General features: G+C 39.9%; 1 protein-coding gene across 2 annotated transcripts; it reads left to right on the forward strand.

The window, feature by feature from the left end:
• Positions 1 to 2574: 2574 nt before the first annotated feature.
• foxo1.L (forkhead box O1 L homeolog) lies at positions 2575 to 46967 on the forward strand. 2 transcript variants are annotated; one of them, XM_018245094.2, is made up of 3 exons: positions 2575 to 3882; positions 41706 to 43007; positions 45730 to 46967. In XM_018245094.2, exons 1-2 carry the CDS (start codon positions 3286 to 3288, stop codon positions 43002 to 43004), a joined length of 1896 nt encoding a protein of 631 aa, XP_018100583.1. In that variant the 5' UTR covers positions 2575 to 3285; the 3' UTR covers positions 43005 to 43007; positions 45730 to 46967.
• The last annotated feature ends 25122 nt before the right edge of the window (positions 46968 to 72089 follow it).

The raw sequence follows: 72089 nt of genomic DNA on the forward strand, positions 1-72089 counted from the left end.
TGTCTTCTTTCCATTGCGTCTTTTAGCGAGACCTCTTTGTCCACAGGCAGGGTAGTACATCGAGCCACTCTAGTGATGGCTGAATCCACCTTGGGGGAGGCTTGCCAGAGTCCTCTTCCTCGAATGGATACATTTTTTTGATTCTTCTAGAGAAATTTCGTTTTTTATCTGGCGTCTTCCATTCCTCCAAAATGGTATCTTTAATAACTCCATGTACCGGGAAATTTTCCCCTTTCTTGACCGCTGATCTGAACATCTTGTCATGTTTGGTAGTATCCTCTGTATTGTCAAGTTCCAGAGAAAATCTAATTGCTATGATGAGGGGTTCCAAGTATTCAAGGTTGAAAGAACAGGTATCTTCAGACTGTTCTTCTTCTTCTTGGTTAGTTAGAGATAGTTCCCCTTCAGAAACACTGGAGTAGTGCGTGTTCCTGTGTGGTCTGCCACTAGCATCGGCCGTAGAGGAGGGGGTCTTGTGTCTTTCATCTAGATTGTGTAGTACTTTCTCAGTAACTACATTGACCATATCACTCATAGATTGTTTGATGGTGGTCTGCATCCAATCTTTAATGGTGTGCAGTTGTTCAGAGGAGGGACCAGCCACTTCCTGCAGACATTTCTCACAAAGCCTTTTGCCTTGAATTGCTGCTTCTCCGCATGTAATACAGTCTGTTCTGGGAGTCTTCCCTCTTAGAGATTCCTCTCTTAATGGGGGACTCCTGAAAAGTAAGGTATTATAATTACTCACCGCTGCTTGTTGTTTGCAACAATCAAAATGGAAAACTCTCTTAGTGCCTTACCCCCTGGAGCCTGAGCGTCTGCAGCTCATGATTGAAAGTCTGGAGGAAAACAAATGACATTGTCAAGTAATTACAAGAGATATTCCAGAAGAATAAGGCTCCCAGCATTTTTAACCTCCATATCACTTACCCCTGGGATCAATTGAGAGTACAGGTGCACACAGAAATCCTCAACCTCTGAGATATCTGGCCAGAGAAAAGGGAACACCAGCCTGTTCGTTTGAGATCAGTGAGGGACTAACCTGTGATGTGCGCGTCCTTTTAAAAGGACGGATACGCAAATCCGTAGTGTGATAACGGAGGTGCCATTAGGTGGATGGGTGATCGGCGTCTTATCGCGCATGCGCTACCTCCATTAAGGCAGCATTGCAGCTGATTGTGCCGTCGGCAACAAAGGCCTGAAGCCCGCCGGCTTCCCCTGGAACACACAAAAGGTAAAAACCTCGGTCCCAGGCGCTTCAGAGGGAGCAGAGCTGGGCCATGCTGGCCGGGCGCCCCAGGCAACCCAGCCAGCCGTGACGCCCCTTCCGCCGCACACATAGGAAGTGCGCCTGCATGCGCACTGACCGCACACATAGGAGGCGCGCACATGCGCACTAACCAGTTGAACTCTCCAGGTACGCTCTCCCCTCATGTACATGCACATGCGCACAAACGGGCGCATGTACTGGAGAAGAGCGGCACTCAATCAGCTGGACTAGGGGTAGGTAGTGAAAGGTACTTGCCTGGCGCCCCTCAAGCTTTGCGCCCTAGGCACTTGCCTACTCTGCCTACCCCTAGTTCCGGCCCTGAGAGGGAGAGAGTAGCAACTCTGGTATAGGGGGTATCTTCGACAGGAGAATTGAGATGGGCGCGGGGGGACCCAGATAGACTTTTATTGTACTTCCTGTGCCGCTTCCGGCGGGGGATTAACCCCCTTATTGGCTCACTGCCATGCGAAGGACAGGAAAAGAGCTGTCTGGCAAAACAGAAAGTCTGGGCTCCACCCATATTGAGGTGTGAGTTGGGTTGCCACCTGTTCTGTTAAAATTATATTTTTATCTTTCTGTCTAATTAGTAACATTAGCATCAACCAACATTTGTACAGGCCAGGCCAGTAAACTACCAGACAGGTGGCAACACTAAGGGGCAGATTTACCTGGGGTCGAATATCGAGGGTTAATTAAAAGTCGAAGGATTTAGCTATTCCTACGATAGAACGATCGAAGGAATAATCGTTCGTTCGAACGATTAAATCCTTTGAATCGAACGATTTTAATCCATCGATCGAAGGATTTTCCTTCAATCAGAAAACTGTTAGGAAGCCTATGGGGACCTTCCCCATAGGCTAACATTGGCCTCGGTAGGTTTTAGGTGGCGAACTAGGGGGTCGAAGTTTTTTTTTGAAAGGTCGAATACTCGAACGATTTTTACTTCGCATCATTCCATTCAAAGTCGAAGTAGCCTATTCGTTGGTCGAAGTAGCCATATTCGACCATTCGAAATTCAAACTATTTTTTCTTCTAATCCTTCACTCGAGCTAAGTAAATGGGCCCCTAGGTGCGTGAGGGGGGAGCACCTCAATCTACTATTGAATTACAGCTCTTATAACACGGCACCTCCCCATTTAACAGCATACTTGGCACATTCCAGGTGTAAAATACTATCAAATGATAGAGAATACGTTTGTGCACGTACATTATCCGTGACGTATTATAATGGATTTGCGTGACTGGCATCTACTCCATGCCCCGCCCTGCCTTTATAAGTGCATCAACAGAGGCGTGTAGTTAGCCATTTAACAGCACTGATATCGACCGGTCCTTAACCAGGTTCAAGCTGGCACCCATCCTCACGCTATAGATAGACTTTTCCAAGTAATTAAACTACAACTCCCAGCAGGTATCGGGACACCTGCTTACGCCACGCTTCAGTAACTGCTGGCAGGCAGAGCCGTATACACAACTTCTGCTGGTACATAGAGAATAGTACAAAGTACGCACAGTCTCGCTGTGGGCGGAACTAAAAACCCAAACTGAGCGTGAAAGGGGGAGGGAAAGGAGACGATTGGGCGAGCCCCGCCACCTTTCAGACCAATCGGTCCCCGCCCTCTTTCCCTGGGTAGGAGGGGCTGGCGCGTGACACTGTCGGCGGGTGCCAGTAAAGTGCTGCTGCTTGTTGCCGGGGGGCAGGACGGAGTAGCTTCAGATATTCAACAGGCTGTTGAAGAGTTCGCAGCGGTTTCTGCGTGGGTCTGAGCGCTGTGACGCAGGGAGTCCGGTTTTCTGGGGCAGCGTTAGAGCTTTTCGGATCTGGAGCCTCGCTGGACGGGCAGTCTTTCATTGACAGGGACAAACCCCCCCTGCCAGCGGATAAAGTGACTAAAACTTTGTATTTGTTGCTGTGCTGCCCCTGAGTGTACCACTCTCCCTATAGGGGGGTGCCCACCTGGCTGTAAGTCTTTCTCCGGTGGGTAGCCCCCTTACTGTCGCAGTGAGTTGAAACCATGGCTGAGGCTCCTCAGCCCCCGCCACCTCTGGTGGAGATAGACCCGGATTTTGAGCCCTTTTCTCGGCCCAGATCTTGCACTTGGCCCTTACCCCGGCCGGAGTTTAACCCCAGCAGTTCGGCCAATTCTTCCCCGGCGCCTTCTCTACAACCCGAGCCGGCAGCCGGCAATGTGGACTTTCTGAGCAACCTTAGTCTGCTGGAGGAGAGCGAGGACTTTGACCCGGCAGAGGCGCTTGGAGTATGCGGGGATTTCCCGTGCCAGGATATCCGACAGCTTCAGCCCCCTATCCCGCAACAGCAGCAGCAACACTCCCAGCAGCAGCAGGAGGCCCTTACTTTACTTGCCCCCTCCGTGCCGTCCGCTCTGTCCCCGGCCTCCTCCCCGTCCCCCCTGGGAGCCCAACAGCCCCGCAAGAGCAGCTCCTCCCGCCGCAACGCCTGGGGCAACCTGTCCTACGCCGACCTCATCAGCCAGGCCATCGAGAGCTCCCCGGAGAAGCGGCTCACCCTGTCCCAGATCTACGACTGGATGGTGAAGAGTGTGCCCTACTTCAAGGATAAGGGCGACAGCAACAGTTCCGCCGGCTGGAAGGTAAGCTGAGCAAGGCTGCTGGGAGTTGTAGCTCAACAACATCCTACAATTTCTCATGAACGAAAGAATAGATCTCTTTGTAGCTGAGCCAGAGGGGACCATGTACAGTTTTAAGGACCCAGCGTCACAACTAGCCTAAATAAACATTGTTAGAATTTATTCATCTATTCTTTAGGAGTTTTCTAATGATTTTAGGGGGAAACTGAGACTTGCAGTTCAACAACAGCATGGGGTTGCATCGCTCATTCATGTAATTCCCTTACTCCCCAATAGGGACCAACTGTCAAATTGCCACGACCCTGTCCTTCAATCATGACTGCGGATGTATGTGCCAAATATCTGCACCAAAAATCTGCAACATACTGAGCCTCATGGCCCTCTGGGTGCTGTAGGGCAGAAACAGTCGTGAAGATTCGGGGAGATTAGTCGACAAATAACCTCTTCTTTGGGGCCGCTAATCTCCCCGAACTGCCTTTCCGGCGGGATGGCACTTGGAGCACTTCCTTGTATGAAGTTGGCCAGAGTTGCATTTTGAGGCGCATATATGTGTGTATGTATACACACACACACACACACACACACACACACACACACACACACACACACACACACCCCCCCCCCCCCCCCCCAAGAAGGATTCGCACTCTCAGGTCTTACTTAAAAATGTAAAAAGTTTTATTGTTACGTAACAATGAAACTTTTACATTTCTACTTAAGACCTGAGAGTGTGGATCTATCTATCTATATATAATTTTTTAGGCTATGTGTATGTATGTATATATGTGTATGTATGTATATAGTTCAGTTTAGAAATGAATCATCCCAGGACCAGCACTTCCCTTTGTGAAAATTCTCCAAATTTTATTTAGATACACATATCAATGTCCAACATTTCGGTCCTTGTTAGGACCTTTATCAAGGATGTATATATATTGATAATGGATCAGCACGCTCATTGTAGTAGTGAATGAAGTGTTTTTTTTATTGGGAACACAGCATTGGATCCGAGGTTTCGGTCCCACCTGGGGACCTTTCTCAGGTGGGACTGAAATGTCGGTTACAATGCTGTTACCAATAAAAAAAAAAACACTTCATTCACTGCTACAATGAGTGTGCTGATCCATTATCGCTGCATATTATGAATATTGGTCTTGCACCTCTACTCTACCCAAGATCAAGTGCGGCCACCCTGAGCATCTTTATATTTGTGTAAGAAAGTGTTCATTGCTTCCAAAGTGTTACCTGCTAGCACCCTTTGCTTTCAAATTGTGCACCCCATGCCAAAGATGCAGCATCTATCTAAGTCCACCCCAACACTTTGAGCTTCGTTTACATACATTGTGCTTCATTGTCTGAAAGTCTCCCAGCCATACAGTGGTGGCATGCAAAGGAACGTGGGAAAATATAAACTAATTACAGTTTACTCTTCTCTCCAACACATTGCATAAACAGGGGGCATGGTTTTATTTTTTGCTGTGTCTCTGGCACACCTGTTCCACAAGTGATGGCATCGATTTACGTTGGTGCTGCAGGCAGTCTTCTTGTTGTTTGTGAACTGCCAATTGTAGGACCAACAGATGGAGAGAAGCAGAGAGCTTTAGGCTGGGCATCCATGGGGATGGATGGTACATGTAAATGCTTTTTTTTTTTTTGACTACAAGAACACAAAATGCATCGTTTGCAGTTATTTTTAATACTCTGGGCCATTTCTGTGGGTAGCTTTGGAAATTGGGGATGGTTGCTAGGCCTTTAACAAACCGCTCTGTTTTTATGGTGCTACAGCCCATTCTGTCCCCAGACAGCTTGATCGACATGTGGATTTACAAGCAGCTTCTGAAGGATATCTGTGTTGCACAATCCGCTCCCTAAAGGCTGTGGGTAGAGGGGGAGCTAGAGCTGTAACAGTTCTACATTAGTTTGCCAACTGCTTTAATGGGCTTCTAGAGAACGGAGTACCTACAGCAATGCATAATGAATTTGCATATGGTTCTGATACATATTAACTGGTTGTTCTATATTATCTTTAAAGCAGCAGTTTTTGATTCAAGTGAATGTATTCACACTGGTAGGGATGTTACATGGGGGAATTAAGAGCGCTTGCTGTCACAAGGGTGGATAGACTATTTTAACTGAACACCTGACTTGCAGAATACAATAAACACAATTCTACACTGTCATTATCCATCCCAATAATTATCAGGGGGCCGATTCAGAGATCACCAATTTTTAAAAGGTCTCCCGTGACTCCAGTGTCATATTACCAGATAAATCTTCAAGACAGCTCACTGGTTAACTAGCCCCTTGAAATTAGCGGGCGTCACTGGGGATGCCGAGCTGGATATCCTCCGGCTGATATGGAATACAACGTTAAGCTTTTGGCTGGTGCTTGTGGGAGTTGCAGTCGCATTTGGATGCTTTATAGCGAGAATGTCATTGTTTATGTGAGTGATCTGTGGCTTTCTGGGTTGTGTGGAATGCAGGGAGCTTTAGTTCATCAGCTGCAAGAGCCATAGGTTGAAGATTTCTGTGCTATTTAATCTCGTGCACATAATCGTCCAGATTTTGTTTGTGTGTGTGTAGACCCTCATGGTGGCCCTCACAATAGTGCATTGTTTTCAATGACAAGTCCTTTCCACAGTGTATTTCCTCCTAGCGTATCCTCAGGAAGGATAGACATTTCTGTTTGATGTCTTGTAATGACCTTTAAATAAGCCCCTGTATCAAGAAAAAGTATCTTTTATTCTTTTAAAATCATCTTAATCTCCCGCTGAACCCTCACCCTGGACAATTGAGTGCAGTAGAGAGTTGGCAGACTTGTTACAAAATAATGTTGTCATCCTTGGGATAAATGTTGCGAAATCTCGTGTAGGGTAGAATTGCTCGGAGCGTTTTTCTTTCAGAACCTCCCATTTTTAGGGATTTCCTTCAGCCTGGAAAAAAACATCTCCGAAAAGAATGTGGCATTACCACAAATAGATCATATGTGTCATTTCGCTGCGCTTCTGCCCTTAAATGAACTTCTTTAACGCTGTATGATCCGGCCCTTAGTTTTATTGTCTCAACTCCAAGACTCCCCTTACGTTTGGGTGCAGTTTTCTTCTTTCTGGATCTTGGTTAAAAAGCTCTCTACAGTATATGGATGATTTCTGATTATCTTTTTGTTTAGTGGCTGGAAGCCATAGTAAATTCGAATGGCTCATTACCTATCTGTGAAACTCAGCATTAGTCACGGTTTGCACTTCGGAACGGATCTGATACCTTCGTTCTTGGCTACAGTGGTAGAACCTTTCCGCCTTTTTTTTATTATTTAAACAGTCATTTGGTTTTAGGTGATGACTGTCAGGAGTTAGTCATATTAGCCTGCGGGCGGTTGCCAGTTAGCTGAAGCCAAAGAGTTTTCTTTATCAAATTCTTTTGTCGTGATTGTTTTATTTCTCATTCCATATACCTTAAACCGTCAAGCTCTCTCTCCTGAGCTAAGAATCTCTCTCCTGAGCTAAGAATATGCCCGTATACTGCGTTGTGTCTTTACATGTATGTGTTGCATGTGGTAACAAGGAAATTAAAGTGGATGTAAACCCCCCCCCCAATTTTCTTGCCTAATGAAATGTAACTCTGAGCAACTTTCCAGGTATATTTATTCAAAACTTTCAATGGTTTTAAAGGGGTTGTTCACCTTTAAATACACTTTTAGTATGATGAAGAAAGTGATATTCTGAAACTATTTGCAATTGGTTTTCATTTTTTATTATTTTAGGATTTTGCTTTTTTTTTTTTTTATAGATTTTTTTATTCAGCAGCTTTCCACTTTGCAATTTCAGCAATCTGGTTGCTAGGCCTCCAAATTACCCCAGCAACCATGCACTGATTTGAATAAGAGACTGAAATATGAATAGGAGAGGCCTGAATAGAAAGAGGAGTAATAAAAAGCAGCAATAACAATACATTTGTAGCCTTACAGGGCATTTGATTTTAGATGGGGTCAGTGACCCCCATTTCAAAGCTGGAAAGAGTCAGGAGAAGAAGGCAAATAATTTAAACTTAACTGCACTTTGTGCACCGTTGGTTATGTCTCTTGAAACAAGGCAGCAGAAGTCAGCCTTGCATGGTTCATTAACCCACTGCTACATGGTTTCTAAAGTCAGAACCGCATAGGCAGGGGCAGACACACTGCTTTCAGTAGCAGTTATATTTATTACCTGTGACATTTTGTTATGAATGCATATTGGAAGGTTACTTAGAATAACAGTGTCTATCATTCAAGGCGATGCAAACCCAAAAATCTGCTAGATTTGCTAGAAAGCTGTGAGCACTTGACAACTTATGAACCTGTGACCTTTAACATCCATGTCCAGGGTTGGAATCCTCTGTATGTTCCTGCTCTGTCGGTTAAAGAAACAGTAACACCAAAAAATGAAAGTGCTTTAACATGATTAAAATATAATGTAGCGTATCCCTGCACTGGTAAAAATTATGTGTTTCCTTCAGTCACAACCATGGGGGCAGCCATTGAAAGCTCAGGCTACATAGCAGATAACAGATGAATTCTGCAGAATACCATTATTGTATTCTATTACAGAGCTTATATGATATCTGCTAAGTAACCTATGCCTTTTCTCCTTTCAGCCTAAATGTCTGCCCCCATGGCTACACAGCAGCCTATTCTCAATTATAGCAGTCTTTCTGAAGCAAACACATAACTTTTACCAATGCAGGGAAACACTAAAATTATACTATAATTATTTTAAAATGCTTTTATTTTTTTTGGTGTTACTGTTACTTTAAAGAAAAACTATACCCCCAAAAATGAATACTTACTCAACCGTTTATATCCTATTAGGTGACATATTAAAGAATCTTACCAAACCAGAATATATATTTAAGTAAATATTGCCCTTTTAAATCTCTTGTCTCTTGATTCACCATTTCTTGATGGTCTGTCTGATCACCTAACCAGAAATACTACAACTCTAACTGTAACAGGAAGAAGTGTGGAAGCAAAAGACGCAACTCTGTCTGTTAATTGGCTCATGTGACCTAAGATGTATAGTTTGTTTGGTATGTTTGTGTGCACAGTGAATCCTACGATCCCAGGGGACGGCCCTTATTTTTTAAAATAGCAATTTTCTATTTATGAATACCCAATGGCACATACTACTAGAAAAGTGTATTATTATGAAAATGGTTTGTTTACATGAAGCAGGGTTTTACATATGAGCAATATCTTTTTATAGAGACCTACATTGTTTGGGGGGTATATTTTTCCTTTAATTAAGTAACGCACAGGTGAGAAACGGCAGCAACTCCTACACACCAGAGGCTTCTTCCAAGCAAATGTGCCTGCTCTTTATACCAGTCCTTCACATTCTTTTTGAGATTTAATTTCTCTCACCATCCAAGATATCTGCTAACCTTATCATTGCCACGAGGGCAGGCAGCATCTCCTGCCAGGAATTGTATCAAGTGTTCAATGAAGTGGGGATTGTAACATACGGTAGTGACCCATGTCTCAAAACTTTTCCTTGTAAACCACATCATAAAATGCGCCTATAAATAATCTCTGTGGTTTAGAGGGAAGGTTACGGCATAAAACAAGTGTTCTCTTGGACAGCGTGTTCATTTAGGAGATTTATTACGAAATAATTGATAGGACGGAAGCCGGTATTAAAGGCGTGGGTGCTTTTTTTTTCTGTCTGACTGGGTAACAAGAAGCATTCTATGCCACAAACCAGCCTAGAACAGTTTCACCCAGACACTGACCGTGTTCTAGCATAGACTGCTTTCACTTGTTTGATATCATCGGAAGCGTTGGTGTCCATAAAAGCAGGGGTTTTATTTCATTTTGTAAATATACTTTCCTGTGTATCTTATCACTATCCTAACCACTGACATTTTGAGCAGCATGGACCTTATCAATTCTCTAATTACAATATAGATAATGAGCCTATGAGTAAGTGCCCATTTGGCACAAAACGCGTTAGGCTGTACATGTCCTAATTTTTACTTTTGTAACTATTTTTGTTACTGCATTATTATTATTATTATTGGGTCTTCTCTTATCTATATTGTCATTTTTGACCGACTAGGTTTGCTTCCCCTTCAAAGGGGTTGTTCACCTTCCAAAACACTTTTTTCAATTCAGTTATTTTTAGATTGTTCCCCGGAAATAAAGACTTTTTCCAATTACTTTCCATTATTTATTTTTTACTGTTTTTCCAAAATCTAAGTTTAAAGTTGAATGTTCCTGTGTCTGGTGTTTGAGTCTGGCAGCTCAGTAATTCAGGTGCAGGCTCTAAACCAGTGATCCCCAACCAGTAGCTCGTGAGCAACATGTTGCTCTCCAACCCCTTGGATGTTGCTTTCAGGGTCCTCAAAGCAGGTGCTTATTTTTGGAATTACAAGCTTGAAAGCAAGTTTTAATTGCATAAAAACTAAGTATAGTGCTAAGTAGAGCCTCTTGTAGGCTGCCAGTGCACATAGGGGCTACCAAATAGCCAATCATAGTCCTTATTTGGCACCCCAAGGGACTTTTTTATGCTTGTGTTGCTCCCCAATTCTTTTTACATATGAATGTGTCTCACAGGCAAAAAAGGTTGGGGGCCCCTGCTCTAAACTGTGACAATTTTGCAACATTTAGTTGATACATTTCTCAGCAGCATTTCTGGAGTATTAGCAACTATTGTATCAATTCTAACAGCTGCCTGTAATGAAACCCAGACATTCTGCTCAGCTGGACAAAGATAAGAAATGTATCAATTTCAAACAGTTAACAGGATCAGCGAACCCCCTCCCAGAGCTGCTATGGAAGGTGAAAAATTAAGTTTTACACTTAAATATTAGAAAAACGGTCACACATAGAAAATAGAAAGTTATTGGAAAAAGTCATTATTTCTGGTGATCTATCTGGAAACAACTAGTTGTTTTGAAGGTGAACCACCCCTTTAAGAGTATTCTTTTTCACTTTACTTTAGGAACAGGGCTACGAACCACAACAATTTTTCCTATCAATTCTCTGTCTATAGCCCCTTATTATTGTCTAAGGGGCTGTGTGGCTTTATTCGGAATGTGCAATGTAGAAAGGATCACCAGCAACCTAACCTTCACCTATGTAATAAGCCTGGTGCTTAGTATGGTGGGTCAGCACCCAACCAATGGATAAAGAATATACAGTGCCAGCAGAATGGAGTACAGGTATAGGCTCTGTTATCTGGAAATCCGTTATCCAGATAGCTCTGAATTATGAAATGGCCATCTCCCGTAGACTCCATTTTATGCAAATAATCCATATTTTGAAAAATGTTCTTTTGTTTAAAATAAAACCATACCTTGTACTTGATCCCTACTAAGATATAATTAATCCTTACTGGAAGCAAAACCAGCTTCTTGGGTTTATTTAATATTTACATAATTTTCTAGTAGACTTAAAGGGGTGGTTCACCTTTTAGTGTGTTCTAGAACTGCCAATTCCAAGCAACTTTTCAATTGGTTTCCATTATTTATTTTTTATATTATTTTATTAATTTGCCTGCCTCTTCTGACTCTTTCCAGCTTTCAAATAAGGGGTCACTGACCCCATCTAAAAATGAGCAGTCTGTAAGGCTACAAATGTATTGTTATTGCTACTTTTTATTGCTCATCTTTCTATTCAGGCCTCTCCTATTCATATTCTAGTCTCTTATTCAAATCAATGCATGGTTGCTAGGTTAATTATGACCCTAGCGACCAGATTGCTAAAACTGCAGACTGGGGAGCTGCTGAATAAGAAGCTAAATAATTCAAAAACCATCAATAATAAGAAATGAAAACTTATTGCAAATTATCTCAGAATATCACTCTTTACATAATACTAAAAATTAATTAAAGGTGAACAACCCCTTTAAGGCCAGAAGATCTAAATTACAGACAGATCCGTTATCTGGAAAACCAGGTCCCAAGCATTCTGGATAAAAGGTCCCATACCTGTATATGCAAGCATACTTCTAATTCTTTCTTATGTATGTTTCACTCTTCACTCGATTAGATGCAAAACAACGGAAGCATGCCTCAAAAATATTGCATTGCCTTTAATAAAGGTGCAATGTTTATTTACTCTGCTTGCACATGATCTGTTGTGCTGGAGTTGTATATAATTTGTATTCCGAATGGACAGAGTAATTGGTCTTTGCATTTTTCTGTTACAAGGGAAACATTAAATACACGTGCAAGCCACAGTAACACTCCTACGGCCTGGGGCTCAGACCAGTCGTTGTAAAAGATGGCTTTTGTTCTGTATAAAGGGAAACTTCACCTTTGAATTAACTTTTTGTATGCCACAGATTGGTCTGTTTTTGTTTGTATAATTGTTTAAATATTTGTCTTACTATTCTGCCTCTTTCCAGCTTGCTGTTTAAAATGCTATCTGGTTGTTGGGGTCGCTGACCCTGGCTATTCTACCAACCGTTGCTCAGACTACAATTTAATAGTTTTTGTTGTTTCCTTTTTGTATTGCTTCTTTTTCTGTTTAGGCCTTCTATTAATCTTCCAGTCTATTATTTAATCACAGCCTAATATCTAAGGTGAGTGGCACCCTAGCAACCAGATTGACACTGAAATTTGAAATTCTTGAGCTGCACAATGAAAAGTTAAATACAAAAAACAGAATAAAAAAGAGACAAATTAGACATTGAATACTTCTGTCCACAACATACTAAATATTTCATTTGAAGGTGAAATCTATTTATTAGTAGTACTTAAAACTTCCCCCCCAAGTTTGGTTGCATTCTGCATACTAAGACGTTCTAAATTATTTGTTTGCAGTCAGAAGAGGTAATTTCATATTAAACAGTTCTTCTTGATTTTCTCATCCTTTGTTTAAGTGGCCGTAACCAGTACTCTGTACTGTAGAGGAAATAGCAGGGGTGGAGTAGACTGATAAAGCAGATGTGAATACTCCTAGCTTGCATTATAAAATGACTAATGCCCAGTAGTCAACCCCTGAACATAATAAAATCTTAACTTTTGCATAAGGTATACCTCTGATTTTATATTTCTAAAGACCTTTTATTCCAATCAAAAGGCATCAAAGTTTACAGTGTTCTCAATGGTTAAATGTATCAGGCACTTTTTAACCACATCATTTCCTCTGTCTTTAGAAAGGCACTTCCAACTAGGGCAATCCATATGTTGAGGGGGTTCAGGCAAGCTCAGTGCAGAGTCCCAATATTGATGGAGAAGTCAAAAAGTAGGTAATTTCTGCAGGTTTGCATTGGGCCTTCCACTGTTTACTGTTTAGTGTGTTTTGTTTGCCACCAACTAAGGACACTTGTAATTAGGGATGCACCGAATCCAGGATTCGGTTCGGGATTCGGCCTTTTTCAGCAGGATTTGGCCGAATCCTTCTGACCGGCTGAACTGAATCCTAATTTACATATGCAAATTAGGGTTGGCGGGGGAAATCACGTGACTTTTTGTCACAAAACAAGGAAGTAAAAAAAGTTTTCCCCTTCCCACCCCTAATTTGCATATGCAAATTAGGATTCAGATTTGGTTCAGTATTCGGCCGAATCCTTTGAAGGGTTCGGCCGAATCCAGAATAGTGGATTTGGTGCATCCCTACTTGTAATGCCAACAATTTTTCTTTTATCAGTGCACCAGGCTGGCTTCTAATACACCTATACTAAACCCGCCTAGTCCTGTATTCGATTTGCTTATGGGTAGTCCTATCTTATTTTATTCTGTAATCCTCCACAAGTCTTCCCAGAGCTTGTGAGTTGTTTTACAGTGCTTTTATTTTTATTCTTCATTTTTATGTCCATGATGAGGAGCAGCGCAAGCAATGTCCTAATGAGCACAGTCCTTTTTACCTCCCGTAATGATCAGTATCTATGTATTTCATATATACACCTTTCTGTTGTACAGTGCTACTTAAAGGAACAGTAACACCAAAAAATGAAAGTGTTTTAAAGTAATGAAAATATCATGTACTGTTGTCATGTACTAGTAAAACGGATGTTTGCTTCAGAAACACTACTGCAGTTCATATAAACAAGTTGCTGTGTAGCATTGGCGGAAATTGAAAAAATACTATATGGCACAGGTTAAATAGTGGATAATTGTTAACACCATTATGTTCTACCGAGCTTACCTGATATCTGCTCCTTCCCGCTTCAGCGCTGCCTGCAAGATGGCGGTGCCCAGGTGACACATGTGCATGTTCTGAAGCCAATGCGTCAAAACGTGCGCAGCGCCAACGCATAACAATGGCATGTGACACATGACATCATCCCGCCTGTTAGGCGCAAAATTCAGCCTTTAAAAGATGCCAGAGCCCTACAGACCATGCCTGATTATAGGTTCACCTTGTGTGTTCCTGGGTGTGTTATTATTGATTCTGACTTTGATTCCTGATCTTGACCTCGGGCCTTTATATCGACTAAGAACCTTGCTGCCTGAACTGACCTCTGCCTGGATTTGACTTTGCTACTTCTTAACCCCTTGGATACTGTCAACTTTGTCTGGTACCTGCTACTTCCTCCTAGGTCTGAAAAATCCTTAGCGGAGCCTTCGGGCCCTGACACTATCTGCTGTGTAACCTGAGCCTTTTCTCATTTGAATGGCTGCCCCCATTGCTACACAGCAGCTTATTAATATAAACAATAGTAGTGTTTCTGAAGCAATTGGATCTGTTTTAACAATGCAGGGCAACACTGCATTATATATTTATTACTTTAAAACACTTTCATTTTTTGATGTTACGGTTCCTTTAATGTATACTTTTAAGCCAAGGGTAGTATGTCTTTATTTAAACCTGGACTACTATGTATCGGAGCTGTGAGGCTGACTAGGGTATGTCTCCACTTTTAGCCCAACATAAGTGGCCTCATGAATGCTTAGTATGGTCTGTATAACAAGCACATTAATAAAAGAGTAAATATGTAGATCAACATATTACATATTTTTACATTGAGCTACTCATGGGATATATCTTGGATATCCATTGAAATGTATGTTAGTCGGCATTAGTTGTGCTGTAGGTTTGGATTTAAAAGCTTACTAAAAAGTCATATTTCATCTGAAGGGCCTCCACTTCTCATCCTTGCTCAACCACTCTGAGGGATGGTATTTGTGCTCAGAGGCACTTTTAAAATCCTCACAAATGCGTTTGGATATGCCTCTGTGTGAGGCACAAATCCTTGTCTTATGTTATTAATGGGTTAGGTGCAAAATCTCCTGCTGGGAGTTGGAACTTAATTCTAAAAAATATGTTTATACTGGAAAATGTTGGCACATATTCATATGCAGGATGGTGGCTGGATGAATGAATGGCACCTGCTCCAGTTCCACACAGGATATGTTTTTCTGACCATAAATCGCTTCCTATTTGTTTTTTAAATGCCTGTTTTCACCGTTACGCATTCTGCAATATGTTGGAAATACACGCAAACAAATCATTTCTAGCTGGAGAACTCCAGGGCTTCTGTTTTCAATTGGCAAGTGAGGAGAAATGTCCAAGGACACTGGTACAATGAGCATTCAGATGATTTTTTTTTATACTCTTTTATGAAAGCTAACACAGCAAGTACTGAATGGTGGTGCCTTTAGTTTCACCCCTCTTTAAAGAGGTATTTCCATTGAAATTCCATAATTGACATATGCTTTGTAAGATAATCTATTTCTTCTCTGTTCTGTTAAGAAGAGGAGGGTGTGCGTCCTGATTTATCCTTTTCTCGGAGTATGAAGAAGAAGACCAGTTTGACTAGATTTTTTTTTTTTTAAACTGTTGAGAGCTTTAAATATTTACCCTGTTCTTACATGTGCAGGTATGGGACCTGTTACCCAGAATGCTTGGGACCTGGGGTTTTCCTGATAACAGATATTTCTGTAAATTGGATCTTCGTACCTTGTCTACTAGAAAATCATTGAAACGTTAAATAAACCCAATAGGCTGGTTTTGCTTCCAATAAGGATGAATTATATCTTAGTTTGGATCAAGTACAAGATACTGTTTTCTTATTACCGTATATACTCGCGTATAAGCCGAGTTTTTCAGCACCCAAAATGTGCTGAAAAACTCGACCTCGGCTTATACGCGGGTCATACGCCAATCCCTCACCGGATCCCTCACCTCCCTCTCCCATATATACTCCGTATATACGCCAATCCCTCACCGGATCCCTCACCTCCCTCTCCCATAGCGCATCAGGACTCTGTGACTGACTGTCACGATCGCCGCCCGGAGCAGGTCCAGGAGCTCCGGGCGGCGCGTCCTTCCCTGCCGGCGTCCTTCCAAAATGGCGGCGCCCATGGCCGCCACGTGGGTAGAGGCGCCGGCGCCGCTACCCACGTGGCGGCCATGGGCGCCGCCATTTTGGGAGCGACGCCGGCAGGGAAGGACGCACCGCCCGGAGCTCCTAGACCTGCTCCGGGCGGCGATCGTGACAGTCAGTCACAGAGTCCTGATGCGCTATGGGAGAGGGAGGTGAGGGATCCGGTGAGGGATTGGCGTATATACGGAGTATATACGGTATTTGAAAGAAAATAACCCCTACTTTCAGCACCTGGGTGTGTCATTAGTAACTCCTCACTTCATTGATATTCATAGGCTCACAAAATGGGGTGTGGGGACCAGGGCCCTTTTGTATAAAGTGTTGTGTTATTTCCCAGCACCCACTGCTAGCCCTGTATTCTATATGGATTATCTTCTCCCTACAGGAACCAGCATGGCAGCACCAACTGCTAAACAGGGGCTTATTTATAATAATGGGATTATTGGACCCCCTTCCCCCATCCAGGCCATATTCTCCTAGAAGAGTTTGTGACCAAAATAAGCAGAGGAATTTCAAAGCTCTTGCTGCGGACTGTAAACATTTACATGTGTCCTGCACACTGTTGGGGCCGCAGAAGGAGCCTCGTATGTAGTTGCTGCATCTTTCCATCTCTCTGCCCCTGGTTGAGTTATAAGTTATTTTACTGTGACTGGTGTGCTTACAATTTTTTTTTTTAAACTGTGGGCAGGCCTACCTTTCATTGTTATTCAGTGGGTGCAGGTACAGATTGATTTTCAATCAGCCCCTAGGCTTATACACGAGTCAATAAATTTTTCCAGTTTTCTTAGGTAAATTAGGTACCTCGGCTTATACACGGGTCGGCTTATACACGAGTATATACGGTACATAGAAAAAGGGACTCATTTTTAAAAATTTTAATTCTGAATAGCAGGTCCCATAAATGTTGTCTGTATTCTGTTTGTCAAATGGTCACTTAGGGTGAAGCCAGATGAGTGATTGCTGGGAATGTAGCCTGCAGCAACTCTTCTTGGAGATGTTGGGGATCGTTCCCATTGACTACAATGCAAGCATGCAAGAAGCCATTGCCTGTAATAAATGCTGGCCAGTATGACGCCCACAAGCCCTAGGTCACTTTTTGTCTACCATTCTTTTTTTTTTGTTAAACATCATCCAGCACTAATAACTTAAAGGGGAAGGTAAGGTTAAAACCAAGTAAGCATTATCAGAAAGGTCTATATAATTACACTAGTAAACCCTCAAGGTAATGCTGTTCCGAGTCCTCTTTTAAAAGAAACACTGCGTTTCTGTCCTTCTATTGTGTACACATGGGCTTCTGTAACAGACTTCCTTCTTTTAGCTTAAACGTATATTCGCCAAGCAAAGCGAAGTTACGCTAGCGATGGTTAATTTGCATACGGCGCCAAATTGAAGTTACAATGGAGGTATATGTAGCAGAACTACACAAGCCTGGGAAACCTTCAAAAAAATAAAATTTTTATTTTGCCCTACACATGTGCCCACTGTATAGTTAAGTTGCCATGAGTTAGGAAATGTAGGGGCGAAGGAGGGGAGCCCCAAAAATTTTTTTTGATCGTTTTCAGTCTATCACCCAAAATAAAGAAAAACGTCAGCGTTTTTTGGGACTTAGAAAATATTTTAACTTTTTTTTGAAGCAATCCCTATCTACTCTATTGCGCTTTGCCTGGTCTGAGGTGGCGAAGGAAGTCTAGCGTAAAAGGTAGCGTTCAGAACAATGCGCGCGTTAGTGAATTTGCGTAGTTACGTCCGTTGCGCAAATTCGGCAGGCGTAAGGGTGCGAAGTAACACTAGCGAAGTTACGCCAGCTTCCGTTAGTGAATCTGCGAAGTAACGAAAATACCCAACGCTGGCGAATTCACACTAGCGTTAGGCGCTTCGGCGCTTAGTGAATTTGCACCATAGAGCTCAGGCTGGAGCATGCTCAGTTTGCTCCTCTCTCCTTCCACCCCTCCCTGCTGTAATTTGAGCCCAGAGCTATGAGTGAGCAGGGGGCGACTCAGGCAGGAAATGATGTCGCACCAAGCTAATATGGCAGCTCCTACCCTAAACAACCAGATAAAACTACAGCTGTTTACTCTGGAATGGTAAAGGATTCTTCAGAATAAATAGTGTTCTATCTTGCACAATTGTAGCTAATCTATTGGCAATAATCTATAATCTTTAATATTGACCATTTTGAGACTTTTGAAATAAGTCACGTGAGTTTAATGGTTTGTATTGATTTTGCCTGAAAATTTAGAATTTGCTCCTTCAGCCTTGTGAAATATTTATGCACCTAGACTTGCTTTAAAAGCAGTCGGTGTAGCTGTTTCGATTATAAGATTGTTGGGATTGTGCCATATTTCTCTCTCTATTTCTGGTGCCACCTTGTGATGTGTCTTTCCGCATAGCTTAGATTTTGCCTGCAGTTTGTACAGGGCAGCCCATTGTGTTCTAACCTACACAAGTAGTAGTCTACACTCTCCCTGAAGTTGACTTCATCAGAGCCTTCAGTTTCAGGTGTCACGCCTGCTGATGTTTGACATCAAATTTCAGGGATGGGTAATTTCCTCATAGCACAGAACTTAGCCCTACCTTACATGTGAGTAATACATTCCTTTGGTTGCTCACTGCCTTGTACTGTTTGGCCCTCTTGCCGCCCACATGTCTCCTTGTATTCATTCTTCTCTACCGAGCTGTCCTTATTCAATTTCTATACGTCGACTCTAAATAAGAACAGGTGCAGTTACACATTTGATTGTCTATTAAGGGGGTTGTTCACCTTAAGGTAAACTTTTAGTATGTTATAGAATGGCCTATTCTTAGGAACTTTTCAATTGATTTTCTTTTTTTTTTTAAATTTTATATAGCTTTTAAAATATTTGACTTTCTCTCTCTCTCTTTTCACATGGGGGTTACTAACCCCGCAGACAAAAGACATATGTTCTGTCGGCCTACAATATGGTTGTTATTGCTTTTTATTCCTTATTCCGCCACTTTTATTACTGCAGTTCCACCTACATGTCCCAGTCTCTTACTGCCTGGTTGATGGGGAACCCATTGGACCCAGGCAACTAGATGGCTGCTGAAAAAAAGTTAAATAATGTAAAAATCACAAAAATAAAAAATGAAGTCCAGTTATAAATTGTCTCAAATTATCACCATCTACATCATACTAAAAGTTAAAGCTGTGTTTCACCTTAACTTTTTAGTATTTTATAAAATAGCTGTCTTTCTATTCATGCCCTCTCCTATTCATATATATATAATCCAGCCTCCTCCTAATCAAATCCATGCATGGTCACTAGAGTAATTTGGTCCCTAGCAACTACATCATGCTGAAAGTTAATTTAAACAACCTCTTAAATGTCTTAAACTGCCTATTAAAAACCTATAGCAGATGTAGCATTTATATTGTACAGCAACCTATTGGGGGGAGGGGCAATATGGACACCAAGGTTGGATATATGTTTAAAAAAAAACAAAAAAAACCTCCGAAGCGATAACGGTTGTAGGTTTACTATTGTTTGGAAACCATCTATGCTGTTCCCAAGTAACAAACACAATCAGGTTCCATTGTGACCTTCTGGCTTTCACTCTCTAGGCACTGAATTCACCTCCTGGGGAAAAATGCTTAGCTCTGAACACCCAAGGTGTGGCATCAATTACTGCAGCCAGGTAAAGGGATTGTGTAAAATCATCACTCTTGACAGTATAATAACCTCTCCCCACCCGCTTTCATGCATCATCAGTTCTGCATAACCTTGGCAGACAAGCATGGCACAATGCAACTGTGTTTTTATGCTTTTGTTTCTGGAAGAGAAGACATGGTAGCAGAAAATCTTGATAATAACAAATATATAGTAATTGCTACTTTTTAGTACTCCTCTTTTTATTTATATTCCCGTCCCTTATTCAAAGCAGTACATGGTTGCTAGGGGAATTTGGACCTTAGCAACCAGATTGCGTAACATGCTAATCGAAGAGCTGCTGAATAAAAACACAAACCATAAATAATAATAAATGAAAACCAATTGCACATGGTTTGAGTATCACTCTCTACATCATATTAAAATTAGGGATGCACCAAATCCACTTTTTTGGATTCGACCGAACCCCCGAATCCTTCACGAAAGATTCGGCCGAATACCGAATCCGAACCCTAATTTGCATATGCAAATTAGGGGTGGGAAGGGGAAATTTTTTTTACTTCCTTGTTTTCTGACAAAAAGTCACACAATTTCCCTCCCGCCCCTAATTTGCATATGCAAATTAGGATTCGGTTCAGCCAGGCAGAAGGATTCGGCCGAATCCTGCTGAAAAAGGCCGAACCGAATCCTGGATTCAGTGCATCCCTAATTAAAATTTAACTCAAAGGTCACAGCCCCTCAAACTGACTTTAAGTAATACTTAAAGGCGACATGTACCGGTACTCACCCCTAAAACTTAATTTAAAATTGATCAGTGCTGTTCTAAACCCTTCAACAGTCTATAATACCAAATGATAGAATTGAGCTGAAAAGTGTCATGAGGTGCTTCCTACATAACACATTCATATTATTAGCAGTGTAAAAACTGCTAATGTTTTGAAATCTAAAATAAAATTGTTAAATGACAAGTGCTCAGAAGGGTTTTACGTTCGGTTTTATATAGGTATGTGTGTGTCGCTTTTAATCAAACTCCCATATATATCATATTACTGCCTGGAATATATAACTCGATGATATAACATGATGTGGTGGTTTGGGTACAGCCTATCATATATTGCTGTCACAGACTGTAGTTTTGTCCAACCAAACTTGTGATTTAATCTAATACAATCTATGAATCATAAGCCCTAAACTAAACCTGTCTGTCTTTGTCATGTAATGTAATGTAAGTAGGGATGCACCCAATCCACTATTTTGGATTCAGCCGAACCCCCGCGAAAAATTCGGCAGAATACCAAACCGAATCCTAATTTGCATATGCAAATTAGGGGTGGTAAGGGAAAAACATTTTTTACTTCCTTGTTTTGTGACAAAAAGTCATGCGATTTCCCTCCCCACCCCTAATTTGTATATGTAAATTAGGATTCGGATTAAGTTCGGCCGGGCAGAAGGATTTGGCGCATCCCTAAATGTAAGATTATTTTTTAACTGCCATTGGATGCCCTGAGGCCTGTATAAACATAGGGCATATTTTCGCTTGGTTAGTAGCCTATAGCAACCAATCAGTGACTAGCTTTTTTTCAGTCAATTGCAAGTTGAATTCTGAAAGTAATCATCTGATTGGTCCCCATGGGTTGCTGCCAGGTGCAAATTTGCCCAGTGCTTGAACTGGTCTGGAAGGCTAAAGGTTGGGAAATATATTAGACTCTTTTTTTGGTCAATTTTTTTTGGTTAAAACTGGACAAAGAACAAAACTTAATTTAGAGTGGACTAGAGGGCGCTGGTCTCCTAACCCGGGGGTCTGGGGATGCTGAACGGACTTTTTTGGCCTTTGTATTCAACCACAGTGCATGTGCGTGTCCAGATAGAACAGCAGATTGTTGTCTAAATGCTTCAGCTCTGTGGAGTCTGACTTGTTTTTTCTTTTTGTTTTTCACCCCTCTAATTTCTTAACAGCTACTAATAGTGCTTGTTACTATCTTTGACAGAGTAATGATGTTGTTCTCTTAACCTCTTATTGCTTCCTGCAGGCTTTACTCTGTAGAAATGAAGACTTGTTCTTAAAACCTAGGAAAATAATAAGGTTGTCTAGTCTGCACCTAGAATTGGAGCACTGTGCCTCTCTGTTGGGCGTCTATAGACCTCGCCTTGCTAAGCTGCAATTACACTGACTTTTTAACTTCACAAGACATTTTTTTTCAAAGGCTATTGCTAAGGTATTCTACAGTAGTACAGTAATTCATGTGATTACAAAAAAGGGGACAGGAAAAAAATCACACTGATGCACCACAAAGGAATTTCTATGGCATTTGATAACATTTAAATGTACAGTGTGTGTCCGGTGCTCTGTAAATCAGTGTCCTTTTTTTTTTTTTTTTAACAACCCAAATGAAAATTGCTTTTATTCACTGTGTACTAGACTTACTGAAAGGGGCAATTTGCCTTTTATAGAACTGTATCGTTTTGAAACAAACCAATTAATTTTTTCTCTTTTTTATTTTTGCCCTCAAAGAAGGACCACTACTCTGGACACTTAAGGCTACTAATTCATTTAAACACATTGGCCTGGGGTATTATCGTTTTAAGTAGGGATGCACCGAATCCACTACTTTGGATTCGGCCGAACCCCCAAATCCTTTGCGAAAGATTCAGCTGAATACTGAACGGAAGGGAGTAGGAAGGGGAAAACATTTTTTACTTTGTTTTGTGACAAAACGTTGCACGGTTTCCCTCCCCACCCCTACTTTGCATATGCAAATGAGGGTTCGTCCAGGCAGAAGGATTCGGCCGAATCCTGCTGAAAAAGGCCAAATTCCGAAATCCAGGATTCGATGCATCGCTAGTTTTAAGCACCACCACCATCTTGACTTTCCCAGGTGTCTATTGGGCTATGTGCATGCACAATAGCCTAAAAGCTTAAATTAAGTGTGAAAAGTGGGGCTTTTGCACTACTGGCACCCTTCAGTGATTATGCCTTTCCTTCTTCCTTCAATGCAATCAGTGCAGCCTTTCTGGCTGAATTACCTTGGCTTGGTAACTGTCTGCCTGAAGGACATTGGCTGAATAGGGAAAATATTGTTCAACGCGAAATGCTAAAAATACATGTTACATGCATTATTGGATTTATAAAAATGAATGTAACAGTCAAGGCTTTTTGCTGTTCTTACTAGGAACCTCTGATGATGTGTTTGCAATCATATTTCAGCTAAGCAGTTTATGAAAGTATGATAGGTATGAAAGCAGTTTACGAATGTTGACCATTAAAGCGTTATTGGCTAGAATTATTTTAGATAATATAGAATGCTTGAGACCTGGGGGCAAATTTACTTACCTCCTAAGTTGCGCCAGCATTGGCTTCCGCCGCACTTCGCCAGGCGTAGATTCGCCAGGGCTGCGCAAATTCACAAAGATCCGAAGTTGCACACAAGTTACCGATCGTTTGCGAAGTTGTGCTAGCGATATTAAGATAAGCGGTTCGAAGTTAAGCTAGCGATGGCAAATTTGCATACGGCGTGCAGTTAAAGTACAATGGCCATATATGCAGCAGCAAACACATTACACTACACAAGGCCAGGGAACCTTAATACATGTGTTCTAATGCCCTACACGTGCCCACAGTATAGTAAAAAAAATTAAACTTTTTTTGGCCCAATCCCTATCTACTCATGCACTTCGGCTGGCCTGAGGTGGCGAAGTAAAGTCTGGCGATAGAGGTAACGTTCATGAAAATCCGCAACTTAGTGAATTAGCGTAGTAACATCCCTTCGCTAGAGTGCTACTTCACCTGGCGTAATGGTGCGAAGTAGCACTAGAGTAGGTCTACTTCGCTAGCGAATTTACGCCAGCACCGTTTGGCGATTTGGCAAAATGACGTCACACTGGCGAATTTTCGCTAGCGTTAGCCACTTCGCCCTTAAATTTGCCCCTTGGTATTCTCTGAATAAGGTTTTTATTTAGCTACTACCAAGAAATACAAGTACAGTTTTATTATTACAGAGATAAAGTAAATAATAATTAAAAATGTTATTTGCATAACAAGATTCCCTTTTCCTAATTCAGAGCTTTCTGAACATCCGGTTTCAGGATAAAAGATGTCATACTTGATATTTGCATTGCGAATTTGTGTTCAGAGGAGGCACAGAGCTCCTCACCCCACTGACTCTTTAATTCCCTATAGAACTCGCATTTTATCCAAATAATCCAAATTTAAAAAATATATTTTCCTTTTTCTCCGTAATAATAAAACGGCACCTTGTACGTTATCCTAACGAAGATATAATTAATCCTTATTGGAAGCAAAACCAGCCTGTTGGGTTTATTTAATGTTTACATGGTTTTTAGTAGACTAGGTATGAAAATACAAATTAAGGAAAGATCTGTTATCTGGAAAACCCCAGTCCCAAGCATTCTGAATGCAGTAATTGATATAATATAGTTTAATGGCATCACAATGTGACCTGGCGCTGCGTTCTAAGAATGAAAATCACTTCATAATGAGATAAAGAGATCATAATACGTGTGAAATTAATTGCTAGTGTCTTTTCAATTCTGTTTAGCTTGCTGTATAACTAATAACTTTGCAATTATAAGAAGCTTTATATCTGTGCATAGCAAAGCTAAACAGACAGTAATTACTCATCACTATAGTTATTATCCAATTATAATTGGTACTTTTCATCCCACAGCGTTAGCAAATGCTGCTGTAAAAGCTTGAGCTTATGCCCAAGAGACTTCTATTATGGAGAATTGTCTAATGCTGCCTTTTTGCTTTGTATCCAAGTCGGGGTACAGGTGATTTCCAATATAAAGGAAATACATTTGTAAACGTCAATCACAATATATTGGAAGCAGGTGCTATGATTCCTAAAAAATTATTCCTAGTGCAACCCCACTTTGCAGGCCCCGTGCAAATCACACAGGGTATTTTTTTTAACCTCTGTCCCTTACAGCTTTGCCATGTCATGTTTATCACCCTACTGTGCAGGTTTAACTGTTTCAGGGCTGAAAAGTAACCTTTGCTCCACTGCAGCAATCCTGAAATTCCATTTGCTGCTGTTTTGTTGTTTGGGCTTCATGTTTTTTCCTGTTGGTTTGATTTGAGATAAAGGTGTGCTTGTTGCAATGGTAAATTTTTTCTGGCTGGATAATCCGTTACCTAGCAGGCTGGGGGGTTCAATAGTATAGGGCTTGAAATTGAATAGACAGGTCTGCAGGGACATTATTACACTTTGCAAGTACAGGTATGAAAACTATTATCCAGAATGATCGGGACCTGGGGTTTTTTCAGATAAGCGGTCTTTCCATAATTTGAATCTTCATACATTATATGTACTAGAAATTCAAGTAAACATTACACAAACCCAACAGGCTGGTTTTGCTTCCAATTATATCTTAGTTTGGATATAAAATACAAGCTACTTTTACAGAGAAAAAGGAAATCCTTTTTCAAAATCTGGATTATTTTGATAAACTGGGGTCGATGGGAGATGGCCTTTCCATAATTCTGAGCTTTCTGGATAACAGATCTCATCCCTGTACTTTAGAGGATATTTGATAGACCACATGGAATCTTTTGTCCTGTAGAAAAGAGCAAAGAAGCAGAGGCCAAATGTTTAGATTTCAGGAACGGAATTTTCATTTGGAGCGGTGTAGGTGATTCTTTGTGGTGAGGCTGAGAAATGCCCTGCTTATGTTGACAGATTCTATTAATATCGAGTGTCTTGGATGATTACTTGAACACGCATCATAGCCAAAGGCTATTGGGATCTCTGTAGAAGACTTGCCATATAGAGTTTCCAGAAAATCGTTATTTAACTAAAATCAAGGAAGTCTCCTCTTTAAATGGCCATAGACCTGCAGATTATAGCCATTGTTGGACAAATAAACGTCTTCCAATCTTTTGACTTGCAACTAACCATTCTGATTAAAGTAAAACTATATCCCCAAATGAATATTTAAGCAACAGTTTATATCAAATTAAGTGTCGTATTAAAGAATCTTACCAAACTGGTTTATATATTTAAGTAAATATTGCCTTTTTACGTCTCTTGAGTTGAACCACCATTTCGTGATGGTCTGTGTGCTGCCTCAGAGATCACCTGACCAGAAATACTACAACGCCACTGTAACAGGAAGAAGTGTGGAAGCAAAGGGCACAACTCTGTCTGTTAATTGGCTCATCTGACCTAACATGTATGGTTTGTTTGTGTGCACTGTAAATCTTATGATCCCAGGGGGCGGCCCTTATTTTTTTAAAATGGCAGTTTTCTATTTGATTACCCAATGGCACAGACTACTAAAACGTATATTAACATGAAGCAGGGTTTTACATATGACCTGTTTTATTCAATATTTTTTTATAGAGACCTAAATTGTTCGGGGGTATAGTTTTCCTTTAATATAAAGTAGTAAAGAGAAGAAATCGCACTATGCTCGGGCCATTAATTGACAGACCGCAATTGTATGAAAGTTATGTCCAACAAATAGTAGTGACAGTCACCCATTGTTATAGTCAGGCAATAAATGCAGAGTTCTTATCAATAGCCGATATAAATCGATTAACCTGTCCGAACACTGAACTGATCACCACGGTACTAAAAATGTCGGGACACTCCACACATGGTCTGAAAATCGTACAAACCTTTGTTTCGTAAGATGGTATCTATGGCCATATTTAAAGTGGGCTGTGACTTTTTTCTTTAAAATTTCCATACACGTGCAATAGGAAAGAAGCATGGTGTAAATGCACATAGGCACATAAGATGTTGGAAAAGGGCTGAGGTTATTTTATGCGGCGGTAAACTTTAGTGAACTGGCGGTGATCTGTAGTAATAGCTCCACATGATACGGACAACTGTCATGTATCTTTTCATTTTGTGCTTTTGCTTTTTCCATCTGTTGTATTTGCTAATGGAAATCTTAAGACATGAATATACAGTTCTTTTCCTTCTAGATTCTATGAAAGTCATTCACTCGGCATGCATTCCAGCTTTGGCCACAATCTTCCATAACTCATAATGGAGTCCTCCTCTAGTGTGACCATTCACTTTCAAGAAACTAGGAAAGACATGACCTGACATTTTATTAATGACAGTGGGTTGCAGGCTTTGAGGTCCAACATTTGGTTGTAATAACATTTATAGACATTTATATTTCTAACATTTGAAAGACTTCGTTGTAGAATTTATTGTAGATTTTCTTCAGTCCCTCCGGCAGACGGTGGTCACTGGTGCCCTGATGTCTTTATACAGCCAGTACTGCATTTTGGAATTTTGTTCTGCAAAACAGCAAGGTCAAGTAGAAATCAGATGGCACCAGATATCGCCATTATTCTAAACCTGCACCAAAACACAAGCCGGCTGCACAAATAAGCGGTAGTTGTTGACATCGCTGTTCTGGTCAATTCAATTACTTTTTTGGTTGGCGCACACGTTTATTTGTACCCCCACTAATTTCCCTTAAAACTGTTTGTGCAGTTTCTCTGTTTTTGAAGCAGCGAGTTATTGTTTTTGAAAACTAAGTGAAAACAGGCTCTGCTTCATGAAATGGACTTCAGCAGGGGCTTTGTTAATCACAAATAAGTGGAATGTCTTGGTTATTTTTACATTTTCCTGTAAAAACACCTCCTGTAACCGATCCACAATAAGCCGTGATGTATTTCCTCATTGAACGGGGGAAAATGGGCCATTTATTATTTCAGCTCTGACTCACTCATGAACCTGCTGACATAGGGATGTTTAACACATAATCACAAGGAACAGGTTGGGGCAAAATCTGGGGACGCCAGTCTAAGGATAACTTGCTTATTACTCACTTATTAGCTGATTGCTTTGTTTTCTAGTTCTTGTTTCCAAATATCTGGGCTGTTTTTCTCTCCCCTTCGCCCTTTTCATCTATTAGTTGGTGCCAAATAGACTGTGCGTTTAACATGTTCAAAATATTTACTTTTTTCCTAAAAATGTGGGTTTAGCCAAGGGCTTAACTACAGCAATAAATCTACAAATACTTAAAGGGAGCTGAGTAACCAGAATTGAGGGCTATGCATGAATGTACGGAGTACAGGTATGGGACCTGTTATCCAGAATGCTTGGGACCTGGGGTTTTCCGGATAAATTTCTGTAATTTGGATCTTCATACCTTAAGTCTATTAGAAAATTCTGTAAACATTAAATAAACCCAATAGACTGGTTTTGCTTCCAATAAGGATTAAGTATATCTTTGTTGGGGGATCAAGTACAAGGTACTATTTTATTATTTCAGAGAAAAGGGAAATACATTTTTCAAAATTTGGATTATTTGGATAAAATGCAGTCTATGGGAGATGACCTTCCCCTAATTCTGAGCTTTCTGGATTATGGGTTTCCGGATAACAGATCCTATATCTGTATAACTATACAGAGAAAAAGGAAATAGTTTTGAAAAATGTGGATTATTCGGATAAAATGTCTATGGGAGATGGCCTTTCTGTAATTCAGAGCTTTCTGGATAACGGGTACTTACCATCGTTGGGAGGTTTACACAGTCTGCTCCATGCATTGTTCAGATTGAGGTTACACTAAACATACTTTCTGCCCAACTGTAATAGAACATTGTATTAAACCCTGTCCAATGCAGTGCATTCCTGTCTGGTCATATATAAAGTCATCAAATGACTTTTGTAACCAAGTCAGAAGCAAACTGCCCACATTTTATGTGTAATATGTCCAAAGGCAGTTACTGTATTATTATACAGCAAAAACGTCTATTTTGTTATCCAGCAAGATCCAAATTACGGAAAGGCCTTCTCCTGTAGAGTGTCTGTTAAGCAAATAATTCTAATTTTAAAAAAATTTAAAAATTTAAAATGCAAAAAATTAATTCTTTTTTCTCTGTAATAATAAAACAATACAGATAACACGGACCTGTTATCAAGAATGAGTGGGGCCTGGGGTATTCTGGATAAGGAGTCTTTCTGTAATTTGAATCCATACCAAACGTCCTCAAAAGAAAATAAACATTTTTTAAATGTTAAGCAATAGGGCTTTTTTGTGTTTAGTAAGAAGTTATTGTATTTTAGTTTGGATCAAGTACAAAGTACTGTTTTATGATTAAAGAGAAAAAAAGAAATCAAATTTTTTTTTTTTTTTTTTTTAAATTTTGGATTATTTCAATAAAAATGGAGTCTATGGGAGATGGCCTTTCTGGGAAACGGGTTTCCGGATTACTGATCCCATAAAAGGTGGGAAGCAAGGTGAGAAGCAAGTGATGAACCAACAGCATTGATGGAGAGGTTTTTATTTATTTATTTTTTGCAAGATATTAAGGGGCCTATTTGCCATGCGTGTAAAAAGTGGAGTGAAGCATTCCCGGTGAAGAGCAACCAATCAGCAATCAGATTAAAAGTTAGAAAATTCTGATTGGTTGCTATGAGCAATGTTTTACTCCATTTTTTTTACACAACATGATAAATAGACCATATTACCTTTTCAGTGACCGTGACCACAAAAATTATCTCTCATGGTGTAACTAAAAGTTTTCAAACTCACAGTATAATAGACAGCTCAGCTTCCACCTACAGTATGTTGGGTTTTTAAGGACATGCGCCCAGTGCAGCATTTATGCTCTGCATGCTGAAAGGCAAATAATAGAGTGCCTGAAAAAAAAAAGTGGTTAAAATAATAATGTAACTTGGTGATTAAAGTGCTTCAGTAATGCCAAAAGAAAGAGAGAATGTTAAATTCCATAGGAAAGGCATGTACAAAATAACTTGTGTCTGTAAAATACAGATTTTTCAGTGAAAATCCCTTCAGAATCGGTGTTATGTGAGCCAGTTTTTATGGTTTCACCGGTGTCACCCACATATAAATAGGGCAGTTACTCTTGTAGTTATAGCTTTAGAGCGCATGTTCATTTTGCTCTCATGAAAAGGGTTGTGGGTGTGATTTGGTTGACTGTTTTTGTAAAAAGAGGATCGGAGCAGGCTTATGATTCAAGGGATTCTGTCATGTTTTTTTTATGGTGTACTTTTTATTCCTAAATTACACTCTTTACAGTGCCAATAATTCACTATACCATATAACATTTCTAGGGATGCACCATATCCACTATTTTGGATTCGGCTGAACCCCCGAATGATTCGGCCGAATACCGAACCAAATCCTAATTTGCATATGCAAATTAGGGGTGGGAAAGGGAAAAATGTACTTCCTGTTTTCTGACAAAAAGTCACACAAGTTCCCTCCCCGCCCCTAATTTGCATATGCAAATTAGGATTCGGATTCAGTTCAGACGGGCAGAAGGATTCGGCCGAATCTGAATCCTGCTGAAAAAGGCTGAATCCTGCTGAAAAAGGCAGAATCCTGGATTTGGTGCATCCCTTAAAATTTCATTCCTAAACCAACAAGTGTATTTTTGTTGTTGTAATATTGATGTGTAGGCAGCCATCTCATGTCATTTTGCCTGGTCATCTGCTTTCAGAAATAGCCAGTGCTGCACTATGGAACTGCTTTTTGACAGGCTATTGTTTCTCCTACTCAATGTAACTGAAGGAGTAGCAGTGGGACATGGATTTTTACTATTGAGTGCTGTTATTTTATCTACCAGGGATCTCTTACCTGGTTATCTTCCCATTGTTCTGATTATGGGCTGCTGGGGGGGAAATGAGGAGGGTGATATCACACTTGCAGCACAGCAGTAAAGAGTTACTGCAGTTTATCAGTTCAAAGTCACATGACTGGGGAATACGACAATATGTCTTTCCCCGTGTCAGATTTCAAAATGAAATTTAAAAAAATCCATTTGCTATTTGGAAAAATGAATTTCAGTGCATAAGTCTGCGGGAGCAGCACTATTAACTAAAGGTGGCCTTACACGGGCCGATAAAAGCTGCCGACAGACTAAGTCGGCAGCTTATTGGCCCGTGTATGGGGCTCCCCACCGGGCTTCCCCGATCGAGATCTGGCCGAAAAGTCAGCCAGATCTCAATCAGATGGGACAAAAAATCCCGTTGGATCGCGGCTGCATCTGTTCATTGATGCGGTCCCGCGATCCGACCGCCCCTTCCCAATCGTTAGGACCCGATATTGCCCACCTCAAGGTGGACATATCGCCAAACGAGCGGATCTCTCCGTGTATGGCCACCTTAAGACATTGTTCCCATGACAGTATCCCTTTCAAAAGAGAGTACCGTATATACTCGAGTTTAAGCCGTCCTGAGTATAAGCCGAGGTACCTAATTTTACCTCCAAAAACTGGGAAAGCTTATTGACTTGAGTATAAGCCTAGGGTGAGAAATGCAGCAGCTTCTGGTAAGTTTCAATCAAAAAATTGAGGGTTTCTGCTCCCATTGGAGGTGCCGGCGTCTCGTTTTTGGATGCCGGTGACCATTCTTGGACGCCGGCGAATATTCTTGGAGACTATTCTTTGACGCCGGTGACTATTCTTAGATGCCGGTGTCTATTCTTGGGCGCCGGCGACCGTTTTTGCACTTGACCCGAGTATAAGCCGAGGTAGAGTTTTTCAGCATATTTTGGGGGCTGAAAAACTCGGCTTATACTCGAGTATATACGGTACCTATAAAAAACAAACCCACAAAATCATCCCTTCTCTCTGACACCCAGTTTGCCAGGGTTTTTTAAATATGTCAAGATTAAACGGGCAACAAAATAGAGTGCTGTCTAAGTGAAAAGTTGCCTGCTCTGTATGTTTTGCACTGTTTGTGTTTCCTTAGTCCCCCGGCCTTGCACAGGACAAGCCGTCCAATGGAGCTACGTCAGAGGGCATCGCCCCCACAGGCTGCTGCTGATACACTTGTTATTTATTAGCATCTCCCTTAAAGTCATTCCTGACCTCTGAACATGTGTAACCTGCACATCAGCCTTTTCATATTGTTTTGAAGATCTGTAGGTTTTGTGTTTTTACAAATACACTTTAAGCTCTCTTTGAACCTGAACTAAATACATTTTAACCACAATTTATTTTGTAGGTTTTGTGTTTTTACAAATACACTTTAAGCTCTCTTTGAACCTGAACTAAATACATTTTAACCACAATTTATTTTGGCTCTTAGCAACCCTTAATGTCACCGGTTTGAGTGCTAATATCTGCAAAATTTTAATTGGTGATATTTACAGTTTTAAAGCCACTGTAAATTGTTGAGGCTATGACACACTAGATATACAATTGATTTTAAATTTAGGTGGGGCAAAGGTTGGCAAGCATGTTGGCAGGAACAGCCACAATTAATTACTTTCAGTTTTACTCGCTGATAATCCCATTTAGGCACACTACCAGTACAGTGCAAAAGGCCGGTTCAGGACAAGGATTTGTTGTAAGAGAAAGCCCAGCGACTAATCTTCTCTATTTCGGGCGACTAATCTCCCTGAAATGCCTAACTGCCGGCGAGAATAGGAATCGTCGGTGGGATGGCATACGAATCGCTTTGGATTTCCGAAGTCGCCGAAATTTCCTTGTGAGGCAACTTCATATGACTTCAGAAATGTTTGGCATCCCGCCAGCGATTCGCATTCTTGCCGGTGGGAAGGCATTTGGGGAGATTAATCGCCCAAAATAGAGAAGATTTGTCACCGGTTCACCTTTGAGATAACTTTTAGTATGATGTAGAGAGTGTTATTCTGAGACAATTTGAAATGGTTTTCAATTTTTATTATTTTTGGTTTTTGAGTTATTTAGCTTTTTATTCAGCAGCTCTTCAATTTGCATTTTAAGCAATCTGGTTGCTGGGCTACAAATTCCCCTAGCAACCATGAATTGATTCAAATAAGAGACTGGAATATGAACAGGAGTAGCATGAATAGAAAGATGAGTAATAAAAAGGAGCAATAACAATACATTTGTAGCCTAAAGGTGGCCATAGACTCTAAGATCCGCTTGTTTGGCGACATCGCCAAACGAGTGGATCTTTCCCCGATATGCCACTAATGGCATGGCTATATCGGGGATAATTCGAACGTTCGGCCGTATGGCCGAACGATCGAAATACGATGCGCCAAGGGGCTCCGACGGGTCGGTCGGTTAAAAATCAAACCTTCCCGATCGATATCGTGGCCAGATATCGATCGGGAAGACACGTCGGAAGCCCCCATACACGGGCAGATAAGCTGTTAAATCGGTCCAAACGACCGATATCGGCAGCTTTATCTGCCCTTGTATGGCCACCTTTACAGAGCATTTGTTTTTTTTAGATGGCGTCAGCGAAGCCCATTTGAAAGCTGCAAAGAGTCAGAAGAAAAAGGCAAATAACTATAAAACTATAAAAAATAAATGATGAAAACCAATTGAAAAGTTGCTTAGAATTGGCCATTCTTTAACATACTAAAAGTTTACCTTAAAGGTGAACCCACCCCTTTAAAAATCAACCCTCATAGAGTTAATATTTTCACTACTGACTGTCAATAGAACTGTATTTTCTTGCAATTGCCTTCTATTGTTATCAATGTAAACCTGTGCCTTTTCTCCTTTTTCAGCTTGAATGGCTGCCCCTGTGGCTACACAGAAGTTTGTTTATATAAACTATAGAAGTATTTCTGAAGCAAACACACCGCTTTTACCAATGCAGGCCAACAGTACATTATATTTTAATCCCTTTCATTCTTTTTGATGTTACTATTCCTTTAAGGTACGTCTGGGCTCAGGGCATGTATTTCTGCCTACAGCCACCTCAAGAACTTTATGATCATACTACAGGTATCGGACCTGTTATCCAGAATGCTTGGGACCTAGGGATTCGACTAGGGGGGACTTTCTGTAATGTGGATCTATGTATCTTAAGTCTACCAAAAGATAATTTAAACAATAATTAAATCCAATAGGCTTTTTTGTCTTCAATAAGGATTAGATGGGATAATGTACATGGTACTTTTTTATTATTACAGAGTGAAAGGAAATCATTTTTAAAAATGTGGATTATTTTGATTAAAATTGAGGCTATTGGGGATAACCTTCCTGTAATTTGGAGCTTTCTGGATAATGGTTTTCCTGATAACCGGTCCTATAACTGTACCTTCAAGCAAGTGAACTTGAATATAATAAAGAAATGCCTGAAGTAGGCATGAGCCAACAATCATGGGAGTGGATAATCGTTGTCACAAAATGGGGATACCACAAGAAAAAAAACTTGTCCATTATTAGAAAAATAACTATTAATAGGATAGGATCTATTATCCTTTCCAAGCGAGCAGATCTTTCAGCGTATGGCCAACTTTAGCCAGAAAACTGGACACATAGCTAATATTTATTTCTGCTCAAAGCTAGGGGCAATTGCTGTTGGTTCAAGGAACAGTAAGCTGATGGAAATAAATTGCACTCCTCCAATTATGTGCAGTATGCTTATAATTAAATCAGTTAATTTCTTACTTGCATACAGTATCACTTTTAGAACAGGAGCAATGCGCAAGCAGTAGGGCTTTCTGGAATCCTCTGGCCCATGCCGTGTATGTAAATCACCAAGTTCCCCTTTAATACAATGACTCCTACAGTGATGAAATATATTTAATTTCTAGGAAATAGTAATTAAAAAGAGGTAATCAAGTGCTGGAGGGAACTGCTGTGTGCAGCAGCAGCAGCGCATAATTATACATCTATGTATTTATTCCTCTTTAGACCTTAGGGCTAGATTCCCACTAATGTGGAAATTACACCACTGGATGTTAAAAGGGGTTTAGCAGCTTTAATTGAAAGTAAATCTTTATTAATAACCTTATTGTATGCTAAAGTGCACGCTTCTAATGAATGTTCTTTAGGCAAGAACACATTCAGCAGTCTGGCTCACGGAGCAGCAGAAAGACTTACTAAACATGGGCCAACAAAACAGTGAAACAATTGCTGGTTTCCAGCTGCACATACTGGAAAATTACATTTTAGTACCCCTAGGGCCAAGTTTTCGTCTAATGAAACGCAAAAAAGAAATGCTATTTACAGTGTTCAGGCTAACAGGAAACATATCCCTATAAACCGGACATTCCTATGTAGATCTGTACGCATGGCTTATTTTAAGAGCGACTTCTCATGAAATCTTCACTACCTATATAGTTCATATACAACTGTGAACAAAGAAGAATTGTTTTAAGGAAATCCACCATGTGTTGCTGCTCTCTTTCCTAAATTAGGCCACACCAATCCGACCAAAATAATACGTAAAAGGAGAATGGGATGGAGCACACGATTCAGATGCAAAATATTTCAAGTTTCGAAAAAGAGCTATGTTGATCTGAACATGTTGTGTTAATAAATATTTTGCAGCAAAGTCTGCTGAATCGAGTGCTACTTCCCATTCTCCTTTTACGTATAGTTCATATATACAGTTGACTTCTATTTTTCCCCCTTATATTAAATGTTCTCAAATGTCAAGTGAAAATGCACAGTACTGGTATACGATCAGTTATCCCGAAACCTGTTATCTAGAAAGCTCTGAATTAGCACAATGAGGATCACCTCCAGTTTACTCCAGTTTAGATTCTTCCCCATCTTTAATCCTAAAGCTGCAGCAATAAAGAGAGAATAAAGCAGATACATAGAAGGATGGTAAGACCCCAACCCTATAACTCCTCATGGTAACTGATACTATAGATCAGGGGTCTGTGGCCCATTGGCTGCAATGAGATGCTGGATTTTGTCTCAGCAATAATTGGATAACCACAGCCTGAAAGTCTAACAACGGAATAACATGTTCTAAAAAAGATCATTGTGTCCTGGATCAAATGTCCTTTCTGCTTAGCCCCTGAACTAACTTAAAAGGGGTGGCCGTTGGCAAAAAAATTTGAATTTAGGTAAGGGTCTAGTAACCCATGGCAACCAAACACCCATACTGACCATCTAACTGGTTACTATGGTTACTAGGCCTGGGTGTGAACTTTGAGCCTGTTATTACAGCAGCCTGTAAATGTTTATCTTGCTGATTTGAATGGAGGACGGGAAAGTGAATACATGAGCATTTGAACAAAATACAAATGCCAGTAATCACCAACGTTCCGCCTGCTGCAACAATAACCCGAGGCCCCTGTCATAGTGTTAATAGTAACTGCATTTAATTGAAACCAGCTTATAAAATCTGTGTAGGATATGATATATCTAGTAACATCCAAGTTCTGTGTGTTACAAATAAATTCTGGTTGTCGGAGGGGTCGCTGACCCTTGATTTTTACTCTGCAAAGTTACAAATGTTATTTTTCTTGTTGTGGACCCCATAGTACATAAAATGCAGCCTATAACTAAGTGTCATGTAGCACAAAACGCATCAGGTATTTTATGGACATGTAATGCTTAATAAACTTCTATTTTTTACTTTAAAAAAAAAAGAAAGCTCTGAATTACGGAAAGACCGTCTCCCATAGACTCAATTTTATCCAAATAATAATCCAAAATTTTCAGAACGATTTCCTTTTTCTCTGTTATAATAAAACAGTACTTTGTACTTGATCCCAACTAAGATATAATTAATCCTTATTGGAAGCAAAACCAGCCTATTTGGGTTTATATAATGTTTAAATTATTTTGTAGTAGAGTTAAGGTATGAAGATCCAAATTGCAGAAAGATCTGTTAACCAGATAGAATGTAAATTGCCGGCGGGAAGGCACTCTGAGTGCTTCGTTTTCCGAAGTTGCCACACGAAGAAACTTCGGGCGACTTCGGAAAACGAAGCGCTCAGAGTGCCACCCTGCTGGCGATTTACATTCTAATTAAATCATTATAAATAAAGATTTATAATGATAGATCACACAATATTGGACCAATACTAACAAGGCCACCTCAAGAGCCAATACCTATTCACTGAACCAGTTTAGTAGAGAAAGTAGTGCATATAATCTTTCAACCAGTTGATCATGTTCTTTTAATGTATATATTATATGTAACATAGCCCTATGGAATGCAAATCCTATCCAGTAATCTCACCCTTTTCTTAAGCACAGTGCTTGCTTTTAATTAATATAGAATTTACTATAATCTTATTTTCCTTAATTATGGGAGTGCCAGCAATCAAATAAGAAGGCATTTAAGATAACCCTTCAGTATTATAGTAAATCATTGAAATTCCGTACAACGAAGAGCACTTGTTTTGCATTTAACAATAGAAATGTAACAGCTGAGCCAACTGTATGATCCTGGGCTGGGTCGATTGTTTAGTATTTCTCCAACAATTCTTTCAGATCACTTCTTTGCCTATTGCCTATATTAACGGCTGAGGGCATGGCAAAGCCAGGCACTTTTTTTTTAGTACATAAGATCTAGGGGCAGCTGATTTTTACAGTAGCATTATAATTGTAGCTAATCCGATTTCAATAATTGCAAATATTGGTCTCTTTGTAGCATATTAAAATATTGATTTCTAGATAAGCGTTCCGTTTTCTATGGATGTTTATAGTGTTATAAAACCATATTATTGCTACACAGCAAGACTCCACTCCTTTCCAGAGAAAGACTTGTGAAAATCTGTGACCCATATTTGCTTTTGATATTTTAACTGAGCTCAGCCGGTCAAATCTAACTGCGGACTAGTTGCATCTGGACTGAGGAAGCCAGGGTTGGCCACTCCCAGTTTTAAACCACACCCACTTTAAATCCACACCCATGTTACCACAAGAACTTTTAAGGCCATATCGACATTAAAGGAATTGTTAAGTGTAAAAATAAAAACTGGCTAAATAGGCTGTGCAAAATAAAAAATGTGTCTAATATAGTTATTTAGCCAAAAATGTAATGTATAAAGGCTGGAGTGACTGGATGTCTAACATAATAGCCAGAACTTCCTGCTTTTCAACTCTCTTGGTTTCCACTGACTGGTTACCCTGGTTACCAGGTAGTAACCAATCAGAGACTTGAAGAGGGCCCACATGGGTCATATCTGTTGCTTTTGAAACTGAGCTGCATGCTAAGGATCAATTACAAACTCACTGAACAGTTGTGTCCCATGTGGCTAGGATTGCCACCTGGCCGGTATTTTACCGGCCTGGCCATTGTATCCACTTTGGATCAATGTAAATGCCTCTCATTTACCTTGTGGATATGATTCTAATGTCTCAGAACTGTCTTATTCTATTTATTGTTTTGTAGTCAAACATTCAGAAAGCAAAGTCTTCCAGTATGGCACAAACAGCGTTTTGATCAACTGTTGTTTGACTTTAGATTCCTAAATGAACTTACAGGTGATTTCTGGCCTTCTTTCCACATGTTCATTTCTGTTTTTCAACAGTGCTCAGAATAAGCAGAACATTATATTGATCCGTTTCGTTGGACTCTTGGCTCTAATGGATTTCATAATATTTGCTTCAGAAAATATGTTGAGTGTCCAGATTTGAGTTCAGCTAAAAGTGAAATTCCATGGAATTTTCTGAAAATATTGATAAGCCCTCTGTTCAGCTAGCTCAGCAGTTTTGCCATGTAATTCCAGGTCAAAAGCTGGGCTTTTTTTTGTAATTCTACGTTCAGATTTTTCTGTATGATTTGGAGTTTGAAATAGCATTTCTTCCTATTAGGTGGAAGTAAGGGTAGAACCATAGCTCCATGTAAATGGACATTCTTCAACTATTAGTCAGTCATTTTGTTTCTTATGTGAACCTTCCTTTTGTAAATTTGCTGCTTCCTGTGATGCAGGGATTTCCTGTAAGGCCGTGACTTTACTGTAGCACAGAACAATTGGACATAAAGCTGCATTCATGCATCTCACTCATGTGCTTGTGTAGTCCTGTTTGGTTTCAAAGCTAGTTGCACTTGGTAAATAACAAAATATAGTTCTTGTTAACCATCTATCCTTGAAAGGTGCTAAAACAGATATTACCCTACTTTTTAATATAATTATATATTTTTTAGGTTACAAAAAGAGGCATGCCTTCATAGTACTGTATTAGTGCACTAATCTTGCTAAACCAGTCTCTGCTGTCTCCTAAAGTCCAAAAATGTAAGTGACCAAGTAAGCGCGCCATTTCAGGCTCAATTCATTTTTGTTGTTTATTTTGTCTCGGGTGGATGATATTTGGGGCCCGGCCTAGGCCTGTGGAACATGGTGCATATTCTCTGCCAACATTTTCAGGTAGCAGAGAAGTCCCACTGCTACCTCTGCTACCTCTGCTACTGTTGGTTATTGGAAATAATTGGAGTATCAGCCATTTGGACAAAGTTCCTAGAATATCTAGGGCATAACATAAATGATGCTTAAAGGGATACTATCATGGAAAAACATTTTTTCCCCAAAAGTCATCAGTTAATGGTGCTACTGCAGCAGAATTCTGCACTGAAATCCATTTCTCAAAAAGAGCAAACAGGTTTTTTTATATTTACATTTTGTCAATTTCCCAGCTGCCCCTGGTCATGTGACTTGTGCCTGCACTTTAGGAGAGAAATGCTTTCTGGCAGGCTGCTGTTTTTCCTTTTCAATGTAACTAAAGTAGTCTCAGTGGGACATGGGTTTTTACTATTGAGTGTTGTTGTTAGAGCTACCAGGCAGCTGTTATCTTGTGTTAGGGAGCTGTTACCTGGTAACCTTCCCATTGTTCTTTTGTTTGGCTGCTGGGGGGGAAAAAAGAGGGGGGTGATATCACTCCAACTTGCAGTACAGCAGTAAAGAGTGATTGAAGTTTATCAGAGCATAAGTCACATGACTGGAGGCAGTTGGGAAATTGACAATATGTCTAGCCCCATATCAGATTTCAAAATTGAATATAACAAAATCTGTTTGCTCTTTTGATAAATGGATTTCAGTGCAGAATTCTGCTAGAGCAGCACTATTAACTTATGTGTTTTGAAAAAAACATGTTTTCCCATGACAGTATCCCTTTAAAGGAGAAGGAAAAGCCTAATTACTTGGGAGTGCCAAAAGTTAGGCACCCCAAGTCATTTTATATACTTACCTGAAACCCCAAGCCGGTGCACCTATCAGCAGAAAATTGCACCGGTCCGGGGGTTCTTTCAGTGAGAACCACGGAGCAAATTGTCTTCCTTTTCCTTCAGATTTCCCAGGGCAGATGCATACAAAGTACAATGAAATAGCTGACATTAAGTTTGGCTTTTCACGCTACTGCGCACCCGCCCAAAGAGAGAGAAAGCCGGTCGATCCATGGTGCTCACTGGAAGAACCCTGGGCCAGTACAGTTTTCTGCTGATAGGAGCAACGGCCCAGGGGTTTCAGGTAAGTATACCTTGGGGGGTCAAACTTTTGACATCCCCCGAATAAATACAGCTTTTTCTTTTCCATTAAGATGGGAGGTGCATCTAGGGCATTCTCTCCAAATCTCATCCTGTTTTGCAGTCATTAGGTAGCCACCAATGTGTTCAGCAGATTTTTAGACAAGTTTTTAGAAAAGTTCTTCTAAACGGTATAAAGTAAAGCATATATATAATTGTGCATATGATACAGGGAACACAGTGTTGAGAATTAAATGACAATGGTGATGTCATCTGCCTGTTGAACAGGAAGGGTGGGATTTTGGTGGTTTTTAGCATAGTCTTGTTCTTCTTTGCCATCTGTACAGGTTTGTTTTGAACACGTCAGGTAAAACCACAAGTATAATCACATGTAGAGTTTCTTCATGATGACTCAACTTTACACTAGACTACATTTATCTAGCAGGACTCTGTTGCCTAAAAGTTTCTTACTGAATTCTAGCTTCATTGCCCCAGTATCTGTCAAGGGTGCCTAGTAGTAGCACAGTATAAAGATCACTGCACAGGGCTCAACAAGGCTCTTTTTACTGTAGTTGTGATTTGGACATTTAAATACAGAATGAAAATGACAAAAACATACCAAGCTCTTTGCTTGAAATCTAATGATTTGTCTACTTTAATTTTCAAAAACATTAGCTCTCAAAGTTTTTTGTTGCCTTTATTGTGAAGAAAAGGCCGGTGGAGTTTTGAAGTCAAAATTTTGAATTGTACTTGGCTTGATATATCTGTCCGCGGTTTGGATTTATGGGTCTGAATTATTAGGCTGCATCTATGCCAATAAGACAGCAGTTCTTGATGCATTGTTGTGCGCAGGAAAATACAGGGGTGATTGGCATGTCTCCACCCATAATTCATTAAGCAGATGCTAAAGCCTGTCATGAGACATGTCAATGACTCTCTTCAGCAGGCTTTCACAATAAAGTTGTTGTACACAGCACAATTCAAATTAGTTTGCACTACTATTTTTACTTCAAGAAGCGCAGAGCACTGCATTTCTGCTACTTCTTCTGTACTGCGTTCAGGTGTTCTCATATTACTGCTTTTAAAATAAAAATTCTAAAAGTGATTTGGATTTTAGTTCAGTAAGGCTCATCATATTCATCTGAAAGGGCAACAAAGTATGGCTAAAATGAAAATGTAAGATAAGCTTCAGCATACTGAAATAAGAACTTTTCTAAATATAATCCGTTGAAAAAATCTTTACCATTTCTGAAATAATCAAGTTAATCTTCACTATCCCTTTCAAATCTGTTATTCTTAATTCTCTCTTCATGCAGGAGTTGAATGTCAGATATTCATTCACAGTTAGATCCAATATAGAAGATGTATTAGAGCTCACTCTATTAAAATCACCAGAAATCCGGTCTCTCTACATGCAGAATTTGTGCAAAAAGCAGTTGTTATGTTAGATTGTGTTTGTACTGGAATCAATTATTTGAGTGAGCTAATTTTTTTTGTGATAGTTTCCCTTGAATGATACCAACGGATATATTTAGTATATACCAGAAAATCAGTGTTTGGTTTTTTCCTACTTTTTCCATGTTAGAGTTGTTCCAGAATGCTTAAATTATTATAAATTTCTATAATTTTACTTGTCCAAATAATTTGCTCACAGAATGTATTATGTCATTCCGTGTTTTATACTTTAGATAAAAGTATACCTAAAGCAAACTATGTAAATGTATTTATATATACTTTTACATTAAATTAACTACTTTCTTATTCTGTACCTTACAGAATTCTATTCGCCATAATCTATCCCTGCACAGTAAATTTGTGAGAGTACAAAATGAAGGAACTGGTAAAAGCTCTTGGTGGATCCTCAACCCTGAAGGAGGCAAAAATGGTAAATCCCCTAGAAGAAGAGCCGCTTCTATGGACAACAACAGCAAATTTGCCAAAAGTAGAGGAAGAGCTGCCAAGAAAAAGGCATCGATGCAATCTAGCCAGGATGGCAGCAGTGATAGCCCTGGATCACAATTTTCAAAATGGCCTGGAAGCCCCAGCTCACAGAGTAATGATGACTTTGAAGCGTGGAGCACATTTCGACCTAGAACAAGTTCCAATGCGAGCACAATCAGTGGGAGACTCTCTCCAATTATGCCAGAACAGGATGATCTTGGAGATGCAGATGTACACAATCTGGTGTATCCTTCATCAGCAACCAAACTGACTTCTACTTTGCCAAGCCTTTCAGAAATGGGAAATTCAGAAAATATGGAGAACCTTTTGGACAACCTAAACCTTCTCACGCCAAACACTTCAACACAGTCCTCACCTGCTTCAATGATGCAGCAAAGTGGTTATTTATTTACATCACCAAACACAAGTTTGGGTTCCCCCAATTCTGAATACAGAAAATATAGTTATGCTCAAACTGGCATAAGCCCAATTTCACAGATGCCTATGCAAACCGTTCCAGAGAATAAGTCAGGCTACAGAGCTGTTGGCCAATATCCTGTTCCTGCTGGACTTCTTAAGGAGCTTCTCACGTCAGATTCACCCCCACATAATGATATTTTAACGCCTGTAGATCCTGCCGTTTCACAAGCTAACAACAGAGTGCTCGGACAGAATTCATTAATTGGATCCAATTCCATAATGCCGGCATATGGCAGTCAGCCAGCCCCCAATAAAATGAGCAGTCATCCCCACTTGCATCAACCTAATCACCCGACGTCCATCAATGGTCGTCCAATTGCGCATAACCCTGGCATTAACCGCTTATCTTCAGTGAAAACTTCAGTACAAGTGCCTATGCCTCATCAACCCATTCAAATGACAAGCATGGGTTCTTATTCAATGAACAGCTGTAATGGCTATGGAAGAGTTGGCATTGTGTCCATTCACCAGGAGATCCTTCCCAGTGACTTGGATGACATGTTGATTGAAAGCTTGGACTGTGACGTGGAGTCGATTATTCGGAATGACCTCATGGAAGATGGAGAAGCAGATTTTAACTTTGATAGCATATTACCTAACCAAAGTTTTCCTCACAGTGTAACAACAACCACACACAGCTGGGTTTCTGGGTAAATGGTAAGTATTCTCTAAGTACAACGCTTTAAGGCTTATGAACTAAATTCAGTAGCTATGATACTCTATTCCTTCTAATCACCCATAATTGTGGGATAAGCTTCTAAAAACTTTAATACAACAACAAAAAATGTTAAGAGCAGCTAGAGGAGTGTGATAACTAGTCAGAACTAATTTTAGAATATACAGTCATATGAAAAAGTTTGGGAACCCCGCTCAGCCTGTATAATAACTTACTCCACTTTCAACAAAAAAAGATAAGAGGTATGTCTTTTCATTTCCCAGGAACATCTAAGTAAAGATTCAGAAGTGGTATTCAGTTGTATGAAATGAAATCAAATGTGAAAATTCGGCTGTGCAAAAATTTGGATTAGCTCGTTAAGCCTTGAACTTCATAGGCAGGTGTGTCCAATCATGAGAAAATGTATCTAAGGTGGCCAGTTGCAAGTTGTGCTTCTGTTTGACTCTCCTCTGAAGAGTGACAGCATGGGATCCTCAAAGCAACTCTCAAAAGATCTGAAAACAAAGATTGTTCAGTATTATGGTTTAGGGCAGTGATCCTCAACCAGTAGCTCACGAGCAACATGTTGCTCTCAAACGCCTTGCATGTTGATCTCAGTGTCCTCAAAGCAGGTGCCTAGTTTAGAATTCCTGGCTTGGAGGCAAGTTTTGGTTGCAAATAAAATGTGTCACCAATGTGTTTTACAACAAGCAACCGCAAACCTTTTGTTTTTGGAGCATAATAAAGGTCTAAAAACTGTTACATGTGCATTATATTATGCATCTCATAGTAACCATTAGTAGGAAAAGTATATTGCACCAACCTATGCAGTACTTTTTCTAAAGACTAATATTTTCCAGAATTTGAAATAATTCTTAAATTACGATGGTTAGGGATATCTCTTATGTGGTACCAATTATGTTGTTCCAAAAGCATAGACACTGGCCTTCTCCTATTGGTCCAGTGAGCCCTCATGAGTTTTATAAATCACAAAACGTGTGTGGTGGGGTTTTTTTTTTTTAATTTGTTTTGGTTGCTGCATTGGTCACTTACAGTTGGTTATTGTATATTGAGAGTGCTGGGGCTATCTTGTTTAGTATGTAAATTAGGCCTTGCCCACGTGAACCCAATAAGAAAGGTGAGGAGCGGCATTTCAGCTTGTTTCGTTTTAAAAAACTATAGTGCCTCTAACACAGTCCTCACATATCAGTGCAGAATAAGAGCAGCTCATGGGCGTCTTCTGGCTCTTCGTTATTCTTTGGTTCTCTTCCTTCCGTTTGGCAATTTCCGGCACTTGAAACATGAGCAGTTGCTACGAACCGGAATACTGCACCAACTGTGCATGTGCCAATACGGTGCTCACTTAAAGGGGAAATAATGTGAAAATGAATATTTAATATATAAGCTTCATCATACTGAAATAAGTTTACTAAAGATAATCAGTTTAATATGCTGTAGCGTTTCTGAAGTAATCAAGTTTATCTTCACTATTCCTCTCTCAGCATCTGTTTCTCTTCATTCTCTCTTCATGCAACAGTTGGGTGTCAGATATTCATTGACTGTAAGATATATCTTATAGGGGGGCTCCTTTTGCCTAGAAGATGTATTAGTGCTCACTCTATTATAATCACCAGACCTCATGTCTCTCTACATGCAGAATTGGTGCAAAAGGCAGTTATTTTGTTAGATTTTTTTTTTATACTGGAATCCGTTATTTGAGTGAGCTCTAATTCATCTGCTAGAAAAGGAAGCCCCCTATAAGATATATTGGATCTAACTGTCAATGAATATCTGACACCCAACTGCTGCATGAAGACAGAATGAAGAGAAACAGATGCTGAGAGAGGAATAGTGAAGGTAAACTTATTTTGCAATAGTTCTCCTTTAAGGAAGAATACAAAAGAGCCGGAAGATGGCGCCCATGACTTCCGCTGCTCTTACTCTGCACAGCTGTGTTAGGGGCAATTTCAGGGGTAATGAACTATGGGGGGGGCAGGGAGGTGAGACTATCTAGGGTAGTAGGTAGGGACTTTTCTTATTGGGGGGTTTAGGTTTTTTTTTTTTAAATGCCAAATAATTAATAGGGCTTTGGATTCATTTTGATGAATGTAATGTTTCCCTGTTCTTTTAAAAACGGTTTGTTTCTAGAGATATAATATAGTTAGGCTACTATATAGCCCTGGGGGCTTGAACTGGTCAATAAGGGCGTACTGCATAGCAAATAAACAATAAAATAGAAGGAAAAATACAATGGCTTTAATGAAGACAAACAAAGGTTATATGCCATTCATGGTTTCTTCACATGCATAGGAAGAAAGCTTCTCTTATATAAAATAATACTTTTGGTGATACGGGTCCTCGGAAAACCCACAGCCTTTTCTAGCAATATATATATTTTATATGTATGTTGATGTAATACATAAAAGCCGTAACCTGAAGAGCAGGAACTGGTCAGAAAATGTGAAAGCGGGCATTTTCAGGTCGATCCCTGCTTGGCTTTGCTTCTTATAGCCCAGCGGAGGAGGAAGCTGTGTCAGTGCAGTTTTACTGAGGTACATAAAGGAAGAACTGAAAATGAGAGCAGCGGGGCTAATGATCCACTACCCTTAGCCTTAAAGTTATCTCAGACTTATAATGTTGGTTTGTGTTTGTATATACTTGCACAGTGTATAAACATAAGCGTAATAATTGCCCTGATACATCCTCTTATTCTTTTGCATGTAGGTGTTCTCAGAGACTTTATGGAGAAGAGAGGAAGATACGGCCAAAGATATCCTGTTCCCTTCTCCAGTCACCTTTTAAAAGAACTGTACATATTTTTTGTTTCAATTTAACAGAGAAATGGAGTTTTCTTAACAGATCTTTGACCAGAACACGCAGGTTTCGTGCTGCTCTTGGACCTCATATCACTTTAAAGTGCCAAACTGACTAGAACATGTAATAAATACATGGCCGCCATCAATTTCTGCTGTGTGGGTGCATAGGCAGCAGAGAATGCTTGCAAATTCATTGTGCTCCAGGTGCTTGCATTGAGTTCGAGACCAGTCGAGACCAGTCCATTGAGTTCGAGACCAGTTCGAGACAACAGGGGTTAAAATAAAATCTGCAGTGCAAGATACACTTCTGATGCTTCAGAAATACACCCGAAAACCATGTCCTATCCATCACAAAGTGGCAGTACAGCTTTTCAAGAACCACATAATCACCTGCAACGTATTAATGCTACTTACTTGCTGCTTTCTTAATCACCAACTCATTATTTAGCTCAAGATTGACATTTTATTAGAACACTTTCTCTGGTTCCTGGGCTGATGCTGTGCACAAACCTGGCAAGCCTTTCCCATGCTTTCTGATGCTGCGGCATATTCAACTTTGATCAACAGCGAGAGTGTCTTTTAAATCAGAATTTTAAGGTTTTTTACTGAATCCTCCTAAATGAATACAGCTTTGTGTTGCTTTTGCATTGATCCAGTAAGAAGAGCGAAACATTGCCGTGCCATACCCTCAGATGATTTACATACAAATGAAATTGAAAAAGAAATGTGTAAAAAATGGCAAATATTATGTATGACAAATTATATGTATAATGTTTTTAAGCCATTTCTTGTGATTACAATTGTATGAATTTAATCTCTTCAGTTTGTATCTGCACTGTACCATTATTTTGTTTTTATGTAATACAGGTATGGGATCAGTTATCTAGACTGCATGTGACCCGGGGGGTTTCTGAATACAAGGGTCATGTTAAGTTGTTTTAGTTGCCATCAAACGCACGGTACTGTCTTTTTACAGAGGGGAAAAACAAATTTGTCAGAAATTACGATTTTTTTAAACCATATTTCCATATTGTGGAGCTTTCTGGATAATGGGTGTTCCCAAGAATAGATCCCACTCCCCTATAATGAGGTTTGGTCCAACAGAACTGGATTTGGGTGCTTTTTTTTTTTTTTGTAAAGTTTAAATAAGAAATGATGGGTTAAAAATTGAGACAATTATGTAAATAAGACTTATTTTGCATTAAAGGAGATGTTCAGCTTCAGACAAATGTCCAAATATGAATAACAAGTGCCATTACAAACCGATTTTCATTTTACAAAACTGATCTTCATTTTAAAGAGTTTTTAAGAGCTCTACCTCTACAACTGCTTTTTGCCGTTCCTACTGTTTCCCTGATTCCCCAACCCACTGAGCTCCGACTACCCACTTGCGGAAAAACCCAAAGTGCAACTGCGCATGCCACTTCCGTAATTATGCAGGATGTGCTGTCACAAGCAGGGGGGTCAGTGACCCCCCCCCCACTCAACCATAATCGGAGGAAGTACAGGACCAGCAAAGGGCAGCTACAGTGGTAAGATATCTAAAAAAATGCTTAACTTTTTAAAATGAAGATCAATTAGACAATTGTTTGTAAGGGAGCTGGCTGATATGGATATTTGTCTGAAGGTGAATATCCCCTTTTAATTTTTTTTGTTACATATACATCTGCATATAGCTTCTCTACAGATATCCATGAATACCATAAAGTGTTTAAAATGCTTTATTAGCCTGTGTAACGCTTACTTCCCTCCCACGGCACGACAATACCAAATGCTTTTAAAAATGTAATTTTCCAGCTTCTCTTTCAGTGGGAAGCGAACGTTCTATTTATTTTCTGGTGGTCCCACGTTTTATTTACATTTGCTGGTCTCAACACCCAGTTTACATTTCAATATCGTATGTATCTACCATTTCATTTGTATTTAAATGACATGCTATGTCTGCATTCCTGGTTTAAACCTTAAGATGAGAGTAACTGGAATGGCCTTTTAAATTATAGTGCTTGTCAGCTGCTTAAATTGGATATTCATCGTGGAATGAGAAATCTGCTCAGAGTGCTTTTTAGATTATTATTTCTGCGATTTTTTTTTCTTTACTTTTTTTTTTAAAGTATAACTTTGTGTTTTCTTATTTATAAAAAAACAAAAAAAAACGCCCGTGAAAGCATTTTTGTGCCCATGATTTAAAAAAGGAATTGGAAACCTGCTTCAAGGTTCTGGGCCGATCCTTATAAATACATTATGGATTAGGCACAGGCCTGTTCTTGATGTCCTGCTCTTATCGAGTTTGGTAGAATTATATTTGAGGTATCGAGTCTGTAAAATTTGTCCAATTTTTAAATATTCGATTTGATTAATAAATAGTTGAATATTCGAAATTTCTAGTACAATCGGATTTGTGTGCGTTAAAAAAAAAAACTCGCATAAATTTGAAATTCGACCCTTGATAAATGTGCCTCAGCTCAGCTTTCCTGCCTGGTTACTGTAATAATTGTGATTAATGGGCCCATGTCAAAGTCCACATTATTCTCCTGGCATTTTGTGCAACTAGGAGTTATTAGTGCAGCCTCTTTCAATAATTTCTCAATGCTCTCGCTAACTGGGAACCTTTTATGTCTGTTATTGTAAGGCCTATGGTGCAAGGCTACAAGTCACTGCTCCTTTTAGAAAACACAAATTGGCAATTGAATTTTGACGCTTGGGGGAAAAAATGCATTGAATGACTTCCACTCCATATTTTATGAAATAGAGGGACTTTTATGCTAAATACTGGACAGAGTGGCTGGTGAACAGTTTGGCATTGTATTATCTTGTGCTGTGGCTTGGCTTGGTATTATACTGTCCCCTGGCAAAGTAAAGTGTGTAAATCTAAAGCTCCGCTCTTGATTTAGGGCAGTGGTACACATTGAGTGATTTTGGGTGCTTTTCCCGTCATGTTTTTAATTATTCCAAACCTCTTATGTGATGCCAAAGCACCTTTTCCATTTACTTGCCCTTGAACAGTGGCGTAACTAAAGGGGGAACAGGGTGCGTGTGTAGGACCCAGTAGAGTCACCGCATCATGCTACAGGAAGGACCGAATGTAAAATAGGGTGCACAACAAATGTTACTTAGGGGGCTGGTGAAGGTTTTGCACCAGATCCATGGTTTCCTAGGAACGCCACTGACTTTGAATCTCCTGCAAGTGTTTGTGCCAGAATTTTTCACGTGATAATGTCCTGCTATTACAGGCTACTGTTGACTGACAATGGCTGCCAAGATAAAGGGGGCCATTTTGGTGTGCACTGTTATGTGCCATTCAAAGCATCTAAAATTGCTAACCCTGCGCCATTGTGATTTTTGGCATGCACTGTTCTAAAATGTAAAAGTATAAAAGCATCTACAAATGTTAAATCGTTTAGTTAAACATACAAGCAACTTGTTTGTGAAGTGCCTCATACCGTCTGTAAAATCTCTCTCTTCATGTGGCGTCTTTATTCTTCTGCCAGTGTGTAAGAAACATAAACATGTATGATCCATAGCCCCATATGTAATAAAAGGCACTTTTTACACAAGTTTGCCCAGGATCAGTAACCCATAGCAACCAATAAGATGTTTGCTTTTAAACAGGTGACCAGTAAATGCTACCTGCTGATTGGTTACTCCTGAGCAAACTTAAGGTGGCCATACACGGGCCGATAAAAGCTGCCGACAGACCGAGTCGGCAGCTCATTGGCCCGTGTATGGGGCCCCCCGACACTCTTCGCCGATCGAGATCTGGCCGAAAGTCGGCCAGATCTCGATCGGATGGGACAAAAAATCCCGTCGGATAGCGGCCGCATCTGTTCGTTGATGCGGTCCCGCAATCCGACCGCCCGTTCCCATTCGTTAGGATCCAATCGTTGGGCCCTAGGACCCCCAAGGTGGGCATATCGGAGAGAGATCCGCTCGTTTGGCGACATCGCCAAACGAGCGGATCTCTCCGTGTATGGCCACCTTTAGTGCCTTTTATTACATAACCACCATAGTGTTCCTTTTATATATTTCACATACATTGTTCTCCCTAAGGTTATTGTAAGGTTCCAGAGGGACCTCCTAGTCCTCTGTATAATAAACCAAGTTTCCCTCGGTTCAATCTGAAAATACAGTTCTCCTGCATACGTCCACATATTCAGTATATATTGTCAATTATTGTGAAGACTTTACGTTTTTCTTGAAATGCGCCGATGATTATTTCTATGCAGCTTCATTTTTTTACCCCTCATTTCTATAGCTCTGTTTATTGTGTTTTACAACATGGAGATCCTTTTAAGTGAAACAGTTTATTGTTTTGATACTGTAGAAATTGTTTATATAGACCTATGTACATGCAATTCTTATTCTGCTTCAGCAAGGACCGTCTTTTATTTAATAGAATCTACCTACATGCCTTGCTGCCATGGCAAGATAAATTACGTGGCTTGCCTCGAGTTCATGGAAGTTTGTTCACACGTTTGTGGCCAAATAAGCTTGAGTTGTAATATGTAGTGAGGCATAGATATCATATGAGCAGACTGTACCTTACAAGTAGGTATTCTGCGCTTAAAGCACAATTCTGTGGACTTCAGAGATGCTATTTACAGAGAATATAGAAATGGCAAGTTGGTGGTTTCTCGAAACAAGATCTTCTCATCGGCTTACAGATGAATTCTCCCTTCTGGAAACGAGGGCAAGCTAAGGATCGGACCAATGTTGCAATTGTAAATAACGTGTTTGCACTTGTTAAACCACTGGAAATGGTATCCGTGTTTTTGGATCCCCCCCCCCCCACTGATATCATATTTTCGTGATGGCAAATTGATAAATTCCTTTAATTTATGACTGATTTTTATTGAATCTTGTATTATGTCTTAATTAGCAGCTATAAAGTGGTTCATGCAAGCAAAGGAAATAAAGCGTTTCTGCTCTTTTTAACCAGCATTCACTCTCCACAGATACAATAAAACAGCAACGCTGCTTCTGGGCGCATGTACAAAACGGGCTTTTCTTTGTGAGTGCCGTCGCTGCAATGTAATGTTTCTGCACTAACAAATCCTCATTCAGTATCTGCTGACAAGTGCCTGATGTACTTACAGACACAAGAACAATCTGTTGTATGAAGCCATAAATGTATATAAATTATGCTACCAATCACTTTGTCCTCCGCTTCATTTTTTTTTTTAAATTTCTTTCTATTGGCAAAGTAACTTGACAGGAGAGTCTACAGGTCCCACTGATGAACCACTGGGCAGGGTCGGTTACCAGATGAATATAAAGAAAATACAAAAACAAGGGGGGGGGGTTGCTTAAAGGAGAACTAAAGATTAACTAAAGAAGTAGGTAGAAATGTTGTACATTATGTTTTGGGCTTCTGTACCAGCCCAAGGCAACCACAGCCGTTTAGCAATAAAGATCTGTGTCTCCAAAGATGCCCCAGTAGCTCCCCATCTTATTTTCTGCTGATTCACTGCACATGCTCTGTGCTGCTGTCACTTACTGAGCTTAGGGACCCACTCACAATATACAGTACACATAAAATAGAAATGTCGCAATATAAGGCTGATTAGTAATTAATAAAGATAATTACTACATGGCAGCACAGAAACCAGTGCAACTAGCATCAGCATTTAATAATCTCACTTCTAGAATTAGTTTATATTACAGACCAACCTCATTTTCTTCTTGATAATTTGCAACGACCCCTAAGCTTAGCTTCTCAACAACTGCCCAGATCACACTGAGCATGTGCATGTTGCTGACGCTTTTAACAAAGTCCAAGATGGGAAACTCGAAGGCCCAGATCATTCCTACTATAGAGTTGTTGAACCTTTAGGCTAGTTCAAAAAGTTCACTAGCCATATTCATATTTTGGGTTTAAAGTGGACCTGTCACCCAGACACACAAATCTGTATCATAAAAGTCCTTTTCAAATTAAACATGAAATCCAATTTCTATTTTTTGATAAAGCATTCATAGCTGTTGTGAACTCATTTAAAAATCTCAGCTGTCAATCAAATATTGTCTGCCCCCCTCCTCTATGCCCTGGGCATAGAGGCGGGGCAGACAATTACTTTCACTTTCCATTCAGCACTTCCTAGATGTCACTGCTCTCCACACATTCCCCTGTTCTCTTCACCGTTGAATTGTGTAGCCAGGGCATGGGGATGGACATCAGGTCCCCCATTCTGGTGCACAAACAAGATTCTGATATGAGGCAAGGCTTGTCTTAATAACAGTGTCCACAAAATGGCTCCTGCCTGCTTGTTATAATTATGAGTTTTCAGACTGAAGGAAGCAAGATTCAATTTCATTCATTTATATTGTGTAATAAAGTTCATTTTGCTTGACTAATGGGTTAATAGGATTTTGAATAATTTCAAGCTGGACATTGATATACTGGTACACAGCTATAGAATCTATTTTGTGAAATACTTGAGAGCTGGGGCTTTCGGGATAACGGATATTTCCATAATATGGATCCCCATACCTTGAGCTAAAAAACATTTACACTTTCAATAAACCCAATAGGATTGGTATGCCACCAGTATGGATCCTTGCAGCTTAGTTACCATCAAGTAACGGTACTGTTTTATTATTACAGAGAAAAAGGAAATTATGGTTAAAAACAAAATTGTTTACAATTGAGTCTATGGGAGAAAGCCTTCCTGTTATTCTGAGCTTTCTGCAAAACAGGTTTCCATATGAATATCTGTGGATTCACTGGGCTAGTTTGAAAATATCCTCTGCTGATGCACCATGTTGTGCCAGGGCCATTGGCAGATAAAGAAAGCCGCAGCTTTACGCTTTTTCAATACACGTCTGTATGTCTATACACAAACACTAGTGTCTCCAGGTACTTTAGAAAATAATACAGGTATTGGGAACAGTTATCCAGAATGCTCGGGACATGGGGTTTTCTGGATATTGGATCTTTATACCTTAAAGGGGACGTAAAGTCTTAAATAGAATAAGGCTAGAAATGCTGTATTTTGTATACTAAGCATAAACATGAACTTACTGCACCACAAGCCTAATCAAACAAATGATTTATCCTTTCAAAGTTGGCTACAGGGGGTCACCATCTTGTAACTTTGTTAAATATCTTTGTAATACCAAGACTGTGCACATGCTCAGTGGGGATAAGCTGCTTAGGGATAGTCCTTAATTATCAAAACAGCACAAGTCAAATAATATCTGCCAGAAGCCGATACAGCAAGACTGATTAATAATCAGAATATACAGACTGCACTGGGTCCTGTGTTGTCATGTAATCTAATGTGGATTTTATAGTTTTTCTCCAACTCTGCAGAACCAGTGGCTGCAGCAAAATAATCCTCCAAATAGAATCCCAGTTTATTTGTTTAAATCTGGCACCATGATCTTTGTTCCTGAAGCTGGAGTTGGAAACTAAAGCGGATGTGAAGGCAAAAATAAAATCCAATACAAATCTCTACACAGTCGCCGACTGCTCTACAAGGAAGCAAACAAAGCTGATTGAGTTCTGCATGGTTGCGAAGTAAGCCCCTGCTGTTCATAAGTATGATTGTTTCCCTGCAGAGCAGTTAGGGGCCGTCTGACAATTCCTATCCACAGCAGTAAATGAAAGGAGAATTTCACTGCATACAGTCAGGTTTGTTATAAAAACAGTAGACATTTTTCAATTGGAATATATTGGAGATAGGTTTCTTTTTCATTAAAGAAAGTAAAAAAAGGATTTTATTTTTTTGCATTTACTTGCCCTTTAAGTCCAGCAGAAAATCATGTAAACATTAAATAAACCCAATAGGCTGGTTTTGCTTCCAATAAGGATTAATTATGTCTTAGTTTGGATCAAGTACAAGCTACTGTTTTATTATTACAGAAAAAAAAAGAAATTACTTTTAAGTATTTGGATAAAATGGAGTCTACGGGAGACAACTTTTCCGTAATTCTGAGCTTTTTTCTTTGGCCAATTTTCTTCTGAGCGAACCTGAAAAGCAAGAGAAATGACTCAAAATGCCTGGAATTAGGTTTCCACACGTTTTCCCATATGAGAATACAGCCTCGCAGCAACATTTGTACAAGCAATTATGTGTTCAATGCAGTTTGAGCCAATCACTTGCTAGTGAAATCTAGTAAACAAATGACTCATACATACAGGTTTGTGTAACTCTGCAATCAGCATCAGCATCCAACCATAAATATAACACAGATGTCGAAATCCACAGATTGATTCATTTTCTCGGAGACACAACACAGGGTTATTAAAGATCGTGAAACCTGGATAGAACCTTGGAGTGCTCACATAACACAATCTTTGTAACCTGCAAATGAATTGTGATTGGGAGAGGTAGGGAAAAAAGGCAGAAACTTATATGCAGTCCTTAATGTGGTTGTTTACCTTTAAATTTACTTTTAGGGGCAGATTTATCAAGGGTCAAAGTGAAAATTTGAAGTTAAAAAATTCAAATTTCGAACTAATTTTTGTGTACTCCGACTAGGGAATAGCCTAAATTCGATTCGAATATCAAAATTTATCATGTACTGTCTCTTTAAAACTTCGACTATTCGCCATCTAAAACCTGCCGAATTGCTGTTTTACCCTATGGGGGACCTCCTAGAACCTATATGGAGTCAACTGGTGGACTTTGAAAAATCAAAGTTTTTTTTTAAATACTTCGAATCATACTTTGATTCAAACGATCGAATACAGCCTATTCACCCGCAAAAAAAAAAAAAACTTTACTCGAAGTTATGGGAGTTCAAAAAAACTCCCATTACTTCAAAATTCGACCCTTGATAAATCTGCCCCTTAATGTGATATAGAGAGTGATATTCTGAGACAGTTTATAATTGCTTTTCATTTTTTCTTATTTGTGGCTTTTTAGTTATTTAACTTTGTATTCAGCAGCTCTCCAAAATGCAGTTTCGGCAGTTTGGTTGCTAGGGTCCAAACTACCCTAGCAACCATGCATTGATTTAAATAAGAGACTGGAATATGAATAGGAAAGGCCTGAATAGAAAGAGTAATAAAAAAGTAGCAATAACAATACATTTATAGCCTTACAGAGTGTTTTTTTTTTTACATGGGGTCAGTGACCCCCATTGGAAAGCTGGAAAGACTCAAGGGAAGAAGGCTAATTAAAAAAAAAACTATAGAAAAGAAAAAATGAAGGCCAATTAAAAAGTTTTCTTAGAATTAGCCATTCTATAACATACTAAATGTTAACTTAAAGGTGCACCTTTAAGCTAACTTATGTTATAGAATTACCTATTCCTAGCAACTACAATTTCATTGCTCTCGTTACTTTTTAATACTTATCCTGCTAGTTAGGCTCTCTCCTATTCATATTCCCTTCTCTTGTTCAAGCCACTGCTAGTCTAAATAATACCCTAGCAACCAGGTAGCTGCTGAACTACCAAACTGGTGAGCTGCTGAATAAGTATAAACAAATAAGAAATGAAGACTAATTGCAAATTGTCTTAGATATCAATGTCTACATCATTGTAAAAGTTCATTTAAAAGTGAACAACCCATTTTTAGTAACTGGACAGTGGCAGTGGAGGTGGAAGGCAGTTTGTGTTCCTTGGTGCTATCATCATAAAATAAAATTACAAGCAGATATCTGCATGATCTACTCAACAGACATTAGGAATGAAAAGTCAAGATCTGCAGAACTTTATAATAACTCCCAGGTCTGCTGTCGTGGACACACTGATCATGCAGGAGCAGCCGGAATCAATCCTGCTTTGTACTGAGATTTCATTTAGCAAAATCATTTAACAGCAGATCTGTATCAGTATCCCTGCTACTTGCACAGGCATCTCTTGGCTGGTCTCTACTACATTAGGAAGACCATTGATGAAGTCCAAACTGAAATGAACATATTGAGCTTTTTTAAGCTCTAATGAAGCAGAAGGGTACTTAAGGGATCCTGTCATCGGAAAACATGTTTTTTTTAAAAAGCATCAGTTAATAGTACTACTCCAGCAGAATTCTGCACTGAATTCCATTTATCAAAAGAACAGATTTTTTTTAAATTCAATTTTGAAATCTGACATGGGCTAGACATTTTGTTAATTTCCCAGCTACCCCCAGTCATGTGACTTGTGCCTGCACTTTAGGAGAGAAATGCTTTCTGGCAGGCTGCTGTTTTTCCTTCTCAATGTAACTGAATGTGTCTCAGTGGGACATGGGTTTTTACTATTGAGTGTTTTTCTTAGATCTACCAGGAAGCTGTTATCTTGTGTTAGGGAGCTGTTATCTGGTTACCTTCCCATTGTTCTTTTGTTTGGCTGCTGGGGGGAAAAAGGGAGAGGGGTGATATCACTCCAACTTGCAGTACAGTAGTAAAGAGTGATTGAAGTTTATCAGAGCACAAGTCACGTGACTTGGGGCAGCTGGGAAATTGACAATATGTCTAGCCCCATGTCAGATTTCACAATTGAATATAAAAAAATCTGTTTGCTCTTTTGAGAAATGGATTTCAGTGCAGAATTCTGCTGGAGCAGCACTATTAACTGATTCATTTTGAAAAAAAAATTTTTTCCCATGGCAGTATCCCTTTACTTATGGATGTCCTCCTAGGAAGCAGATATTTTCATTGCTTAAAGGAGGCTTATTGTGTAAATGAAAATGTAATACAAGTATATGTGTTATCCCATAAAATAAGAGCATTTCCTAATATGATCAATTGATAATTCTGTACCATTTCTGAAATAAAGTTACTCTTCCTGGTCTTCATCTCATCTCAGCAATCTTCCATTATATAAAGGTGATTGACAAGGGAAGGTGCCTTTTAGTCAGAATGGGCTGACACATAGATACACCAAAGAATTCAGCGGCACACTGTCAATTGTAGCACAAGTGAAGCATTTATTCAGCCCTCCAAAAATGGTAAGCAGGCAATGTTTCAGGCCTCATTGGGCCCTTTTTCAAGCCTAAAAACCATGTGACCAATACAAAATTTAAAAGATTAAGTGATGGGTGGGGTAAAAAAAGTCCAACCCCACCCCAACCAGTGACATTGTAGTACCATCCACCCTGAGTCCATAAATCAGTTCAAGTGAATTCTCAGTGATAGTTCAACATGTGTAGTCCAATCCCATTGGTTATGGTATAATTGCAAATAGTATATTAAATAGTTCCGTGAGATCACTATTTTCAAGTGAACAAAATAGAATGGTCAAAACCGAAACATGTCACAACAACAGTACACTCGACATACCGGATACGCTTTAAAAAACTTTGCATACTCCACTCAGTCTCGTATGCATTGGTATGGGATCAGCATTTAGGATATTTCATGTCGATTAACTTACGGTAATGGCCTTGAAAAATGGGGAATGGGGTGACACATAAACATAAAGGGTGGTAGGAAGGTACAAAGACCAAGGAAATGTTTCAGTAAGGGTCTGGCCACATGAGCAGATTCAGGGAGATTTAGTCACCTGGCGACTAATCACCTCTTCTTCGGGGAGACAATCTCCCCGAACTGCCTTCCCCCTGCCTTCTGCAGGCTAAAATGAAAATCGACTGTGGGAAGGCACGCTTTGTTTTCCAAAGTCGCCCAACGGACCATGGAGCTCCATGGGGTACACGGGTTTACAAGAAGGTGGCAACCCTAGACCTAGCACACCACCGAGAAAGAGGCCTAGCTACAGTGAGTAGAGTGCATTATTCAGCAGTCTGGATAGGTTTGAGGGGGGTGCATAGGCAGGGGCAATTTTATTCTCCTGCCTGCCCTGAGGCAGCTTCCATTCTGCCGCCAACCCCCCGCACTCACCTTTTCGGGGTCCTGCAGGGTCCACAGCACTAGTGCAGAGAGCGGAATTGCACTTTCTTTCACTAGAAGAGCCAATTTCCTGCTTAAAAAAACAGAAATTTGACTGCAATGATTTGAGTTTCTCATTGGCACAGCACCACTGTGTGTAGGACACAAACCAAGCTGAAGTCATTGCTAACATCCCGCTAAAGCTCAGTACAATAGACAGCACAAGTTGTTTCCTTAAAGCAATATACATCTGTTAATCAAGAAGTTTGTTTACACTATTCGGCCATCTTGGTCCTATTGAGAAGGTAATCCAGTGAAATTGTATAATCTGTCAGCAGGCCACACAATATGTGTGAGCAAAGGTGGAAATCAAGTATGTTTACAAATGCACTGGGAACTTTAGAAAAAGAAAAGAAAAGTTGAAGGCAAGTGCTTGCATCAGCCCATGTACTATGTATTGATTTATACCACAATTCTTGAACAAGAAGGGAGCCTTGAAGGCATTATACTATGTTAGCTTGTTGCATGGAGCTCGAACAATAGATTCTCCACTTGAGTATCCAATGCCCTGCTCTAAACTAAACAAATGTAATCTTGTGTTACAAGGTTCCTTAACTGGGATAGTTAACTTAATAGTAATAATTGCCAGTTTCAGGTTCTGGTCTGGTGACTAGTTAAAACATATGTCAACTTTCTAACTATGCCGACCTTGAGAGCCAGAAAATATTACCCCTTAGAAAAGTAATAGCCCATCAACAAATCTTACCATGGCGAGATTCAGGCTGTTGTCACTAGCCTCTACCAAGCTACTTAAATAACCTGTGACAGTATAGGTATAGGATCTGTTATCCGGAAACCTGTTATTCAGAAGTTCTGAATTATGGGAAGTCCATCTTCCAAAGACTCCATGTTATTCAAATAATCCAATTTTTTTTTTAATTTTAAATGTTTTTCTAGTAGACTTAAGGTATGAAAATCCAAATTACAGAAAGTTAAGGCACTTGATGGAATCTACTGCTTGCTTACAATTTATTTAATGTTTATGATTTTCATTTTGGGACCTTCTGTAGGTATTGATCCATATGACAGTCCTTGCAGGCATTATGCCAAATTCTATCAAGTTCTCAGTCCATCCCTAAACCATTATAAAAAGATAAAATTTTGGCTGGTGCCAGCAGTTCTGTGACACACTGAGAGTAATGTACAATGACTTCTCTAATGATTTATTTACCAGTAGGTCACCCATATCAATTAGACGAAAGGAGGTTCCATCTAAATACTCAAAGAGTTTTTTTTACAGTGAGAGCTGTGAAGATGTGGAATTCTCTCCCTGAATCAGTTGTACCAGCTGAAACATTAGATAGCTTTAAGAAGGGGTTGGATGTGTTTTTTTTAGGGAATACAGGGTTATGAAAGATAACTAATAGTCCAAGTTGATCCAGGGACTGATCTAATTGCCATCTTGGAGTCAGGAAGGAACTTTTTCTCCCTCAAATTCGAGAGACTTCAAATGTTTTTTTCCCTTTCCTCTGGATCAACTAGCAGTTAGGCAGGTTTTATGTATAGACTTGATGTTGAATTTGATGGACGTGTGCCTTTTTTTAACTTACTATGTTACTATGTAATTCCATATATATATATATATACACATATAGTACTGTTATACCATCTTAAACACTAGAAAAGTAGACTGGCCAGAAGTATATTTGACCTTCTGAGACTTTACATTATTTACACTTTACTAGCTACAGTATTCATGCTATAACTCTAGCAACCATGGCTTTTACTTAGGCGCTTTGTTTTCACCACAATTCACCCTGCTGGTGGAGGCCCTGATACTCTGCTCTTGAAATTTGCTTTACTGCTGTGGTTGAACTCTCCCTTTTGTTCACATTCACATCTTAGCAACATCCCATAAGGCAGTGATCCCCAACCAGTGCCACATGAGCAACAAAATGTTGCTCACAAACCCCTTGGATATTGCTCCCAGTGGCCTTAGAGCAGGTGATTATATTTGAATATCTGGTTAAGAGTCAAATTTTGGTTGCAGAATAACAGAACTGACAAACAGAACCTACTGTAGGCTGCCAGTCCACATAGAGGCTTCCAAATGGCCAATCACAGCACTTATTTTGTACCATGCAGGAAATTTTTTATGCTTGCTGTGCTCCACAACTCTTTTTACAGCTTAATGTGGCTCATGGGTGGCTCACTGGCTCACCCACCGTGAGCCTGTGACTCCTGAGATTGGAGACCAGGATGTAAAGGAATAACAGGTGGATGTGCTGGCATAGAATATTCTGAGGTTTATTGCCAATAATCAGGCAGAGGGCAGGGTGGGCAGTTCATGTTTGTGATTCTTGCCGGTAAAGAAGAATCACATAATGGGACAGACCAAAAGTCATCAGCAGTCAGGAATTCAGAGGGGACTGAAAAGCAGAAGATCATGTAGCAAATACTAGCAGCATTTATTGTCCCTAAACTGGTAATGACCATCAGGGCCACCATCAGGGGGGCACAGGGGGTACAACTGTACCGGGCCCGGGCCTAAAGGGGGGCCGGCTGTGTTGCACTTTTCCAAAGAGCCGGGCCCCCTTGACAGCGCCAAAGGCGACCTTCCGAAGTCCCGAAGTGGCGAAAAGACCCGAAATGACGAAAATAGCCGAAGTTGAAGTCCTGAAGCGGCAAAATGACCAGAAGTCACAAAAGGAGGCAAAGTTGAAGTACTGAAGCCACAAGTTCATTTCTACTGAACACCAATGTGTGTTTTTTTTAATCCCCTGACCACCAATGTATTATTTTATTACTCTGTAGGCCCCCGCCACCAGTGTTTTTTTTTAAAAATATTCTCTGGGGCCCCAATTTGTTTTTACTTGTAAGGGGGGCGCTGGCACCAATGTTTTTAAAAAAAAAAAAAAAAAACTTTTATGGGGGCCCTGGCACCAATGTTTTTTTTTAATTTATAGGGGGGCCCTGGTCACCAATTATTTGGCCCTGACCACCAATTTTTTAAAAAAAACTTTTACGGGGGGCCCTGGTGCCACAGTTTTTTTTAACTTATAAGGAGCCCTAACCATCAATAGCTTTTTATAACTTGTGTGTGTGTGTGGGGGGGAGGGTTACCTTTTTTAGCCCTGATGTCTGTCTTTTAACTGTGGTGTGGAGTGGGCAGGATCCCTGGGCCCCAAAAATTCTGTTGTCTAATTTCTAATGTCGGTCCTGATGATCATATGCATAGACCCAGACTCAAAGCAGAGCTGCTGTATGAAGAATAAACCAGAGGCCAACACTCTTAGAAGCCCCCTATATGGCATGAACCTAAAGCAATGGAGAAATGTGTTGACAAGGTCCAGCAAAGCCACATTTGTGTTTACCCAGCCAAGAAGGAGCTTCAAGTCTTGTGATTATTATGTAAATGAAAGAGGCTAAATTCCCCCAAAAGTCGTGCATATTTTATTAACCAATCAAGCAGAAGCCTATTTTGCCTATAGCATCTATCAGAATAGCTCAGGCACTCAAACAATGCACTCAACACCCTTTTCAGTCAAGTAATCTTTATTTGTTCTCATGCAAATATATGCATGGATGAAAAGAGAATAGAAGTATTCGCTTATTTAAACTAAAACAATGATTTCAAATAAAATCTATTAAGGTTTAATATCGGCTTCAACCACGTCTTCCAGCAAGGGGGGCTGACATCTTGTTGGTTATGTCACTGAGCTTCACTGCAGCTTTTATTCCTGTGATAATCAGAGGTTGTCTTAATTCAATGTGCTCGCTGAAATTTCTTCTGGAGGAATTTTGCTTTTGTTCTTGGAATATAAAGACAGTCAGTTTTTTTTTAAAGTAACCTGTACTCATTTACCTATAAATGCCACCCTGCGTTATATTATATTTTCATTGTTTGTGACCTTTGCTTGCTTTCTCCTTGGTACAATGCATTCACTGCAAAACCATCACTCGTTAATATTCAATAATACTGATTGAAATAAAACATTGTTGCTTTTGCATGAGTGAAGTTATTTTTGTAGCACGACATTTTCCAAATGGAAAAATCTGTTTTCTAATTTCTTTAAGAATCTGGCATTTCTGGTCGTGCCGTGTGAAAAAACCCACCCAAATAATAATTGTTTTATTTCTGTCTCCAAACTTCCCCTATCAGCAAAATGCTGCGACCAGGGCTAAACTAGTGCATCACACATTAAACAGAAACTGAGGTTTCTGAGGTTTGTGATATTGAGACAATACATGAGATCATTGACTGAGAGAAGTCACTTAAAGGTTTGACAATTTGTTTTTGGGATTTTCCAAATAGAAGACAACAGTGGTTGTGACAGTTAAGGTGGCCATAGACCTAATAATTAAGATTTTTCTTGGACCAATATCTAAGCCGACCAATATCTAAGTCTTCTGCCAATATCGGTCGGCTCTTTTCCCACCATACAGGTACAGGTTTCGTACAATATATTCTTTATGTCTATGGCCACCGTTAGAATGAGCAAACTTTTTTTTATATTTAATTTTGAAATCTGACATGAGGCATTTTGAAATCAGACATGTTCGTTTCCTAGTCATGTGACGTGTGCTCTTGCGCTCAACAGAACAATGGGATGGTAACAAGATAACAGCTCCCTGACAAACGATAACAGCTCCATGGTATATATGAGAAAAGCATTCTGTAGTAAAAATCCAAGTCCCAACGTAACTCCTTCAGTTACAGGTACAGAGTAGGAGAAACAATAGCTTATCTAAAAGCAGTTCCATCATGAAGTGCTGGCTCTTTCTGAAAGCACAGGATCAGGCATGAGAGATGGCTGCCTACGCACAAATATTACAGCTAAAAAAGAGAGAGTAGAATAAAAATTCACCCAACATAATGGCCAAATGTTCTGTGCTATGGAACATCATCCATTAGAAGAGGGTGAATAAGAATGCAGCATTACCCAGAATCCATTAGTTTTTAGGATGGGCCTTAGATTAAAAAAAAGATTTGTGTCCCTGTGTATCTAATCTACTCTTTTGTCTTTTGTAGGGATTATTAAAGAAGATCAGGGTGATCCAAGATAACAACAGATCTGATTTACTTGGGTCTCATCTCATTGGTTTTGTTCAACTATCTGAAAAACGTATCTGGTGTAGCTGGACTGATAAGCTGGACTAACTGAAGCTGGCCATAGACGCAAAGATTTGACAGTACGAATCTCCGTTTCATACGATTTTGGTCATTCAGATGATTGGACAGGTTAGAACATTTGTGTCCGCTACCGATAATATCTCTGCGTGTATTACTGAAGAAATCAGGGGGAGACTGTCACCAGCTTTTGTCAGACATAACTTTCGCACGATTGCTGTCAGGGCAGATCGTCTGATCTGTTCTTTTACTACTTTATTTGATCTGAATGGTTTGTGGCAGGTCGGGAGATGGCACCGAATGATCGTTCGTCCGATATGAAGGTAAATCTGCACGTCTATGGCCAGTTTGACTTGGTTCAGGAAGGCTTCTCAAGACATGGCTGGTTCTGCTGCAGTTTCTGTTGACCTGTGAATGTACTATTGACAGATACAATTATCAGATCACTCCAGGTCATCACTAACACGTGGCCCAAGTTAATGATTACAACTACAAAAGGTATTTGGAGAAATGTTGTCTTTTACTGATATATTCCTCGTTGAAACACTCACACATCACACAAACACATACACAGCTGCCATATCAGTGACAATGCAGAATAAACATAATGCATATAAATCAGTGCAATCAGAGGCCACAAAGGTCTGGGGTAGGACAGTAAATTTGTTCATGGGGCGGTATGCCACCCGCTGGCCACATCTGAATTGGGGAAAAGTGCTAGCGATCGGGGGAACAGCAGAGAGTATTATTATTATTATTAATAACGTATTTATATATACAGGGGGTCCAAGTGGAGGGTGCGAGAGGTTGTGCGAATGGCCTAGGAGTGCACCATAGTTAAATCCAGCCCTGAGTGCAGTGCACATTGCCAACCCAACTGAGGGCACCTAAACAAAAGCACATTACAAACAATAAACTGTTTTAAGATTCATTAAATCCTTAAAGGAGAACTAAACCCTAAAAATGAATAGGGCTAAAAATACCATGTGTTATATACTGAATTTATTGTACCAGCCTAACATTTCAGCTTCTTAATATCAGTAATGATCCAGGAATTCAAACTTGTCACAGGGGGTCACCATGTTGGAAAGTGTCTGTGACACTCACATGCTCAGTGGGCTCTGAGCAGCTGTTGAGAAGCTAAGCTTAGGGGTCGTCACTAATTATCCAGCAGAAAATGAGGTTGGTCTGTAATATAAGCTGATGCTACAGGGCTGATTATTAAATTCTGATGCTAATTGCACTGGTTTCTGTGCTGCCATGTAGTAATTATCTGTATTAATTACTAATCAGCCTTATATTGTGACATTTCTATTCTATGTGTACTGTATATTGTGAGTGGGTCCCTAAGCTCAGTAAGTGACAGCAGCACAGAGCATGTGCAGTGAATCAGCAGAAAAAAAAGATGGGGAGCTACTGGGGCATCTTTGGAGACACAGATATTTACTGCTAAAGGGATGTGGTTGCCTTGGGCTGGCACAGAAGCACAAAACATAATGTACAACATTTCTAGCTACTTCTTTAGTTTAACTTTCCTTGTCCTTTAACTGTAAGGCCTATGGCACATACAATGCTGAGAATGAGTAGATCTTGGGAGGAGAGTTTGATAGGCAAATACTTATACTAGTGCCAGACGAGACTGGCAGATCAGCCAGCAGGCCGAGAAACAGTCCCTCTACTCAGAACTGATGTCTACTGTGTCTGCACCCGGATGCACTTTGCCGATCCAGGTGCCGACTAGGGTTGCTTCCTTTTAACTTGAATAAAACTGTCATTTGGGTAGGGGAGTGGGTGTTGATGTCATATGGGGCAGGGTGATGTCATCACAGAGCAGAGAAATGGATGGAGTGGGTGGACAAATGGGCAGGGAATAGGTGGGCCTGCCCATATAAGGGGTTGCTCTCAGTGTAAAGGGTCAGGGAAGGAAGGCATTTATAGGCCGTGGAAATATTTTAGCTGCCGGTGTATTTGTAATTCCGGCCCTGGCCCTAGCTGATGATTTACTGGCTGGGCCATTAAATACTGCCCAGGTGACAACCATAAGTCAAACACACAGATCGGATTACAGCAACGAAAGGCACAAGTATGCAATTTGGTACAAATCTCTGCTCTGTGGGCCTGAACCTGGGCTGATGCAGTGGCTCGGGGCTCAGACACACAAATGAGCAGATGCCTGTAGATTGGTTAATTCTTTGCCTTGTGCTTATTAGACAATATTTTACAGGGGCTTCATGGCTCTTGTGTATTAAAATAATATTATTTCCCTTGTATCAGTGTTCCCTCTAATTACTTCGTGGCTATATGCACAAAAAAACGTATTGTGTGCGCACATTTTAAATGTGCTTGAGTATTTTATAAAAAGGTGTGCTCAGGTCAGAATAAATACAAAATGTTGTGCTTTCACACAAAATACTTTGCGCGCACCACAATTTGTTGTGTGTGCTGGCCTCAAAATTTGTTAGAGTGAACATTGCCTTGTTTTTTGCCAAAGTTTGTAATGAATTTGAAGAATACAGAAAGTAGATTTCTCAATTGTTCGAATTTGAGTTTTTTTTCTAAAATCAGGGAGAAAACACAATCTAAATAGTTTGCTAACTGTCAACCAGGACCAAGTTGGTATGATAAAACCACACAACCTTCCCCTAGAGTAAATCAACCTGACTATCCCCTTAAATACGAGTGGGAATATGGAGGATATACTATATAAATGCAAACTGCTGATAGAAAACTAGTTTAACAGTGAAATTCTCATTTTCACCAGCATTGAATACGTTCATGAATCTGTGCTAAAAATTTGCCAATAGTAGTACAGTTATGAAATTATTATCCAGAATGCTTGGGACCTGGGGTTTTCCGGAAAACTGATCTTTCCTTAATTTGGATCTTCATACTAGAGAATAATGTGAACATTAAATAAACCCATTGATTATTTGATTATAAAGGAGTCTATGGGAGATGGCCATTCCGTAATTCGGATCTTTCCAGATAACGTATCCCACACCTGTATTAGAATTTCTCCATGCATTACATTTCAGTGGAAAAGAATTGAGCTGGAAAAGATGCTATGACCTGTTTATAAAATATGGGACCTGTTATCCAGAATGCTCGGAACCTAAGTTTTCCAGATAAGGGATCTTTCTGTAATTTGGATCTCCATACTTTGTCTAATTAAAAATCACTGAAACATGAAATAAACCCAATTTTATTGGTTTGCCTTCAATAAGGATTCATTATATCTTAATTGGGATCAAGTACAAGGTACTGTTTTATTTTTATAGATAAAAAAGTAAGTTTTTAAGAATGTGAATTATTTGATTAAAAGGGAGTCCATGGAAGATGTCCATCCTGTAATTTGGAGTTTTGTGGAAAACAAAGAATGTCTGTGTAGTGGAACAGGCCAAAAAAGTTTAAAGGGCAATCGGATTATTAATAATGGTAATTTTAACACGTCCCGCCTTCTAAATCTATTTCAGTCAGTATACGATAAATATATGCTATAAAAATCAGTGCTAAGCGATACCAGCAAGAACTGTTATAATTCTGTGATATGGAGATTACAGTTCTACATTGGGCTAAATCCCTATTCTCTGCAGGTAGCCATTAGGCTGTCAGTATTTATTTCCTTTCTGTGCTGTTGCAGAACCAGCACAAGGGAGGAGAGCGCAGACCTTTTTCCATGTGCCTGTTTATACAGATGCTTTTGCGTGTATCCGGAACTAGCGTTGCATGCCAAAAGTGTACCTTCTGTCTGCAGATAAGTGAAATGCTTGCTGACCTTCATCACTCTGCCGTCTGTGCTTCCCTTAACCCTCTGCTACTGAAATGACCTGTGCCAAAATGCCCAGGAGGATTTGCCAGCGATAAAAAACACAAATGTGTTATCTCGGCAGTCCGTAAGCTCTGCACGTTTACAATTGGTTGTCTTTAAGCGCAATGTCGGACTGATGCTGTAGGGTGAAAAGTTGTATTGATTATTGCTACTGAATGTTAAAGTTACAACTACCAAGTTCAATTTGTTAAAGGCTTTTTTTATGTCTAAAGCAGTGATTCCCAACTAGTGGCTCATGAGCAACATGTTCATCAACCCCTTGGATGTTGCCAGCATTGGAATGGGCCTCTGGGGCCCCGGGTAGGGCTGCCACCTGGCCGGTAAAAATGATGGCTGATCCCACTGTTATTAATAGGGAAATATATAGGAAGGCCGGTATTTTTTCCAGAAAAGGTGGCAATCCTAGTCCCAGGAGAAAACCCGATGGGCCCCGCCACCCCATAACCTGTTGCTTGGCTATTGCCTGTGGGTAGATCTGATTGTGGAGGCAGCAGCAAGGATGTTAGTGCTGTAAGTCAGAGGTGCAAGTTGGGGAGAAGGGAGTGGTGTGGCTTGGGGAGGCTGCAGTGGGGGGATTCATATCTGTGTCGGTGGCCTCCATGGCTGAGGTGGAGGGCCCATAAGGTGCCAGCCGCAGTGGGCCCCAGATACCCCAGTCTCACACTGGATGTTGTTCCCAGTGGCCTCAAAGCAGGTGCTTATTTTTCAATTTCTGACTTAGAGGTAAGTTTTAGTTGCATACAGACCAGGTTTACTGCCAAACAGAGCCTCATGTAGGCTGTCAGTCCACAAAGGGGCTACCAAATAACCAATCACAGCCCTTTTTTGGCACCACTTAGTTTGGGGACCCCTGGTCGAAAGAATTGTGCCCAATTTATGCAGGGAACCCCTCGAGTTAATGCCACCTTTGTAGGTGACAGTAAAGGTTGAGGCGGCATAACTCATGCAACCCGCACTTGCACACGGGAAGACTCCTTGGTGACGACATGTAGAGACTTTAAACATAGTTGGCCAAGACAATTTCCTGGAATGGCTTTTTCCAAACAAAACATAAAAATGTATATTATTCTTGGAATGTGAATGCATCAGTGTAAAACTCATAGGGGGCCTTCTCACGCAATTAAGGACAATGCAGCAAGAAGGAAACAGTGTTTTCCACTTTGCATTGTTGTGGGTCATTTGTTACAATTTGTGTTGTCAGGTAGCTCAGTGCCTTCCAAACTCTGCTTAAAGTGGTGGTTAACCTTTAAAGGGATACTGGCATGAATCAGTTAATAGTGCTGCTCCAGCAGAATTCTGCACTGAAATCCATTTCTCAAAAGAGCAAACAGATTTTTTTATATTCAATTTTGAAATCTGACATGGGGCTAGACATTTTGTCAATTTCCCAGCTGCCCCTGGTCATGTGACTTGTGCCTGCACTTTAGGAGAGAAATGCTTTCTGGCAGGCTGCTGTTTTTCCTTCTCAATGTAACTGAATGTGTCTCAGTGGGACATGGGTTTTTACTATTGAGTGTTGTTCTTAGATCTACCAGGCAGCTGTTATCTTGTGTTAGGGAGCTGTTATCTGGTTACCTTCCCATTGTTCTTTTGTTTGTCTGCTGGGGGGAAAGGGGGTGATATCACTCCAACTTGCAGTACAGCAGTAAAGAGTTATTGAAGTTTATAAGAGCACAAGTCAAATGACTTGGGGCAGCTGGGAAATTGACAATATGTCTAGCTCCATGTCAGATTTTGAAATTGAATATAAAAAAATCTGTTTGCTCTTTTGAGAAATGGATTTCAGTGCAGAATTCTGCTGGAGCAGCACTATTAACTGATTCATTTTGAAAAAAAAAAAATCCCATGACAGTATCCCTTTAAGTTAACTTTTAGTATGTTATAGAATGGCCAATTGTAAGCAACTTTTCAATTGATCTTCATTATTTATTTTATATAGTTTTTTTATTGTTTGTCTGATTCTTTCCAGCTTTCAAATGGGGATCACTGACCCCTTCTAAAAACAAATGCTCTGTAAGGTTACAAATGTATTTTTATTGCTCATCTTTCTATTCAGACCCTCTCCTATTTATATTCCAGCCTCTTATTTAAATCAATGCATGACAGTGTTGCTAAATGTGCTGGAGCAAATAAATAACTCAAAAAACACAAGTACTAAAAAAAAACAATGGCAAATTGTTTCAGAATATCACATTCATATTAAAAGTTAACTCAAAGGTGAACAACCGCTTTATTATGAGGATCACTCACTATGATCGACTTACTAAACAGTCATGTATCTAGAAGTCAAGAATGTTTGAAATTGGGCCACTTGGACTTGGGTTCATAAAGGAAACTGAACCCTTTCGTCTCGATTTCCAGAAGTAAAAACGAAACAATTTGATGCGTATGATCATAATGCATATTCTATTCATATGAGTCATCAGATCTCAACTTAAAGGGAAACCATCGCAAATCAAAAATTTAGTATAAGGTTCATCATACTGAAATAAGACACTTTATAATATAATCAATTATCTTCATTATCCCCCTGTCAGCATCTGTCTCTCTTCATTCTCTCTTCATGCAGGAGTTAAGTGTCAGATTTTGATTTACAGTTAGATCTTATATATATTTTGGGGGGGCTCCCTTTTCTAGCAGAATTGTTAGAGCTCTTACAACTCTAAGAACTAATTCATGCACAAATAAAATAACTGACTTTGGCCCAAATCATGCTTGTAGAGAGACAGGATTTCTGAAGATTTTAAAAGAGTGAGCTCTGATACATCTCCAGTCGAAAGCACCCCTCCCGAAGGCTGTATTAGCCTTAACTATTAATGAAAATAAGACTCCTGCCTGGAGACAGAATGAAGTGAGACAGATGTTGAGAGGGGGATATTATAGAGTGACTAGATCATATCAAGTTTGTCCGTATATCATTGTAGGCAGACATTCTGTTGTTGTGTATGACGGACATGTGTTCCATTCCCCATACCTCTTCCACTTTCTCCTGCACTTCATTCATCATGGGTATACCTCTCTGTTAACATTTTTAATTGAGTATATGTAGAAAGTTTCTTATTCAGGGTGATGAAGCTTTTATTTTTGTGATAGTTCCCCTTTAACATATAAGAGAATAGCTGCAGGCTATAGTATTCTCCAATACCCTTAAATGAACATCAACTGTTCTAGAGGACGTTCTATTAGATTATAAAATCAACGCTAATTGAAACTGATTGTCTGCCACCCTACGTTCCTTGTATTGTGCCAGTTCATTTGTATAGATCAGCAAAGAATGGACATGGACAGCTACGTTGTGGCCAAATAAACTAACATTTCAAAGGAAAGAGGAGGCTTGGTAATACCCATATTCTGACATTCTTTTCTACATTTCATATGCTGCTGATGCTTTAATTGTATGATTTGCTAAAGGAGAATGTTAGCAATTCCCTGGCTGTAATTGTATGTATATACAGTATTATTGCTGGCTCTACAAAATGACCCACGTTGGGTTTGCTAAAGAAATTGCTTATCCCATGAATTATCTGCCAAACGCATACATACAGAGAAATAACATTCTTTTTTTTTTTGTTTCATTATGAACATAATGCACAGATTTGATGTCTTCACTAATTATGTCTTTTGAAGAACATACAGGAAATAGAACCGTCAACATCCTGTGTTAGGAAGGGAGCAATTAGGCTAAAAGTCATTCTGAATGTATGTCATTCAAAGCTTACCGGCTTGTCACTGAACAATCAAGCCATGAGACGTCAGCAGTGCGGCTAATTCTGGCAATCACTGTGGTGCTATTAATGTAGCCCTGTAGTGTATACTGTAAACTATCCAGAATGCTCCAGAACCTGCAGTTTTCTGGATAAGGATATTTTTTCTTCATTGGGTATGTACTGCTCGAAGGTACCAGGATCTTTGCCGGATATTTTGATGCAGGTGTTTTATATACCTGTTATGGGAATAAGAAGGGGATACTGGCAATTGTCCTTGACTGGGGCTAATCCGACCTGGGCCCACCAAGAGAATTCTGGTACTCCAGCATGTCTGACCCTGAGAACACATAGGGGCAGATTCACTAACGGGCGAAATTTCACCAGTGTCAGCTTCGCACCCATCGCACCACTTCGCCAGGCTAGGAATATGCTAATTCACTAATTCTCAGGTGTCGAACGCTGGCGACTTTTCCCTAGCGTTACTTCGGCTGTGCAAGCATTTTATAGTGATAATGCACTAGCGTTCATTTGTGCTTAGTGAAACTTCGCTAGTGATCTTGCGCTTAGGTCAGTTTGCATAGGGCGGGAAATTTAAAGTTGTATGGACGTCTTGATTATAAATGTTGCTGCAAATGGTTAAAGTTACCGGTTTATATTCCACATGTCCAGGGACAAGAGAGTTAATATAATGCCCTACACATGAGCCCACTGTAAAATGAATGTTCCATATGTTATGAAATGTCTGGAGAAAACCGCTTATCCAAAAAAGTAAGTTAGGACTTTTGCAGCCAATCCCGCTTAAAAAAAGGAAAAGTCGCCAGCGTTTTTTGAACTTTAATGCATTTTCGGCACACAGGATATTATGTAAGTGACAGAAAATTGAGAAGATCAAGCTTCTTTTAAGCATTCACCAGGTCTGAGGTGGCAAACTATCCAGAATGCTCCAGAACCTGCAGTTTTCTGGATAAGGATATTTTTTCTTTATTGGGTATGTACTGCTCGAAGGTACCAGGATCTTTGCCGGATATTTTGATGCAGGTGTTATATATACCTGTTATGGGAATAAGAAGGGGATACTGGCAATTGTCCTTGACTGGGGCTATTTGGTCCTGGGCCCACCAAGAGAATTCTGGTACTCCATCATGTCTGACCTTGAGAACAAATAGAGGCAGATTCACTAACGGGCAAATTTTCACCAGTGTCAGCTTCGCACCAATCGCACCACTTCGCCAGGCCCAAATGCACTATGAATATGCTAATTCACTAATTCTCAGGTGTCCAATGCTGGCGACTTTTTGCTAGTGTTACTTCGGCTGTGCGAGCATTTTATAGTGATAATGCGCTAGCGTTCATTTGTGCTTAGTGAAACTTCGCTAGTGATCTTGCGCTTAGGTCAATTTGCATAGGGCGGGAAATTTAAAGTTGTATGGACGTCTTTATTATAAATGTTGCTGCAAATGGTTAAAGTTACCGGTTTATATTCGACATGTCCAGGGAACCTTAATAAAGACAAGAGAGTTAATATAATGCCCTACACATGAGCCCACTGTAAAATGAATGTTCCATATGTTATAAAATGTCTGGAGAAAACTGCTTATCCAAAAAAGTAAGTGAGGACTTTTGCAGCCAATCCCGCTTAAAACAAGGAAAAGTCGCCAGCGTTTTTTGAACTTTAATGCATTTTCGGTACGCAGGATATTATGTAAGTGACAGAAGATTGAAAAGATCGAGCTTCTTTAAAGTACTTCACCAGGTCTGAGGTGAATCTGGCAAAAATCTGGCACTAAAATCCGCACTTTACTGAATTTGCAGAGTAACAACCTTTTGTCAGAGTGAAAAGTCGTCTGGTGT

The sequence above is a fragment of the Xenopus laevis genome, chromosome 2L (genome assembly GCF_017654675.1).
Source record: "Xenopus laevis strain J_2021 chromosome 2L, Xenopus_laevis_v10.1, whole genome shotgun sequence".
Lineage (NCBI taxonomy): Eukaryota > Metazoa > Chordata > Amphibia > Anura > Pipidae > Xenopus > Xenopus laevis.

Excerpts from the sequence above, each read along its gene's own strand:
- foxo1.L (XM_018245094.2), top strand. The coding sequence starts at position 3,286 with ATGGCTGAGGCTCCTCAGCCCCCGCCACCTCTGGTGGAGATAGACCCG. Across the intron at positions 3,883-41,705 it reads ACAGTTCCGCCGGCTGGAAG|AATTCTATTCGCCATAATCT; the intron begins GTAAGCTGAGCA and ends TGTACCTTACAG.